At 37.0% G+C, this 72089-nt stretch overlaps 1 protein-coding gene and 2 non-coding genes across 3 annotated transcripts in view; 2 read left to right on the top strand and 1 right to left on the bottom strand.

Annotated features, from left to right (window-relative positions):
* Positions 1–31598: 31598 nt before the first annotated feature.
* LOC112761434 (small nucleolar RNA R71) lies at positions 31599–31706 on the top strand. The gene has a single exon (XR_003181827.1). It is a non-coding gene; the product is annotated as a small nucleolar RNA R71 (small nucleolar RNA).
* Positions 31707–49575: 17869 nt separating this feature from the next.
* Positions 49576–49668, bottom strand: LOC112762042 (small nucleolar RNA Z223). Its single transcript, XR_003182403.1, has one exon. It is a non-coding gene; the product is annotated as a small nucleolar RNA Z223 (small nucleolar RNA).
* A 20667-nt stretch (positions 49669–70335) lies between these two features.
* Positions 70336–72089, top strand: part of LOC140180141 (uncharacterized) — a 2193-nt gene continuing 439 nt past the window's right edge. The window contains exons 1-3 of the mRNA XM_072220551.1: positions 70336–70794; positions 70888–71141; positions 71664–72089. The exon at positions 71664–72089 is cut by the window's right edge and continues 439 nt beyond it. Coding sequence (XP_072076652.1) covers positions 70336–70794; positions 70888–71141; positions 71664–72089 — 1139 coding nt within the window. The remainder of the gene's footprint in view (positions 70795–70887; positions 71142–71663) is intronic.

Genomic DNA, 72089 nt, shown 5'->3' with positions numbered 1-72089 from the left:
AAGGTGGAAAGGCACATGATAAACCACTATTTTATGATATATTTTGGACTGAATTGAGTGGGTTTTGTCAACTATTCTCACGCTTATTCATGTAAATTGTATGTTTTTAACTTTCCTTCCTAATTTTGTGCTATAATTGAAATCATGCTTCCTAGGCCTTTAAATCAATAATTTTTAATCCTCTGTTATTATCATTCGATGCCGTGATATGTGCGTTAAGTGATTACAGGATTTATAGAGCAGGAATAGTATAGAGGATGAAGAAGAGGCATGCTAAAGTGGAAGGAACACAAGAATTTAAATATTTGAGAAGCTGGGAGCGACGCGCGAGCATGGTTGAAGCGTATGTGTGATCAAGCCAGTTTTCTAGCGACGCGTACGCGTGACTAATGCGTACATGAGACCAGGAGCGTCGACCACTGACGCGTACGCGTGACTGACGCGTACGTGTGGCCCTGTACAGAGCCACTGACGCGTACGCATGGCTGACGCGTATGCGAGGCTGACGCGTACGCGTGATGAGTGTCACGTGTTGCAATTATCAGAACTCGCTGGGGGTGATTTCTAGGCTGATTTAGACCCAATTTCAAGCTCGAAAATGCAGACTAGAGGTGGGGATGCAGCTGAGACTGAAGACACGTTACATTTTAGCTAAGTTTTTTAGTTTTGAATTCTAGTGAGAGAAGCTCCCACTTCTCTCTAGGGTTTTTGGTTTTTCATAGTTTTATTTGTAATTAAATCTTTTGAGAAGCTGTGGTTACCTTCAATTGGAGTCATTTCCTTTATATTTTTCTTCTTTATTACTCGTTTCTATTTGATTATTTGAATTCATGTTTGGATCTTGTTATCTTTGGATTTTGTTAATGCATTGAGAATTTTTATATCTATTGTTATTACTTATTTTGCTCTCGTTGCTTCTTCTGTGTGGTAATTTGAATTGAGTTGTTTCATCATTTGTTATCATGTCTTTTATTTTTGCCCACCATGTGTTTGAGAAAATGTCACCCATGATCATGGAGTAGATTTCCTTGCTTGGTTGGGGTTGAGTGGAACCACTTGAATTGTTATACTCAAGTATTGATCTGTAATTTGAAATTGCTAATTAGATTGAAAAACTCACCAACACTAGTTCTTCTCTATGAAGTGACTAGGACTTGTGAGCTAAGGTTAATTGTTTCACTTGACTTTCCTTCACTTCTTAGAGGATAACTAAGTGAGAGCAATGAGCTTTTACCATCACACTTGGGAAAGATAATAAGGATAGAATTTCCAATTCTCATTCTTAACCAAGGCTTTTTATATTGATTATTTTACAACACTTACTAATTATTTATTGTTATAATTTCTATTTATTTATTTTTCTTGTTCTCAACTTCAAAAATCTCTAGGAAAATTACAATAAATAATTTGCATCTGGTGTCAACTCCTAAGGAAACGACCAGGAATTTTACTCTTGGTTATTTATTTCATTTGTGACACATTTTAAATTTGATAGTGGGAATCTCGTCGGTTAAAACTGTACTTGCAATGTTGATTTGGAAAAATACTTTTGATAATTATTGACTGGCATTTATTCGCTTATCAATTTTTGGTGCCGTTGCCGGGGAGTTGCATATGTGTGCTAAGCTATTGGTTTGTGTAATTATTTTCATATTTGCATAATTGCATCTTTTACTTGTGTTCTTTTTTATTATTAGTAGTAGTTATTATTTATTTTGCTTAATATATTTTGTTGCCATGAGTTCTATGTTTCTTTTATTGAATGACGTGTTCATTACCGGATCCGAGCATAGTGCCACTTGATCCTGAATTTGAAAAAACCATTTCACATATTAGGCGAGCTCAGCGTTGGTTAGCCTCCGAGGGTGGTGAAGGGGTTTCTCCAAATTCACAAATCTTGCCCGAGGTTCAATCTAAAGCGTCATTTGAGGAAGAAGCTAACTCCTCTCCTACTAAATCTATTGACGTCTCTTCTATTGATTTAGGTGCTGATACTATGGCCGCTCCTAGAAAAATCACTCTCAAGGAAGCGGGAGCTCCGGATTTCACTCTTCAACCATTTCAAGCGCGTCATCCAAACTTGAATGCTGATTTTGAGCTCAAGATTGCGTTGATTAATTTACTTCCTAAATTCCATGGTTTACCCGCTCAAGAACCCATCTAGCATCTTAGAGACTTTCAAACGGCTTGTTCAACTTCTAGACGGTATGATGCGGATAAGGATGCTATTTGGTTATATGCTTTCCCATTTTCTCTTGAGGGAAGGGCAAATGAGTGGTTCTACATTCAACCCGAGAATGTTGTCACTAATTGGGATTTGCTTAGAAAGGAATTGTTGGATAAGTTCTTTCCACCAGAGGTCATGGATAGGTTAAGGAAGGAAATCTCTTGCATCATTCAAGGTGAATCGGAAACTCTCTATGAATATTGGGAATGCTTTAGGAAGCTTCTTGACTCTTGCCCCCACCACAGGATTGATGATTTGGTATTAATTAGTTATTTTAGCGAAGGGATGAAACTCCAAGATAAGATCCTTTTGGATGCCTCAAGTAGTGGCTCTTTGACAAAGTACAAAACGGTGGAAGAAACGTGGCAACTCATCATCGATTTGGCCGAGTCTACTCAACATGCAAGGCAAAGGAATAATCATCCCAAGGCTATTGCAGAAGTTTCTTCTATTAGCGAGTCTGCCACCCTTACCAAGACTTTAGGAGAGATGACTAATATCCTCAAGCAACTTTAACTCAATCAATAACAACCTCAACCTCCTCCACAACCACAATGTCAACAGTTAGTCCCTCAGAAAGTATGTGGGATTTGTGCTTGTTATTCTCACTATACTGATGAATGTCCACAACTCCAAGAGGACAACACCTTGGCGGCTACCAATGCTTATTACAACCGTCCGAATCAAGGGTACTATCAACAAGGAAGTAACTATAATCAGGGTGGTAATTACAATCAAGGTTGGCAAGATAATCCCAACCAAGGATGGAGAGACAACTACAACCAAGGAGGCAGAGACAATAGTGGAAACCAATGGTTGCACAACAATTACCAACAAAATTGGTATCAATAAAACCTTCTCTACCAACAATGAAACCAAGGCCACCGATACCAACCACCTCACCAAAGGCAAGCTCAAGCACCTCAACTCAACCAACAACAAGTCCCCTAAATTACCTACCTTCCTTCTTCCTCCAACCAAGATGAAACACTTCGTCCTATTCTTCAAGGACAAAAATAGCTTCAAAATTCACTTACCTTTAGCCTCACCGGTCTCACATCCTCTCTCCAAGCTCTTATATCCCGTATGGAACCACCCTCTACCTCTAATACTCAATCGTCAAGCTCTAGTGCACTTCTCTCTCAACCTTTACCTAACCCCAAGGGTGGAATCAATGCCATCACCTTAAGGTCCCGCACTACATTGCAAGAGAGGAGTCCTAAGGAGCCAAGCTCAAGACAATCCACTCAAGACGAAGATGTGGTTGAGGTAGAAGATATTGAAGATGAGGATGAGGTATAAGAGACAATTGAAGAAGAAGTTGCTCAACCGAAGGATGGAGCTTCTAAGGAGGAAAATGTTTTAAAAGAGTTTATTCCAATTCCTTTTCCACATCTAACTAGGAGGACTAAAAAGCAAGTGAAGCTAGGAGGACTAAAAAGTTGAGGTAACCATTCCCCTTTTTGATGTTATTCATCAGGTTCCTAGGTATGCTATGTTTCTAAAGGATTTGTTCATGAATAAGGAGAAGATTCATGATTTAGAAACTATTCCTTTGGGTAGCTCGATTTCTGCTTTGATAGGTGCTATACCAGAGAAATGTGGTGATCCCGATCCTTGTATGGTTACTTGCACCATAGGTGGTGTACAATTTGCTGATTGCATGTGTGACCTAGGTGCCTGTGTTAGCATTATGCCATTATCTATTTATGATGCTCTGAAGCTCCCACCGATGAAAAGCTCGGCAGCCCATTTTGTTTTGGCAGATAAAAGCATAATCTCAGTGGTTGGCATAGCAGAAGACGTCTTAGTAAGTATTAAGGGGTTGGTTGTTCCAATTGACTTTTACATTCTTGAGATGCCCCCTAATGACTCCGAAAGACCATCATCTATCTTGCTTGGGAGGCTGTTCTTGAAGACTTCTCGGTTTAAATTGGATGCCTTCTCGGGTACCTATTCCTTTGAGATTGGTGGAAGAGCAGTGAGCTTCAACCTTGATGAAGCTATGAAGCATCCACCGGAAGACCATTCTATCTTCCGGTGTGATATGATTGATGAGATTGTGGCCGAAGTCCACCATGATATAGTTTATGACAAGAACATGGTTCAAGGTGCAAGTGTGGGGAAATCCCCTGAATGTGATGAAGACACCTTACCACCTCCAGTGCTACCAGATAACAAGTTCCAAGCCATGAGCTGAATATGGAGTTGAAGTCCCTTCCACCTCACCTTAAGTATGCTTATCTTGAAGACAATCAAAATATCCCGATGATCATTGCAAAAGAGCTTACTTCCTAACAAGAGGAACGACTGCTTAGTGTATTGAGAAGAAACAAGAAAGCTATTGGGTGGAGTTTGGCGGACATAGTTGGTATAAGCCCTCAAGTTTGTGAGCATCACATTTTTCTAGAGGAGGGAGCCAAGCCTATCCGTCAACCTCAACAGTGATTGAACCCCACAATTCTAGAAGTTGTGAAGAAGAAAGTGACACGACTGCTTGAAGCTGACATTATCTATCCAATATCGGATAGTGAGTGGGTTAGTCCAGTACAAGTGGTTCCGAAGAAGTCCGACGTCACCATAGTGAAGAATGAGCTTGGGGAACTCATGGCCACAAGGGTGCATAATTCATGGAGATTGTGCATCGACTACAGGTGCTTGAACTTGGCCACTCGCAAGGATCACTATCCACTACCTTTCATCGATCAAATGCTTGATCGCCTGTCAGGTAAATCACATTATTTTTTTTAGATGGCTATACTGGTTATTTTCAGATCCATATTGCTCCAGAAGACCAAGAGAAAACTACTTTTACATGTTCCTTTGGAACGTATGCATATAAAAGAATACCTTTTGGTTTATGTAATGCACCGGCTACGTTCAAAAGGTGCATGATGAGTATCTTTTCGAATCTTCTTGAGCACTGTATCGAAGTATTTATGGATGATTTTAGTGTTTATGGTGATTCCTTTGACCTTTGTTTGGATAATCTTGCTAGAGTATTAGAAAGATGTGCTAGTTCAAACATTGTACTTAATTTTGAAAAGTGTCACTTTATGGTAACACAAGGTATTGTTCTAGGTCATGTTGTTTCTAATACTGGTATATCTGTTGATCCTGCAAAGGTTGATATTATTTTTGGTTTACCTTACCCCTCTTCTATGAGGTAATTCCATTCTTGGTCATACAGGTTTCTATTAGCATATTATCAAGGACTTCAGTAAGGTTGCACTACCCCTTTCCCGTCTGCTGCAAAAGGACGTAGAGTTTGACTTGAGTGAAGACTGCATAGAAGCATTTGACAAGCTGAAGATTGCCTTAACCCAAGCTCCTATTGTGAGAGGACCTGACTGGAGTAGGCCATTCGAGATAATGTGCGACGCATTTAACTATGCAGTAGGAGTGGCGTTGGCTGGCTCAACGCGAAGGTAAGGATCCCTATATTATAGCTTATGCTTCTAAAACTTTAGATGATGCCCAGTCTAACTATACTACCACTGAAAAAGAACTTTTAGCAATTATTTTTGCCTTGGATAAATTCCGGACCTATTTACTTGGAACCAAAGTGTTAGTATATTCAAACCATGTGGCCTTGAAATACTTGCTAGCTAAGAAAGTGTCAAAGCCAAGGTTAATCCATTGGATATTGTTATTGCAAGAATTTGATTTAGATATCAAAGATAGGAGTGGTTCCCAAAATTTAGTGGCGGACCCCTTGAGTCACCTAGAACACACTAAAAGTGACTCCACTCTTATCAATGATGCATTTCCACTTGATAGCTTGCAAGCAATATCCGAGGTGGTCTCTTGGTATGCACCCATTGCTAATTATTTGGTCAGTCACACCTTCAAATTTTTCTAAACATCAAAAGGACAAGCTCAAGAGCGAGTCCAAGTATTACATATGGGATGACTCATATTTATGGAGATGTCGCGCTGACCAAATAATTAGAAGGTGTGTTCCAGAATCCGAAATCCATTCTATCTTAGAGGCATGCCACTCTTCTGAAAGTGGTGGCCACTTTGGCCCTCAAAGAACTGCAAGAAAAATTTTAGACTGCGGATTTTGGTGGCCCACACTCTTTAAGGATGCCAATCTTTTCTGTAATTCTTACCACTAATGCCAAAGGTTTGGAAACATATCCAAGAGGGATGAGATGCCCCAGCAACTCATGTTGTTTTGTGAAATTTTTTATGTTTGGGTTATTGACTTTGTGGGTCCATTTCCAAACTCGAATGGTTTCTTACATATTCTTTTAGCTGTTGATTATGTTTCTAAATGGGTGGAAGCAATTCCTATCCGTACTGATGATACTAACGTGGTTGTCTCTTTTGTTAGGAATAATATTATTTGCCACTTTGGATCACCACGAGCAATCGTTAGTGATCAAGGCTCTCATTTTTGTAACAAAAGAATGACAGGTTTGATGAAGAAACTTGGCATCATTCACAATATGGCAACGGCTTATCATCCCCAAACAAATGGCTAGGCTGGGGTGTCTAATAGAGAGATCAAGCGCATACTCGAGAAGATTGTTAAACCTCATAGAAGGGATTGGAGCTCAGGGCTTGGAGATGCGCTATGGGCTTATCGGACAGCTTACAAGACATCGATTGGCATGAGTTCGTTCTGCCTAGTCTACAGAAAGGCTTGTCACCTTCCAGTAGAGGTGGAACACAAGGCTTATTGGGCTGTGAAGGAATGCAACTCAGGATTAGGAGGAGCCGGAATTGAAAGAAAATTACAACTAGAGGAATTGGAGTGCATTTGGCTTGAAGCGTATGAAAACTCAAGACTCTACAAAGAAAAGGTGAAGGCGGTACATGATCAGAACATCAAGAGAAGAGAGTTTAGAGTTGGGGATCAAGTCCTTCTCTACAACTTGAGGTTGAGAATAATGCCGGGCAAACTAAGGTCAAGGTGGGAAGGACTCTACGTGGTGGAGAAGGTTGAACCTTATAGAGTTGTCCACTTAAGTCACCCCTCAAGCACTACCTTCTTCAAGGTTAATGGCCACCGTTTAAAGCTTTATCATGGTGCAAAAGTGAAGAACAATAAGGAGCTGGAGATCTTCCTTTTGAAGGACCCAGCCAAGGAAGAGCACTGAGCTTATGGATCGTCCAACTTAAGGACGTTAAAGAAAAATGCTAGGTGGGAGGCAACCAACCATGGTATGACCATCCTTTTTATTAGTTCTATTTTTATTTTCTTATCTCTGTTTTGTTGGGTATCAGTGTTAAATATCAAATATGCTTGTTTACCTTTATTCTGAGTTATTTTTATATAAAAAAAAGAGCGCTCACGCGTACGCGTCCCCGACGCGCACGCGTCATAGTGATGCAGGAGCTCTCTGGTACAAAAAATAGACAATTGCGCTGGAATTGTGCGGGTGGGGTACCAAGCGCACAAACCACCCCACGCGTACGCCTCACTGATGCATCTGTGTCACCCAGCAATTTCACCTTTCCATGCGTATGTGTGAGCGACGCGCACACGTCGTATGTCAATGCTGCGATCCCTGGTACAAAAACCAAAGAGTTGCACCGGAGTTGTGCCAGTTTTGTACGTTTAGCACGAAAAGTAGTCACGTGTACGCGTGACCGATGCTTACGCGTCACTGTGTTTTCTAGTTACCCATGTGTATGCGTGGACGACGCGCACGCATCATATTTTTGTGCAGCCTTGCCTGGTACAAAAACCAGAGAGTTGTAATGGAATGCTGCCAGTATCGTGCATCTAGCATGAAAACTTATCACACGTACACGTGACCGGCACTCCTCTGTCACCTTCACTTCTGGGCCTTCCACGCGTACGCATGGACGACGTGCACCCGTCATAGCGCCGAATCAGTTAAATCAGTGTGTCCCTGATTCACGCCACTCTCCTCTCCCCTTCTAAATCCTAATTCCAATCCTTCTTCTTTCTTCTTCTTACTTTCTTACTTATTTCTTCTTCCCTCCCCTCTCCACTACCACTGGCAGACCACCATTGGCAACCACCATCTCTGGCAGCCTCACCTTCCCTTTTTTTTCTCTTCCCTTCTCACACCTTTTCTCTTCCTCTTACTTACATTTAATTTCTTCTTTTCATCCTCTTTTCAAGGTTTCTTTTCTTACATTCTTCTACTCTTTCATTCTTCTTCTGTTCATTGCATTCCATTATTTTAATTGTTCTTAATTACATGTTGGTTTTGATATTTGTAATTTCCTTTTAATTCTTTTCTTTCTTTGCATTTTTATTATAGGTGTTGGAATTTCATCTTGAATACTTTGTGAATTTGTGGATTATTTTAATATTTCCTAGCTTGTTTGAGTTATGTGGTATTGGTTTGACAATTGACATTCTATTTTGGGTCTACTACATACTTGGATTGCTCAACTTACTTCTTGTTTATAATATGCACACCATGTGTTTGTGAAATAGAACTAATGATTTTTTGATTTATTTTCTATCTTATTCTTGCAACTTATTGCTTCTTTTTCACAACACTTGCAATACATGTGCATTGAGCTTGGTTTCCATTAATTTTCATCATAAAAATTCTCATTATTTTGTGCTTTCTTTACATGTGATTACAATTTTTGATATTGATGCTTGAGGTATTCTTCTCATGCTTTATACTTGCATACTTTTATCCCTCTTCCATCTAGTGTTAGTAACATGCCTTCGTGATTTTAATGGATGTCTTACTTGCATATTGTAGCTACCATGTATTTAAGACATTTTCCTTTTCTTTGGCATTCATTCTCACTTGCACCTTCCTACTTCCGGTGTTTATCTCTCTGTGTTTAATATTCCTTCTTTTTCTTCCTTTTTCAGGATGGCCATCAAGAGAGAAAAGAGAAGGCTTGTAACAAGACACCAGCGAAGAAGGGAACCAAAAGAGCACCAGCTAAGGTGCAAACCTTCTCAAAGGTCAAGCCACCTACTAAGTGGGTGAAGAGGACCATCCGAGTTGATGAAGCCGAGAAAGAATTTCCTTCAAGGGACACCGCATGATTCACTAACTGCTATTGTAAACGGATGTTCTCCGTCTTGGTAGAGAGAAACTACCACAATGAGCATCTCCTAATTCTTCAAGAACATTTCATGTAATTTGTGGTTCCCCAAATTGAAAGAAGAAAGTGGGATTCTTAAACAGGAGGCCACGAGAAGCTAATCTCTCTAAGGTAGTTGAATTCTACACTAATTATCACTCGCCTACCTTTCAGTCAGTCTTTATGCGCCAAAAGCAAGTCTCTATCTCAGAAGATGCTATTCAGCGAGTACTTGATGTTTTACTAAGTCCGGGTGGGATGGATGCGTATCAAGAGGCACAGCTTGAGCGCAAGACATTTGATTTTGACTGGAACCTCGTCCTTAGATTCATCTTCCAACCCGGAAGCAAGTGGATCTATGGGCAATACCGGACTCGACCCAAGTGCATCTCCTCCCAAGTGCTCACTATGGAGGCTCAAGTATGGGCACAGATCATATCCCACTATATATTGCCAAGTACTCATGAGTCCACTTTTACTGCCTACATGGCCATTCTTGTCTGGTGCATCCTCACAGAGAAACCTCTCAACTTGCCACGACTCCACTGACAAGCTATGGGTCGAGTGCAAATAGTGGGCAACCTACCTTTTTCCGCATTGGTTATGGACTTGGTGTCTGCAGCGGGAGTTTCCTATCAGGCAGGGATATGAAGACCATGATTCCTAGGGATGATGAATATGTCTCAAATGGGAAATATATTTGGCCCCCAGCACCACCCATGAGCCGGAATGAAGACCCGTCTTTCGAAGCTCCTTCATCCTCCGCTCCACCATCATCAACACCACATGCACCACCACCATCCACCCACCAGTTGCTACTTGAGATCCTTGAGAAGGTAGACCGACAAGGCTGGCGGATTGAGCAAAATTGAGCGCCGCAACAAGCGCCACTACAACTACTTGAAGGAGCTCATTGGTTGTACTCACCCACCTCCGAAAGAGCCCAACACTCCGGAATCCACTTCATACCACAGCATGGAAAGCAATGATGAGTTGGATAGTGGAAGTGATGATTCTAACCCCACTTTGTTTATCACTGATGGCACAGAGGACCGTGCCAAGCTTTAATTGTGGAGGAGGTCGGTAACTGACTCTCGAGGGTAACAACTCTCTTCTCTCTCAACACCAATATTTTAATTTTCATTTGTTAGATAGGATAACTTACATGTGTAGTTAGTTACTTGCATTTAAGTACTACTTGGTTGAAGTGATAATTTCTTTTCCAAGAAACTGTTTTAGGGTATTTCACTAATTTGAATTAAAATTTTGTTGAACTTGCCTGATGAAATTTAATTTGGAACATCGTTTTAGAGCTCCAACACACAAAACCAGTGAGATTTTGAACCTATTTGGTTAGTTTCATCTTATCAACCAATGTTTTATTTTGGTGTGTGTTGTTCTCTCTAAAATTGTGATCTTTGTCTTGTTTGATTCTATATTTCCATGGTTTGATGTATGTATGCACTTACGTGATTGATGTCCTTGTTTCACTATAGCTCACATACCCATATGGCCTTACCCTTTCATTACCCTTTACAACCCAATGTTGAGCCTATTGTACCCCATGTGTTCTTTATTTTAGCACATCATTAACTCTAAGCAGAAAACAATACATGTCCCTAATTTGAATCCTTGGTTAGCTTAGACTAGTGAGAGTACACATGAATTAAGTGTGGGGAAATTGGGTTGGGGAATACTTAGTTAGGGAATTGGGTATTTTATATTCTTATATGAAAATGTGAAAGTAGTTTGGGCAGTTGTTCATGCATCTAACACTTTAATCATATGCATTAACTCCTTGTGTATATATGTATATTCCGTACCACATATGCACATTTCCATGAAAAAAAAAGAAAGAAAAAAAGAAGAGAAAAAGAGAAAGCAATAAAACGGGGACAAAATGCCCCAAGGTAAATAATTGAATCCATGCATATGATTTGTACTCAAAAGATATAAAGGTGCATGAATTTGTGTAAAAACAGTCAATGGGTAGTATGTTTTGCATTGTAGTGACATGGAATATCTTAGGTTAGGTGGGAAGTTTAGGTTAATCAAGAATTCGGATTTTAGTCCACTTAACCAAATACATTCCTACCTTGACCCTAACCCCGTTACAACACTTGAAAAGACCTCTTGATATGTGTATCCGTGCATTAAATTTGTGTTGATTGGTAGAAGAACAGCAAGCCTTAGAAAGCAAGATTAGTAGAGAACCGAGAGAATCGACCCTCAAACACTAGAGTGATTAGAGTGTATACACTTCCGGTAAGGGTTCGATGCTCGATTCTTTGTTCCCGGCTTTCATGAGCTTTCTTCTTGCAAGTCTACTTGATATGAAATTAAAGATAAACAAGAAGACAATGATTCAAACTGAATAAAAAAAGATACATTGAAATTGTAATAGAACAAAAAATGATAGATTGAAATTGAGTACAAAGAGAATCACTCTACTTTCTACCCAATTTCTTGACGCAACAAGAAAGGGACTCCTCAACCTAACTTGTCAACGCCATAGTTTGGAAATTGATTCGAAGGGACTCCTCAACCTTCTGCCCAATTCCCCGATGCAACAAGAGAGAGACTCCTCAACCTCAATTATCTACACCATGGTTTCATCACGAAACCAAAAAGGAGTTTTAAAACCTTTAAATAATTCTATGCTACGACTACAATAGCTAAGGAGGTATTTATAACCTTTTATTAGGTTAAAACAAAGAAAAACCCTAAAGCCCATAAACATAAGGCCCAATCTAGTAATAAAATAAACAAAATCAAAATACATTAAATTAAAATATTCTAAAAAATGTAAACTAATATCTTCTAAGTAACACATGAACTCTTCATATTACGAACATTTGAAACACGTATCACTACTTGTTCTTTATTTTGAGATTTGAATTAGTGAAACCCAGTTTATGTTTGTTCTTAGAGAATTTGTTTAATTTTAACCAAGTGGGTAGAAGCATTTAGCATGTAGTTGCATTCATATAGATAAGTTGGATTGCATAAGTCTCACCATTTTCCCTTCACTCTTTTGTTTCCCTTGAGCTTAGCATGAGGACATGCTAATGTTTAAGTGTGGGGAGATTTGATAAAACACTATTTTATGATAAATTTTGGACTGAATTGAGTGGGTTTTGTCAACTATTCTCACACTTATTCAAGTAAATTGCATGTTTTTAAGTTTCCTTCCTAATTTTGTGCTATAATTGAAAACATGCTTCCTAGGCCTTCAAATCACTAATTTTTAATCTCTGTTATTACCATTCGATGCCCTGATATGTATGTTAAGTGATTACAGGATTTATAGAGTAGGAATGGTATAGAGGATGAAGAGGAGGCATGCTAAAGTGGAAGGAACACAAGAATTTGAAGATTTGAGAACCTGGAAGCGACACGCGAGCGTGGTTGAAGCGTACACGTGATCAAGCCAGTTTTCCAGCGACGCATGTAACGACCCAACTTCTAGCATGTCTAGATCATACTAGAAATCGAATGTTACCAACTTGTTTTTCCTTTTCATATTATTAATTAATAAATATAAGCCTATACGTTGTTAAAACCCCGCGAATTTTACAAGTAATTTTTTTTAACAAGAATAATTTAAAGTCGCATACCTTCCATATATCAAGGGATAATTAAACGTTCACATACATAAGACAAATGATAACAGAATATGGAACAACACACTATAATATACATCATATTACAGAAGTGGCTCAGTTATATAAGCATAGAGCTATAGTACAACACCCCTAAGTCAGTGACTCATATAGTATATACATATATGTACATAAGACGCCCCAGGGCCTGGCCTGACCAAAAGCCCCTAAGTTGGCACCCAGGCTAGCCTAACTCTATGATATGCCTATTCCCTTTAATCATGCTAACAAAAGTGAGGGAGACACTCTAATGTACTGAAGTTAGACTAGGCGTCTCAAAAAGTCTCCTCAATCCTGGTCCAGAGTACCTCACGGAAAATCACCGGGCGAATGGTGATGCTCGCCTACTGGTGCCTCGCCTGGCTCATCGTCATCGCTGTCAGAGGAGATAACTATGAAGTTAGGATCTTCCTCTGGATCTTCTTCTTCCTCGTCCTCTTCTTCTGCCGAAGTGATAGCAGAGGAACCACTGCTGGCTACAGGAACCATAAAAGGATAGCTACCAAACAAAATATAGTCTGGAGAAGGAGGTGGCGCCTCCATGATCTGATCATACTCATGTCCATGCTGCTCATCAAAGACAGGAGGCTCGATCGGCTCAAGTAAAGGATCAAGCTCGGGTGGCAACACAGGAACACCCCACTCATCAAGGACAAAAAGTGCAGGAGGTGCCTCATGGATAAGCTGGGCAGGTATAGGCTCATCAGGTAGAGGAGGTTCAGGTGGAGGAGGATAGTCAGGTGGAGGTGGCATCTGCTCCTCAGGATGAGGTATCCCAGGTCCGCCGGGGTGTAACCAAGATAAAGGAAAGTCATAGGGTGCATCAGGATTAAAATATGCTATCCTAATAGGGTACTGGAAAGGTCTACCACGAACTACATAATTACGGATACGAGGTACCACACAGTAGATGTAATACTCACCACGCACCGGGTCCTCGTGGATATACGGTGGATCAATATCGTAGAATAGGACTCCCGTGTCCATCTGTAGAGGTGTAAGGGGTAAGAACTGGGGAGTTCTTAGTAAGGTCGGGGTTTACAGTTAAGATCATTTATAATGTCCGTGGTCATAGAAGTATAAATAAATGTAGAGTAATATGTACATAACAGCAACACAAACTAACACATGAACAGGAGAGAAAATAGGAAATAAATGCACATTCACACATTATTATGCAATCACACAGTTATGCTCAAACAAACAAGGAATAGAAAAAGAACACAAGAAGATAAGCAATAAATAATGTACAAACAAGTATGATGCATGTCTGTCCCTACTGCAGGTAATAAGCTCATTTGTCGGTTTCGACCCGCACCCGACGCAATCCGACCCTTCAGGTCAGATAAGGCCTTCCCAGAACTTAATCCCAGATTAAGTACCGCATACCCTCTACCAAGTACTCTCAACTTGCAGGGCTGGTATTTGCTCAAATCTCAATATACCGCAGGTATGTGATTCAGGCCTCTACCAAGCATTCAGCTTGCAGGGCTGGTACTACTCTACCGCAGCCTGTCTGGGAAGCAACATCACAATACGGGCGTCCCTGAACAACATTCACAAGCATTGCCCGAAGGCTTATAATTCACATATAACCATACTCTCCATCACTTAGCAATCATCATAAATCAAGCATTAGAACATCACAGAAAGCTCATTTTACAATTCTCTGTTTACTCTGTAAGGTCAGGTACACAGCTATATCACTTTTAACTCCTTTTCTTTTTAACTTAAACACAGGTTTCAAAATCTTGTTTCTTTACTTCTTATACCTATATATCTTCTCTTATACCTCTTCTTAGGTGTTTAGTAAAGGAAATTAGAGAATTCTGGACTCAAATCTGCCTTCCTGAGGCTTTCAGGGAAAACTGTCTTTTTATCAATATTTTATTATTATGAATAAAATAATATTATTATTAAAATAATATTATTAATAAAATAATATATTAATATTTTATTATTAAAATAATAATATTTTATTTAACTTTCAAAAATTACATTTTGACCCCCGGACTTCTTGGAAATTGCACTTTGACCCCTATAACTTTTAATATTTGCACTTTAGCCCCTCAACTTTTGATTAATTAATTTTCAACTCCAAACTTTTTAATAATTGCATTTTGACCCCAAAAATCATTGAATACACGTTTTCATGTTCTTCCAAAAACCAAAAACATTTTTTTTTCCAAAAGTTCATCAGATTTCTGCTTGATTTTCAGCTAGTTTTTCAATCTTTTCGGAAACCGATTTGAACCCGATTTTTATCAAACCAAAGAGAAACTTTTCAGCAATCAAATACACATCAAATAAGCATCAAAAATCATGATTTTCATGGCTGGAATGTCACGTTTTCCAGCAGCACCAACAGCCACTTCAAAACCATCATAAACATGATTTTCAAGCATTAAACAATAAGTTTCCATGATCAAACCCTCACACATACACCCAAAATCAAATCTCAAGCAACAAGATCTGGTTTAACACTTCAAAAACACAGCCAATCATTGATTAATTTACCAAACCTTACCTCCTTTGCTGCTGTCCGAGATTGCACTAAAAACAAGCTTCCAGGAGCACTTTTACGCCTATTTTAACATCAAAAACAACTTTAGAATCTTATGAACCATGAAGGCTGAAGCTTCATGATGATGAAAAGAAGGTTTTCCTCACCTTAAGGTAACTAGAAATCACATTTTCTTGGAGCTTTTGGTGATTGAATAAGAGATCCTAAGAAAGAACATGAAGAAAACATCATTAACTTAAGGAACCACCATGGCCGAATCTTCAAGGAGGAGGAGCAGCCTTCATACCTTAATTTACTCCATGAAAAGTGACATAGAAATGAAGAGGAGGAAGCGGTGAACACTTTGGTAAGAGTAGATTTTTGATAGGGGTTTCGGTTTGAGAAAGAACGGAGAAAGTAGCTCAGGTGTTCATGGAAGCTTCATGATTTTCTTTCATGGTTTTCTAAGCTTTTCCAAGAACAAAAATGATAGCCAAGCTGTCCTAGGGAGGCCGTGGCTTTTGGATGATGATTATCCAAAAGTTACTTGTCAAAATATCTCAGAAAAGGATAATTACTAAAGCTAGATGTATTAGAACTTAAGTAATTACACTACTAATGGATAAACATTAAGTTACTTAGTGTAAATGACACTAGTAACTGGATAATCATAAGAATAAAAGATATATGATGAAGCATTAGCAGTGCTAAGTTCATCTAAGAATGCCGGTATTATCCGTTACCGGTAGATTTCAAGCTCAGTTATTATATTACTAAACATAGATCAACATTAATCACAGTAGAGAAGACAATAATATAATATTCTGAATAAAATAATAATATATGAATATTATATTAATATAATTTTTCTCTCGAAATTCGTGACCGACTCGTCACATAGAGACTAACCACGGAAATCAGAATTTTGAAATTCGGGCCCGAAGTGGCTTAAAAATGCAACTCCTTGTGACGTGCCTACTTAGATTAGGAGAGGTGTCCTGTGCAATCAAGCTGCTGACTCAGCAGCTTGATGACGCAGCACGTGTGCAGTGGAGGTGCTTATATGCATAGAAATTCCTAAAAATTCTGTAAAAAATCCGTTTGATCCCGAAAAAGCGCCGTTTCTTCGGGGCTAGGCCGTTACAACGCATACGCGTGACTAATACATACATGTGACCAGGAGCGTCGACCACCGATGCGTACGCACGACTGACGCATATGTGTGACCCTGTGCAGAGCCATCAACGTATACGCGTGGCTGACGCGTACGCGTGATGAGCGTCACGTGCTGCAATTATCAGAACTCACTGGGGGCAATTTTTGGGCTGATTTGGACCCAGTTTCAGGCTCGAAAATGCAGACTAGAGGAGGGGATGCAGCTGAGACTCAAGACACGTTAAACTTTATCTTAGTTTTTTAGTTTTGAATTCTAGTGAGAGAAGCTCCCACTTCTCTCTAGGATTTTTGGTTTTTCTTATTTTTACTTGCAATTAGATATTGAAAGAAGCTGTGGTTACCTTCAATTGGATTCATTTCCCTTATAGTTTTCTTCTCTATTACTCTTTTCCATTTGATTATTTTAAATTCATGTTTGGATCTTGTTATCTTTGGATTTTGTTAATGCATTGAGAATTTTTATATCTATTGTTATTACTTGTTTTGCTCTCGTTGGTTATTCTATGTGGTAATTTGAATTGAGTTGTTTCATCATTTGTTATCATGTCTTTTATTTTTGCTCGACAAGTGTTTGAGAAAATGTCACCTATGATCATGGAGTAGATTTCCTTGTTTGGTTGGGGTTGAGTGATTGGAGCCACTTGAATTGTTATACTCAAGTGTTGATCTGTAATTTGAAATTGCTAATTAGATTTAAAAACTCACCAACTCTAGTTCTTCTCTATGAAGTGACTAGGACTTGTGAGCTAAGGTTTATTGTTTCACTTGACTTTCCTTCACTTGTTAGAGGATAACTAAGTGAGAGCAATGAGCTTTTACCATTACACTTGGGAAAGACAATAAGGATAGAATTTCCAATTCTCATTCCTAACCAAGGCTTTTAATATTGATTATTTTACAAATCTTACTAATTATGTACTGCTATAATTTCTATTTATTTATTTTTCTTATTCTCAACTTCAAAATTCTCTAGGAAAATTACAATAAATAATTTGCATCTTGTGTCAACTCCTAAAGAAACAACCAGGGATTTTACTCCCGGTTATTTATTTCATTTGTGACACATTTTAAATTTGATAGTGAAAATCTCGTCGGTTAAGACTGTACTTGCAACGTTGATTTGGAAAAATACTTTTGGTAATTCTTGACCGGCATTTATTCGCTTATCAATTTTTGGCGCCGTTGCCGGGGAGTTGCATATGTATGCTAAGTTATTGGTTAGTGTAATTATTTTTATATTTGCATAATTGCATCTTTTACTTGTGTTCTTTTTGGTTATTAGTAGTAGTTATTATTTATTTTGCTTAATATATTTTGTTGCCATGTGTTTTATGTTTCTTTTATTGAATGACACGTTCATTACCGGATCCGAGCTTAGTGCCATTTGATCCTGAAATTGAAAAAACCATTTCACATATTAGGTAAGCTCGGCGTCGGTTAGCCTCCGAGGGTGGTGAATTAGTTTCTCCCAATTCACGAATCTCGCCCGAGGTTTAATTTCAATCGTCATTTGAGTTAGAAGCTAACTCCTCTCCTACTAAATCTATTAACGTCTTTTCTATTGATTTAGGTGCCGATACTATGGCCGCTCCTAGAAGAATCACTCTCAAGGAGGCAGGAGCTCCGGATTTCACTCTTCAACCATTTCAAGCGCGTCATCAAAACTTGAATGCCGATTTTGAGCTCAGGACCACGTTGATTAATTTACTTCCTAAATTCCATTGTTTACTCGCTTAAGAACCCATCAAGCATCTTAGAGACTTTCAAACGTCTTGTTCAACTACTAGGCGGTATGATGCGGATGAGGATGCGATTTGGCTATATGCTTCCTAGGCCTTTAAATCACTAATTTTTAATCCTCTGTTATTATCATTCGATGCCGTGATATGTGTGTTAAGTGATTACAGGATTTATAGAGCAGGAATGGTATAGAGGATGAAGAGGAGGCATGCTAAAGTGGAAGGAACACAAAAATTTGAAGATTTGAGAAGCTGGGAGTGACGCGCACGCATGGCTAAAGCGTACCCGTCATCAAGCCAGTTTCCCAGTGATTCTTACACGTGATTGATGCGTACGCGTGACCAGGAGCATCGACCAATGACATGTACGCGCGACTAACGCTTACGCATGACCCTGTGCAGAGCCACCGACGCGTACGCGTGATGAGCGTCATGTGCTGCAATTATCAGAGCTCGCTAGGGGCGATTTCTGGGCTGACTTGGACCCAATTTCAAGCCCGAAAATGCAGACTATAGGCGGGGATGCAGCTGAGACTGAAGACACTTTATATTTTAGCTTAGTTTTTTAGTTTTGAATTCTACTGTGAGAAGCTCCCACTTATCTCTAGGGTTTTTGGTTTTTCTTAGTTTTACTTGCAATTGGATCTTGAGAGAAGTTGTAGTTACCTTCAATTGGAGTTATTTCCCTTATAGTTTTCTTCTCTATTACTCTTTTCCATTTGATTATTTTGAATTCATGTTTGGATCTTGTTATCTTTGGATTTTGTTAATGCATTGAGAATTTTTATATCTATCGTTATTACTTATTTTGCTCTCATTGGTTATTCTGTGTGGTAATTTGAATTGAGTTATTTCATCATTTGTTATCATGTTTTCTATTTTCATCCACCAAGTGTTTGAGGAAATGTCACCCATGATCATGGAGTAGATTTCCTTGCTTGGTTGGGGTTGAGTGATTGGAACCACTTGAATTGTTATACTCAAGTGTTGATCTGTAATTGAAAATTGCTAATTAGCATGAAACTCACCAACTCTAGTTCTTCTCTATGAAGTGACTAGGACTTGTGAGCTAAGGTTGATTGTTTCACTTGACTTTCCTGCACTTGTTAGAGGATAACTAAATGAGAGCAATGAGCTTTTACCATCACACTTGGAAAAGACAATAAGGATAGAATTTCCAATTCTCATTCCTAACCAAGGCTTTTTATATTGATTATTTTACAACTCTTGCTAATTATTTATTGCTATAATTTCTAGTTATTTATTTTTCTTGTTCTCAACTTAAAAAATCTCTAGGAAAATTACAATCAATAATTTACGACCCGGGATTTTACTCCTGATTATTTATTTCATTTGACACATTTTAAATTTGATAGTGGAAATCTCGGCAGTTAAGACTGCACTTGCAGCGTTGATTTGCAAAAATACTTTTGGTAATTCTTGACTGGCTTTTATCCGCTTTTCAGCACACTCCTTCGTATTATTTCTCCCACATTCTTCTTTGATTGTAAGGTGGAAAGGCACACTCCTTCGATTTGGAAAGGCACTATCCTTCGTATATCCTCCAAGAGAAGGTGGAAAGGTACACTCCTTCAATGTGAAAAGGCACTCTCCTTTGTTTATGATTCTCCTAGAGATGCACAACCTAGAGACCAATGTCTAGGTTAGCTACCAGATGTGGTGGGTTCTGGCAAAGTAACTGAGGTGTGAGCTCACGGCCAGTAGGATATACATTTATCATGCACATTTTGTTTGTTTGTTTGCTATTTCTTATTTGGGATTGCCTAACTGAATATATTTTGATAATTGTGATAATTGTTACTTGCACTACTTGTCTCCTACCTGTGCTTGCAATTGCCTGTTTGTCTGTATTTGTGAACTCACTAGAAATGAAGGAACGGAGGAAAGGTGGACAGGTTGGGTGTTAAGATAAAGTTTAAGTTGAGTTTAGAATTCCCTAGACACCTACCCCTTTGTTGGTTTCTGTTTAGTAATTTTAAGCTTTATAATCTGAGTGTCGACATTCTAGGATTGCCTATTGCATTCCCAGAACCATATATTATGTGCATGGCACCTTTACCATGCTGAAAACCTCCGGTTCTCACCCCATACTGTGTTGTTATTTTCAAATTCAGGCGGAGAGGCTCCTCGCTAGGCGTCTGGACTTCTGAAGCAGAGTAGTCTTTGGGTTTTATTTTTATGCACAGTTTTGTATATATATGTACTTAATTTTCTCTCCGCATATCTTGTTTATTTTGTTTCCTCTTAGAGGCTAAGGAGAGCTACGGTTTTATCTCTGTATTTTGGGCATTTTGGGACATGTATATATGTATGTATGCATGTAAATATCCTCCGGCTAGCCTTAGCTTCGCAGGATAAGTTAGGAGCTTGTTATTTTGTACCCTTGATCCTCTGCTCTTATCTCTTGTACAATATGTTAGTGAACTTTAGCTTTCTTAATCCTTATTTTTGAGCGTTGCATTTTTAATTTTGCAATTTTGCTTTACCTATTCTTCAAGGCTCCTAGAATACTATATCCTTTCAATTATTAAACGTATTATATTTTATTTTCGAAGTCGTAATATCACACCACCTCTGTTTTACGACTTAAGCGTAAGGATCTGTGTGGTAGGGTGTTACATCACCAGAATAAAAAATAAATAAGAGGATATTGTCCACGAATAAAAAATAAACAGTCCATTTTTCTTCTGCTCTTGAGTTATTATCTAGTATCACTTACATATCCAGGAAGATTGATATTTCAATTAGGATGCAAAAATCTCTGTTCTTCCTCCTACAAGTAACCTCAAGCACAATCTCACCAAAGACAAACATATTCAATTCATAACAAAAGATAAGAATAGAACCAACACCTTAAATCAAAAATCACAACCAAGAAAATAATGAATTTAGAAATCAGAATAAACTCATAAAAAAAAAGAATAAAATCTGAATAAACCCTAAAATCTAATAGAAAATTTTTATCTATATATATAATTATTAGAATATTATAAACACACACAAACACAAAATAAAAATAAAGAAAGTGACGGACCTAAGGCTATGCTTATATAGAGTAGCTATAAGTATACAATGTTACTACATTTCTAAAGTGATGTAGTAGCAAAAATAAGTGTAGCCTATTCTTTTTAATTCTTGTAAAGTGCAGCCTATTCTTGAATGCCTAAAGCATAACTTTTGATATAGAAAAGCATAGCCTTTGAGAATAGGCAACAACTGAATAGGCATTCCCCACTAAAACGTCTCTAAAGCGAAAAAAATATTGCCTTAGCCAAAGGCATATATTTTTTCATTTTTAGCTACAACTTTCAAGAGTAGCTGAATGGATGATTTTCTTGTAGTGCCATATCCATTAGATTGGTATACACCATGGGATGAAGTGTGATCATAGTAGTAGGAGAGTGTTGATGCCATGAAGATTGTCCATATGAATGCAGTTCCTCCCTCAAGTGATTTTCTGTCTCGTAGTATGAACCACCATTAAAGTCACTCATTCCTACAACATATTCACCACCATACAACTTAAAACCATTAAGATTAGGATTCGTATCAAAGCAAATAGAAATAAAAAATATCAAGAAAAAAAGTCAAACCCCTAAATACTAGTAAAGACAAGAAAACAAGCAAAAAGCAAGCTATTCACACTATTCACATATTCATAATAGCCAATAAAAATCATACATTGTGCATCCCCGGAAACAGCATCAAAAACTTGAACCGGCGCTAAATGTTAGTTTCGAAATTCACAAGTTAAAAGCTCAAGATTCATTGTAGCTCTAAACCAAAATTAAATGCTCTTCAAAGTTTAGTAAAAATGTCACAAATTAAAATAAATAACCGGGAGTTTAATCCCAGGTCGTTCTCCCTTGGAATCACAATCGAGTGTTCAATCATTTGCTATGCAAAAATCGAAGTTTTGAGCATAATAAACAAGAGGTGTAAATAGCAAGAAATTAAAGAAGCATTTAAGAAATTAAACTAAGATATTGGCAAGGGTCGAGAGTCAATGATCACTGTCATTGTCATTGACCACAAACATGATAATTATGAAGAGTTAATCCCACATTGTCAACCTCTACACATTGAAAAAAATTAAGTGGGCATAATTAATCCTAATACATAAGTCCTAACCAACTTACTAATTGAATTAGTAAAAGATTAATGCCAATAAAAACAGGATTAACTAACAAGAGAATTCTAGTAAACTAAGATAATAGAACAAGAAAATGTAAACAAAATTAAACTAAAACAAGATTAGAAACTAAAACTCGAGAAAAATTAACAAGAAACCCTAATAATTCTAGAGATAAATTGGATCTTTTCTCTCTAAAATTCACTAAAACATCCTAAAAACTAAAAAATAAGACTATTTTTTTATCCTCCTTCAAGCATTGCTTCAAATGCTTTAGAAATGAGCTGGATTGAGCCCACAATGGGTTAGAAATCGCAATTCATGTGTCATTTTAAGTTAGGCACGAGACTAGAATGATGCGTATGCACCATGCATGATTTGAGAATGATGCGTATACGTGGTCCATGCCTACGCACGATTGGAAAATTTTTACAATTTCATTCCTTCATTAATTCTCCACTTTCGCATGCTTTTCTTCTCTCTTTCCAAGTCATTCTTGCCTTATAAACATTAAATCACTGAAACATATCAAGGTATCAAATGGAATAAAAAAATTAAATTCGACAATTTAAAGGTATAAAACGCATGCTCCTAATAATTAAGCACAATTAGGAGAAATTCACAAAAGTATGCATTTTCAAGGAATAAGTGCAAGATAAGTTAATAAATTCCACTGTTTTCAATAAAAAAATCATCATAAAATATGTGTTTATCAATCATCATATGAAATTTTAACATAGAGATACCTAAATATATTAAACTATAGAGTTAATACATCATCACATATTTTAATCACTCTTTCTCTCTCTTCTTAACCGAACCACCCTCTCTCTCTCTAGGTTAATCACTAACCTGAGCCCTTAACCACCCTACTCTCTCCTCTCAAGGTAACTGAGCCTCACCTCTTAAATATTTAAGATGTGTGATTAATATAAGTTGGTAGCATTAAAAGCATTATTACATGGATAACATGCATGTAAACATGTGTAGTTTCCTTGAAGTTTTGCAACGTAATGGTGCACGAAATTGTGATCACACATTTTACAACTCTGCACAACTAACCAGCAAGTGCACTGGGTCGTCCAAGTAATACCTTACGTGAGTAAGGGTCGAACCGACGGAGATTGTCGACTTGAAGCAAGCTATGGTCATCCTGTAAATCTTAGTCAGGCGGATTCAAATGGTTATGAGGTTTTGATAATTAAAAAATAAATAAAACATAAAATAAAATAAACATACTTATGTAATTCATTGGTGGGAATTTCAGATAAGGGTTTGGAGATGCTTTGTTGCTTCTAAACCTCTGCTTTCCTATTGTCTTCTTCCAATCATGTGTGCTCCCTTCCATGGCATGCTGTATGATCCTCTCGGATGAAAAATACCAGGTACGGTTTCTTCACGGCTAATCAACTGTCGGATTTCTCGTTCGAATGAAAAATACCAGGTATAGCTACCGCACGGCTAATCATCTGTCGGTTCTCACTAGCGTCGGAATAGGATCTCTCTATCCTTTTGCACACTGTCACTGCGCCCAACATTCGCAAGTTTGAAGCTTGTCACAGTCATCCCTTCCCAGATCGTACTCGGAATACCACGAACAAGGTTTAGACTTTTCGGATCTCAAGAATGCTGCCAATTGGTTCTAACCTCTACCACGAAGGTTCTAACCTCACGGACTCGGTCCGTGGATTAGAGACCCAAGAGACTATACTCTAACTGTCGTCCAATGACTACGTTGAACATCATGTAGACCGCTTGTGGTTGTCAGGCACGCAGATCTTAGCTAAGCAAGTAACGAAGATAGTGGGTGATTGTCACGGGTCACCCCTTCATTCAGACTTAGCTGAATTAAGTACGAGAGTATATCTTGGAGAAGAAGTAAGCGTGAATTGAAAGAGAAACAATAGTACCTGCATTAATTCATGAAGAACAGCAGAGCTTCACACCTTAATCTATGAGGTGTAGAAACTCCACCGTTAAAAAATACATAAGAGAAAAAGTCTAGGCATGGCCGAATGGCCAGCCTCCCAAAAGTGAAAAATGGCATAAGATAATACAAATACAATAGTAAATTTGAACAAAAAAATTAGGAGCCATCAGCAACTAGTAAACCAGTAAAATGCCTCTGCCAACGAGCAATTAGAAAACACTAAAATAGAGTAACAATAAGTTTGAAAACAGAGAAACCACTAAAACAAAGAAAACCCTATAACACTAACCAACAAACAGAAATTACAATTGGAATACAATAATTTAGAAGACCAGAATTAATTCAATTTTCAGATTATTTATTTCCTATACTAACCAACAAACAGAGGAAGTTCACAGAGGAAGTTCACAGAAATTGAATAGAAATCGAAGTTCACAGAGGAAGTTCATAGAAAAAAAAATAGAAATCTAAGTTCACAGAGGATCAAGTTCATGTTTCTTCATGTTTCTTATACTAAAGAAGATGAGCAGAGGCAAAGAGCAAAGAAGATGAGCAGAGGACGAGTCACTCACCTGGGGTCGATGGAGGGCTACTGGTGTTGAGGACCACGTGACGATAAAGACGATGAGAGGGCTACTGGTGTTGAGAAGATGAAGACGATGAAGATGGAGGGCTACTGGGCAGGGAACCAGGCGACGATAGAGGGCTACTGGGGCTGAGGACCAGGCGACGGCGGTGGTGCTGACAACCTGAGATCGCGGCGACGATGGAGGGTGACTGGGCGGCTAGGGTTCACTGATTCACTCACTGTGAGACTGAGAGAGTGAGATGAATGGGGGTCGGGGGAAGAAGGGGGGGTTGGGTGCTCCATGAGCGGGTCGGGTCGGGTGAAATTTTTTATTTTTTTTTATACAATAAAAACGGCGTCGTTTAGCAGAACCGGCCGGTCACCGGTCCGGCCCAACCAGCCAGTTTTTGGCCGATTCATCGGTTTTCCAGCGGTTCTTCCTACTGCGGTTTTTAAGGGAGGACCGGACCATTTGCATCGCCAGTTCACGGTTAAACCGGTCGAACCGGCCAGTTCGATCCGGTTTTCAGAAGCTTGGATAGTGTTATTGATTCTCCTAGTTCAGTATGTTGATTCTTGAACACAACTACTTTATGAGTCTTAGCCGTGACTTTAAGCATTTTGTTTTCCAATATTACCACCGGATACATAAATGCCATAGACATATAACTGGGTGAACCTTTTTAGATTGTGACTCAGCTTTGCTAGAGTCCCCAGTTAGAGGTGCCCAGAGCTCTTAAGCACACTCTTTTTGCTTTGGACCACGACTTTAACCACTCAGTCTCAAGCTTTTCACCTGACACCTTCACGCCACAAGCACATGGTTAGGGACAGCTTGATTTAGCGGCTTAGGCCAGGAATTTATTCTTTTGGGCCCTCCTATCCATTAATGCTCAAAGCCTTGGATCCATTTTACCCTTGCCCTTTAGTTTAAAGGGTTATTGGCTTTTTCTGCTTGCTTTTTCTTTTTCCTTCTTTTTTTTCGCAAGCTTTGTGTTTTTCACTGGTTTTTCTTTCTTCAAGAATCAATTTTATGATTTTTCAGATTATCAATAACATTTCTCTTTTTTCATTATTCTTTCAAGTGCCAACAATTTTAACATTCATAAACTTCACTATAAAAAATATGCACTGTTCAAGCATTCATTCATACAACAAAAAGTATTGCCACCACATCAAGATAATTAAACTAATTTCAAGATAGAATTCGAAAGTCATGTACTTCTTTTTCTTTTTCAGAAAACATTTTTCATTTAAGAAAGGTGAAGGATTCATGGAACATTCATAGCTTTAAGACATAGACACTAGACACTAATGATTATGTAATGAAGACAAAAACATAGACAAAACATAAAGCATAAATACTGAAAAATAGAAAAATAAGAACAAGGAAATTAAAGAACGGGTCCACCTTAGTGACGGCGGCTAGTTCTTCCTCTTGAAGATCCTATGGAGTGCTTGAGCTCCTCTATGTCTCTTCCTTGCTTTTGTTGCTCCTCTCTCATGGCCTTTTGGTCCTCTCTGATTTCATTGAGGATAATGGAGTGCTCTTGGTGCTCCATCTTTAGTTGCTCCATGTTAGAACTCAAATCTCCTAAAGAGGTGTTGAGTTGCTCCCAATAGCCTTGTGGAGGGGAATGCATCCCTTGAGGCATCTCAGGGATTTCTTGATGAGGAATTTTCTCATGCTTTTGTTGAGGTCCATGAGTGGGCTCTCTTGTTTGCTCCATCTTCTTCTTAGTGATGGGCTTGTCCTCTTCAATGAGGATGTCTTCCTCTATGACAACACCGGCTGAATTGCATAGGTGACAGATGAGATGAGGAAAGGCTAACCTTGCCAAAGTGGAGGGCTTGTCAGCCACCTTGTATAGTTCTAGAGATATGATCTCATGAACTTCTACTTCCTCTCCAATCATGATACTATGGATCATGATAGCCCAGTCCACAGTAACTTCAGACCGGTTGCTAGTAAGAATGATAGAGCGTTGGATGAACTCTAACAATCCTCTAGCCATGGGCTTGAGGTCAAGCCTTCTCAGTTAAACCGGCTTGCCTTTGGAGTCCCTCTTCCATTGCGCTCCTTCCACACAGATGTCCATGAGGACTTGGTCCAACCTTTGATCAAAGTTGACTCTTCTAGTGAAAGGATGAGGATCTCCTCTCATTATTGGCAAGTTGAATGCTAACCTTACAGTTTCCGGATATTCACTCTTTTTGAGTATGAAGGGGACCTTGGAGATTATTGTTTTCTTGGCCACAACTTCATAGAAATGGTCTTGATGGACTTTTGAGATGAATCTCTCCATCTCCCATGACTCGGAGGTGGAAGCAATTGCCTTCCCTTTCCTCTTTCTAGAGATTTCTCCAGACTTAGGTGCCATTAATGGTTATTGGAAAACAAAAAGCAGAGCTTTCTCCCACACCAAACTTTAAAGGTTTGCTCGTCCTCGAGCAAAAGAAGAAAGAAATGAGGAGAAGATAAAGAAATGGAGGAGATAGAGGGGTGTTTTGGACTCGGCCAAGGGGGGTAGGAGTGTTTATGATGTGTGAAGTTGAAGGTGGTAAGGAGGGGTATTTATAGGGTAAGTGAGAGAGGGAAGTCAAGTATGAAGGGGTTGGGTTTGAGAGGGAAATATTTTGAATTTGAGTGGTGAGGTAGGTGGGGTTTTATGATGGGTTTTTGGGGAATAGGTGTTGATGTGATTGGTCAAGGATATTTGGGGAAGAGTGTGATGGAAGAAAGGTGTGAAGAAGAGAGAGAGAGAGAGAGTTGGGGTAGGTGGGGATCCTGTGGGTCCACAGATCCTGAGGTGTCAAGCAATTTTGGTCCCTGCACCTTTCTGGCGTTTAAACACCCTTTGTGTGCCATTTCTGGCGTTTAACGCCATTTCTGCTACCTTTTCTGGCGTTAAATGCCAGGCTGATGCCCATTTCTGGCGTTTAACACTAACCATACCCCCTTTTCTGGCGTTAAACGCCAGTCTGTCTGCCAATTCTAGCATTTAACGCCAGTCAGACAGCCAGATACTCTTTTCTGGCGTTAAACACCAGTCTGTCTGCCAATTTTGGCGTTTAACGCCCATAATGCTGCCACACTGGGCGTTAAATGCCCATTCTGCTATCCTTGCTGGCGTTTAAATGCCAGTAAGCCTGTCCTCTAGGGTGTGCTATTTTTTATGCTATTTTTTATTCTACTTTAATTCTGTAACTGTTTTTGTGACTGCACATGATCATCTACCCAAAAAAAAACATAACATGACAATAGAAAACAAATGTCTATAAAGATAAATATAATTAAATAACATTGGGTTGCCTCCCAATAAGTGCTTTTTTAATGTCAATAGCTTGACAGTGAGCTCTTAGAGAACTTCATAGAAACTCAGAGCTTAATGGTGGCCTCCCAACACCAAACTTATAAGTTGAGTGTGGGGGCTATGTTTGACTTTGTATTAAGAGAAGCTTTTCCTTCTTTCTCTCCATGGTCACAGAAGAAGATCCTTGAGCCTTAAACACAAGGTAGTCCTCATTCAGTTGAAGGAGTAACTCTCCTCTGTCCACATCAATCACAGCTCTTGCTGTGGCTAGGAAGGGTCGTCCCAGGATAATGGATTCATCCTCATCCTTCCCAGTGTCTAGGATTATGAAATCAGCAGGGATGTACAGGCCTTCAACCTTCACTAAGACATCCTCTACAAGTCCATAAGCCTGTTTCATTGATTTGTCTGCCATCTCTAGTAAGATTCGTGCAGCTTATACCTCAAAGATCCCCAGTTTCTCTATTACAGAGAGTGGCATGAGGTTTATTCCTGACCGCAGGTCACACAGAGCCTTTTCAAAGGTCATGGTGCCTATGGTACAAGGTATTAAGAACTTTCCAGGATCCGGTTTCTTCTGAGGTAATTTTAGTTGAACCAAGGCATTCAGTTCGTTGATGAGCAATGGAGGTTTATCCTCCCAAGTCTCATCACCAAATAGCTTGGCATTCAGCTTCATGATTACTCCTAGATACCGAGCAACTTGCTCTTCAACAATATCTCCATCCTCTTCAGAGGAAGAATACTCATCATAGCTCATGAATGGCAACAGTAAGTTCAGTGGAATCTCTATGGTCTCTGTATGAGCCTCGGATTCTTTTGGTTCCTTATTAGGGAACACCTTGGTGGTCAGTGGACGTCCATTGAGGTCTTCCTCACTAGAAATCACTGTCTCTTCCTCCTCTATAGGTTCGGCCACCTTGGGTATATTGATGGCCTTGCACTCTCTCTTTGGATTTTCTTCTGTATTGCTTGGGAGAGTACTAGGAGGAGTTTCAGTAACTCTTTTACTCAGCTGACCCACTTGTGCCTCCAAATTTCTGATGGAGGACCTTGTTTCAGTCATGAAATTGAGAGTGGTCTTAGATAGATCAGAGACTATGGTTGCTAAGTTAGAGAGGCTCTCCTTAGAACTCTCTGTCTGTTGTTGAGAAGATGATGGAAAAGGCTTGCAATTGCCAAACTTATTTCTCTCACCATTATTATTATTATTGAAGCTTTATTGAGGCTTCTGTTGATCCTTCCATGAGAAATTAGGATGATTCCTCCATGAAGAATTGTAAGTGTTTCCATAGGATTCTCCCATGTAATTCACTTCTTCCATTCCAGGATTCTTAGGGTCATAAGCTTCTCCTTCAAAGGAAGCTTCTTTAGTACTGCCGGGTGCAGCTTGCATTCCAGTCAGATTCTGAGAGATCATACTAACTTTCTGAGTCAATATTTTATCCTGAGCCAATATGGCATTCAGAGTATCAATCTCAAGAACTCCTTTTCTTCTGATTCATCCCATTATTCACAGGATTTCTTTCAGAAGTATACATGAACTGGTTATTTGCAACCATTTCAATGAGCTCCTGGGCTTCTGCAGGTGTTTTCTTCAGATAAAGAGATCCACCAGCAGAGTGGTCCAATGACATCTTGGACAATTAGTGCACGAAATTGTAAATCACACTTTTCACAACTCGTACCACTAACCAGCCAGTGCACTGGGTCGTCCAAGTAATACCTTACGTGAGTAAGGGTCGATCCCACAGAGATTGTCGGCTTGAAGCAAGCTATGGTTATTTCGTAACTCTTAGTCAGGAAATTAGTAATAAAAATGGTTGGATTTATGAGGAGTAAATAACATAAAGTAAATAATACTTACTATGTAGTAATGGAGAACAGGTTGAGGTTTTGGAGATACTCTGTCTTCTGAATCTCTGCTTTCCTACTGTCTTCTTCTTCATGCACGCAAGGCTCCTTCCATGGCAAGCTGTATGTTGGTGGATCACCGTTGTCAATGGCCACCATCAGTCCTCTCAGTGAAAATGGTCCAAATGCACCGTCACCGCACGGCTAATCATCTGTCAGTTCTCACTCATGTTGGAATAGGATCCATTGATATTTTTGCGTCTGTCACTATGCCCAACACTCGCGAGTTTGAAGCTCGTCACAGATATCCTATCCCAGATCCTACTCGGAATACCACAGACAAGGTTTAGACTTTTCGGATCTCAAGAATGCTGCCAATTGATTCTAGCTTATACCACGAAGACTCTGATCTCACAGATTTGAATGCTCTGTTGTCAGGAGATACAATCAAATGCGTGAACCAGGAATCAAAGAGATACACACTCAATCTAAAGTATAGCAAAAGTGGTTGTCAGGCACGCATTCATAGGCTGAGAATGGTAATGAGTGTCACGGATCATCACATTCATCATGTTGAAGTGCGAGTGGATATCTTAGAATAGAAACAAGCGTGATTGAATGGAAAACAGTAGAAATTGCATTAATCCATCGAGACACAGTAGAACTCCTCACCCCCAACCATGGGATTTAGAGACTCATGCAGTAGAAAATACAAGTTCTGATGTAAAATGTCATGAGGTACAAAATAAATCTCTAAAATTTGTTTTTATACTAAACTAATAACCTAGGTTTACAGAAAATGGGTAAACTAAGATAGATAGTGCAGAAATCCCCTTCTAGGGCCCACTTGGTGTGTGCTTGGGCTGAGCATTGAAGCTTCCATGTGTAGAGACTTTTCTTGGAGTTAAATGCCAGGTTGCTGCCTGTTTCTAGCGTTTAACTCCAGTTTTTATGCCAGTTCTAGCGTTTAACACCAGAATAGGGTAGAAAATTGGCGTTAAACGCCAGTTTGCGTGATCTCAACTCGGACAAAGTATGGACTATTATATATTGCTGGAAAGCCCAGGATGTCGACTTTCCAACGCAATTGAGAGCGTTCTAATTGGGCTTTTGTAGCTCCAGAAAATCTATTTCGAGTTCATGGAGGTCAGAATCCAACAGCATCTACAGTCTTTTTTCAGCCTCTGAATCAGATTTTTGCTCAGGTCCCTCAATTTCAGCCAGAAAATACCTAAAATCATAGAAAAAAACACACGAACTCATAGTAAAGTCCAGTAATGTGAATTTTGAATAAAAACTAATAAAAATATAGTAAAAAGGGAATAAAATATACTAAAAACTACCTAAAAATAATGCCAAAAAGCGTATAAATTATCCTCTCATCAACAATTCAGACAAACCATCATAGAATATACATAAAATGCTCCATTCTGAAAGCATGTCAGAAGGACACCTTCTGATCAATTGCTTGTATCTTTCCCAAGCTTCATAGAGGGATTCACCTTCCTTCTGTCTGAAGGTTTGGACTTCCACTCTAAGCTTGCTCATCTTTTGAGGTGGAAAAAATTAGGCTAAGAAAGCATTGACTAACTTTTCCCAAGAGTTCAAGCTTTCTTTAGGTTGTGAGTCTAACCATATCCTAGCTCCGTCTCTTACAACAAAGGGGAAAAGCATAAGTCTGTAGACCTCAGGATCAATCCCATTGGCCTTAATAGTGTCACAGATTTGCAAGAATTTAGCTAAAAACTGATGAGGATCTTCCAATGGAAGTCCATGAAACTTGCAATTTTACTGCATTAGAGAAACTAATTGAGGCTTAAACTCAAAGTTGTTTGCTCCAATTGCAGGAATTGAGATGCTTCTTCCATAGAAGTCAGGAGTTGGTGCAGTAAAGTCACCAAGCATCTTTCTTGCATCTCCACCATTGTTGTTGGGTTCGGCTGCCATGTCTGCTTCTTTTTCAAAATTTTCTGTAAGGTCCTCTCTGGAGTGTTGTGCTTTAGCTTCTCTTAGCTTCCTCTTCAGAGTCCTTTCAGGTTCAGGATCAGCTTCAACAAGAATGTCCTTATCCTTGTTCCTGCTCATATGAAAAAGAAAAGAACAGAAAAGAAGAGGAATCCTCTATGTCACAGTATAGAGATTCCTTTATGTGAGTAGAATAATAGAAGAATAGAAGAATGAGGTAGAGAGAGAATAAGAGGAATTCAAACACAGAGAGAGCGAATTCAAATATTAATTAAAAGAAAAGAAAAATATTTTGTTTTTATTTTCATTATAAGTTAGAATTCAAAATTTAAGAAAAGAAATAAAATAAAATTAGAATTTAAAATAATTATTTAATTAAAAAGAATTTTGAAAAAGTGGTTAGTTGTTTTCGAAAATGTAAACAAGAAATAGTAAACTTTTTTTTAAAATTAAAATAAACAAGTCAATTAGATGGTTGAAAAAGACTTGAGATTAAATTTTGAAAAGATAATAAGTTAGGAAAAGATTTTGAAATTAAATTTTGAAAAAGATATGATTGAAATTTATTTTGAAAAAGATTTGAAAATGAAATTAAAAAGATTTGATTTTTAAAATTAAAGTTGATGACTTGACTAACAAGAAACTAAAAGATATGATTCTAGAATTTGAAGATTGAACCTTTCTTAACAGGAAAGTAACAAGCTTAAAATTTTTTAATCAAAATATTAAATACTATCAAAGATTTCGAAAAATATGAAATAAAATTAAGAAAAAGATTTTGAGAATTTGTTTAAAGATTTTCGATAACATTAAAAGAAAAACGAAAAAGATTTTGAAAAAAAATTTTAAGAAAGAATTCGAAAATATTAAAAGAAAAATGAAAAAGATTTGATTTTGAAAAAGATTTGAAAGGATAGAATTTTTAAATTGAAATTTTGGCTTGACTAACAAGAAACAACTAAATTTTAAAAATTTTTGACTAAGTCAACCCAAAATTTCGAAATTTATGACTAAAATAAGGGAAAGATATTATTTTTTATTTTTGATTTTTTTTAATGAGGAGAGAGAAAAATAACAAAATTAAACAAAACATAAAAATTTAAGATCAAAACAATTAATGCATGCAGGAACACTTTGAATGTCAAGATGAACACCAAGAACACCTTGAAGATCATGATGAACATCAAGAACATATTTTTGAAAATTTTTAAGAAAAGAAACACATGCAAGACACCAAACTTAGAAATTTTTAAACTTTAGACACTAATAATTCGAAAATGCATATGAAAAACAACAAAAAAAAAAACACAAAACAAGAAAGATTAAAGATCAAACAAGGAAAATCATCAAGAACAACTTGAAGATCAAAGAACAGAATGCATGTTAAAATATCGAAAATTTTAAGAAAATTAAAAGAATGCAATTGAAACCAAACTTAAAATTTGACACTAGACTCAAACAAGAAACACAAAATTTTTTGGTTTTATGATTTTATAAAAAAAATTTGTATATTTTTCGAAAAATTTTTTTTGAAAGAGAAAATAAAGAAATTCCAAATTTTTAATAAGAATTCCAGGATTCATGCAATGTTAGTCTAAAGCTTCGGTCCAAAAGAATTAAACATGGCCAAATGGCCAGCCAAGCTTTAGCATAACAATTACAGACATGTCCTTTCTACAATAGAAAGTGGAAACCTCAGTCCAAAAGATTATACATAGCTTAACAGCCAGCCAGGCTTCAACATATCTCAAGAAGCTCTAGAATTCATTCTTAAAAATTTTTTTGAATTTTTTTAAAACTAAAAATATATTTCTTTTTTTTTGAAAATAAAAATAAAAAGCTTAAACATAAAATAAAATTACCCAATCTAAGCAACAAGATGAACCGTCAGTTGTTCAAACTCGAACAATCCCCAGCAACGGCGCCAAAAACTTGGTGCACGAAATTGTGATCACACTTTTCACAACTCCACACAACTAACCAGCAAGTGCACTGGGTCGTCCAAGTAATAACTTACGTGAGTAAGGGTCAATCCCACAGAGATTGTTGGCTTGAAGCAAGCTATGGTCATCCTGTAAATCTTAGTCAGGCGGATTCAAATGGTTATGAGGTTTTGATAATTAAAAGATAAATAAAACATAAAATAAAATAAAGATGCTTTGTTGCTTCTGAACCTCTGCTTTCCTATTGTCTTCTTCCAATCATGCGTGCTCCCTTCCATGGCAAGCTGTATGATCCTCTCGAATGAAAAATACCAGGTACGGTTTTTGCACGGTTAATCAACTGTCGGATTTCTCGTCTCGGATGAAAAATACCAGGTACAGCTACTGCACGGCTAATCATCTATCGGTTCTCACTAGCGTCGGAATAGGATCTCTCTATTCAATTGCACACTGTCACTGCACCCAACATTCGCGAGTTTGAAGCTCGTCACAGTCATCCCTTCCCAAATCCTACTCGGAATACCACAGACAAGGTTTAGACTTTCCGGATCTCAGGAATGCTGCCAATTGGTTCTAGCCTCTACCACGAAGGTTCTAACCTCATGGACTCGGTCCGTGGATTAGAGACCCAAGAGACTATACTCTGGCTGTCGTCCAATGACTACGTTGAACATCATGTAGACCGCTTGTGGTTGTCAGGCACGCAGATCTTGGCTAAGCGAGTAACGAAGATAGTGGGTGATTGTCACGGGTCACCCCTTCATTCTGACTTAACTGAATTAAGTACGAGAGTATATTTTGGAGAAGAAGTAAGCGTGAATTGAAAGAGAAACAATAGTACTTGCATTAATTCATGAAGAACAGCAGAGCTCCGCACCTTAATCTATGAGGTGTAGAAACTCCACCGTTGAAAAATACATAAGAGAAAAAGTCTAGGCATGGTTGAATGGCCAGCCTCCCAAAAGTGAAAAATGGCATAAGATAATACGAATACAATAGTAAAAAGTGCTATTTATACTAAACTAGTTACTAAGGATTACAGAAAATAAGTAACTAAGTGCAGATAGTGCAGAAATCCACTTCCGAAGCCCACTTGGTGTGTGCTTGGGCTGAGCATTGAGCTTTACATTGAGCTTTACACGTGCATAGGTCTTTTCTAGAGTTAAACGCCAGCTTGGATGCCAATTTGGGCGTTTAACACCAGTTCTGGTGCCAGTTCTGGCGTTTTACGCCAGAAAAGGGTCTCTGGTTGGCGTTTAAATGCCAATTTGGGCCATCAAATCTCGGGCAAAGTATGGACTTTTATGTAAAAGCAGTTGAGAGCATCTGCAGTTGAGAGCGTGCCAATTGGGCTTCTGTAGCTCCAGAAAATCCACTTCGAGTGCAGGAGGATCAGAATCCAACAGCATCTGCAGTCCTTTCTCAGCCTCTGAATCAGACTTTTGCTCAGGTCCCTCAATTTCAGCCAGAAAATACCTGAAATTATAGAAAAACACACAAACTCATAGTAAAGTCCAGAAATATAATTTTTTCATAAAACTAATAAAAATATAATAAGAAGTAACTAAAACATACTAAAAACTATGTAAAAACAATGCCAAAAAGAGTATAAATTATCCGCTCATCACGTAACAACCTCAACACCCATTCAATTCTCATATAAGACTCTTTGTGCTAACATTAGTAAGTTACAAAACTCAAAGAGAAGCTAGAGTGATAGAGAGCACTGAGAGAATGAGGAATAAAAAGAGAGAGCTACCCAAAGCTTGAATAGAGATCATCTTCATCAACCCATCTTCACCAAGAACATCATCATCCTTGCATCACCTTTCATGGGAGACCAAAAAGCTTGATCCTCCTCCACCATCATCTCTTCTTTGTTGTCCAAAAATCAGCAATGATTGAATGTAAAATGAGTTATTGAAATAATTTATAAGTGTTTGGTATGAATTTAAATGATTAATATTAAATGATGACGGAAGTCGAATTGGTAAAGAGCTCTTGGGGTTAAAATGTAATTTTATAAACATTGAAAAACAAGTGAAGATCTTGTAATTATGCTAAAAGACAGGGATTAAATGTAATATTGGCTAATAAAAGGTAAAATAGTCATTACGAAAAAGTTTAAGATTAAAATGGTAATTTATAGTCTTATTGTCTGTATAAATCGTCCTAGCCTATTATATTTTAACTTTTCATTCATCAATCATTCTAGCCTATTGTGTTTTACCTCCAGCGAGTAAATCATCCCAGGCTACTATGTTTTAGGCCAAAATCATATAAACCTATTTAACTTGGGACGATTTATAGTCAACTTCGGCCACCTACTACCCTGGCATGATTTATGGTTATTTTTCAAAAGTAAAAAAGCATAAATCTCCTAGAATATAATATTTTACAATTTAACCTAAACCACAAAACCCTGGGATGATTTATATAATATAATAATAGAAAGAGGATATTTAAATAGCAGAATTTGATTTAGGAGATTCTTATAATTTTAAATTCCCATCATTTTATATGAGGACTGCTACACATACAAGCCTTTTTGGTGACCAAGTATAACCAAGTTGGCCCAAGCCCCACAAAAACCAACCTCACATTAAGGTGCCTGTAAACACATTCTCACTCAACCGTTCAATAGTGCGAGCAGTATTATGAAAAATGCTTCTTCTTCCTCGATCAAAATCCAACCCTGAAAATTCAAACAATGCTCAAAATCTCTGAAAAAACTGTCAAAATCGTCATGAAAACTCAAGAAAATCTACAAGCAAAGTTCAAAATCTCCATCAAGAAACACAAAAACAAAAGACAAAATATTATTAAAGGTACTGTTCACTAATCGTCTAGTTTTCTCACTTTTCTCGTTTTCATTTTGATCGTGAAATGCTAGATAGTCATATTTTTGTGTATTTAGTGGATTCATTATGTGTTCTTACTTTAAAGTACATATTATTGTTCTCATCATACTGTTCAATCAGTGATAACTGTCTTACATACTATTTCGCATATAGTTTAACCTATATTTTCATGGGTTTGAGAGATTTGAATGTGTTTTTGTGCATGTTTACGTGTTATCAACTGGTGTAATTGGTGTTGTTTTCCTATTCTTGATATAACTAGAAACTTTCGGTGTATTTCAAGTTAATTTGGGTGTAATTGGTGATGTTGTCCTATTCTTGCTGTAACTATAAATAGAATGTTATTCTTGTACTTCTGGTGTCATTTTATGCATGTTTGATTGAGTTGAATATCATTTTGAACTCACATTATTTCATGTAATAAAAAAATAATAGCGGTGTATTCGGTTTGTCTTCCAGTGTGTTTCTTGTAATTTGAGGTGCACTTGGTGTTTTTGTCATTTTTTGTTGTAATAAACCCATAGAGTTTTGTTATAGTTCTTCTGGTGTCATTTGATGTATGTTTGATTGAGTTGAATCTCTTTTTGAAAATCACATTGTGTGATGTAACGAAGAAATAATAGCGTTGTATATGGCTCGTAATTTGGTGTATTTCTTGTGAATTGAGGTGTACTTGGTGCTGTTCTTATCTATTAACCTTATTTTTTATTCGTTATAGAAAAAATGGCATGCATGAACCCTAAACCAAAATAAAATGTAAGTACATATATCTTAGACTAACTCAATTTTTTTTGTATAAATATAATCTATTTAGATTATTCTCGTTTGTTTACAGAAAACTCATGATTTGAGATGTTCCACAAGACTCCTTCATGATAAATTCCAAAACATGAGTCATGACAAGAAAGCCATTGTCCAGGAATTGGAATTTGGTGGTTTGATTCACATCCCTCCCATGAATGTGCCGCATAACCTCTTAAAAGAGTTGGCATATTCGTTTGATCTGATGAAAACCACGTTGGACACTCGGTACGGTAGATTCAACATCACTCAAGAAAATATAGGAGATACTCTTGGCTTGAATGCATCTGGTAACTGATTACATAAACTGTTATACTTGCATTCTTTGTAATCTATTATGTTAATTATTTCGGTGTATTTTTACATTATATCTGTGTTATTGAAATATTTTTGCTGCTTTTGTAGGGTCGCTCCTTCCAGGAAGAGTTAAATTTCAAGAGCTTAGTGAGGAGGACAAGGAAGATTTTAGAAGCTTCCAAGGCACTACTTTGAAGCAATTGACAGACTCGATGATGGAGATTAGTGCTGAAATTCAAGAGGACATTCATCCTCTACATTCATATGTCCTTCTTGTTGTCGATAACCATAAACAAGATTTCTCCAATTCACATACTGCTGATTTTTAATGTGGACACCATACGTGAGTGGAATTGGAGTGGTCATGTCCTCAACTTCCTCATCAAGGGAATCAGTGAGCACATATTGAAAAAGAAAAAAAGCTGTTCATAGTTGCCTCTATGCTCTCATGATTGTATATTTTCATGAATCCACACAAAAAAACAGGCCCGTGGATACAATTCCTAGACCACCGTGGTTGCAGCATTGGACTAGGGAGTTACTGCTTCAGAGGATAGAAACTAGGATTAAAGATCATATGGTGACTTAACAGAATTTTTTCTTTAATTTCAGTGTATTTGTTTTATATATATGATGTAAACTAATATTTTACCTGTTTTTGGGCATCATGAAAAGTGCAGAACTGAAAGACAAATTGATGAGAATAAAAAATGAAGAAAAGAGGGAGATAAAGAAGAAACCACAAAAGAAGAAGAATATTTTTTCAAAAAGTGATAGTGTTATTCACTCTGAGTCTAATTCTAAAAAAGACTCAGAGGAGGCACCAGAAACAAGAAAACAACCAACAAGAAAGGCAGGAAAGTAAGTATTATTTTTCAGTATATTTTGCCATTTTTACTGTGTTTATTGCTTGATTATTGTTTGCTGTCTAGGATGGAATCCATAAAAAGGAAGCACATTGTTCAGGATTCATCTTTTTAAAACTAAACTGAATCTGATGATGAGTAAAATTCAGAAATTATCACTAGAATGCTATATTTTCTGTTTATATCAAAATTTTATTTATTAATAGAATGTTTCCAATTTATTGTCAGAAGTGAAGAACTGGAGCAAATAACAAAAGGAAGATTGAAGAAAAATATTCACAATCCTACAAAAAAGTATGCATTACTTTCGAGTATATTTTATCAATTTTGTTGTGTTTATTTGCTTCATGATTCTTTGCTTTCAGGGATGCAATCTGAAAAAAAGAAAGCACATTATTGAGGATTCATTTTCTGAAAAAAAAAAAAAACTAAATCTGATGATGAGTAAGATGCAAAAACTATCATTGAAATACTATGTTTTTCTTTATTGTGAAAATTTTATGTTTTTTAACCGAATTTTTTGCATGTGTTGTCAAAAGCGAAGAAATGGAGGAAATAAGAAAAGAAGATTGAAGAAAAAATTCACAAGCCTGTAAAAGAGTAAGTTTTATTATCGGTGTAATTTGTCAATTTTATTGTGTTTATTTGACTGAAGATTGTTTCCTTTTCCAGGATTGAATAAAAAAAAAAGAAACATGTTGAGGATTCATCTTCCCAAAAAGAAACTGACTCTAATAATGTGTAAGATTCAGAAACAATCATTGTAACGCTATGCTTTTTTTTTCATCAAAATTTTATTTGTTATTATAATTTTTTGCATGTACTGTCAAAACTAAACAAATATAACAAATAAGAGAAGAAAAAATGAAAAAAAAAAACAGATGATAAGCCTGCACAAAAGTATATTTTGCTTTTCAGTGTAATTTGCTAAGTTTATTGTGTTTTTTTGCCTGATAATTGTTTGCCTTTCCAGGATGTAGCAAAATTCCACAGATACACCAGAAGGTGGGCCCCACTCCATAGAAACTCACTATGTTTCATTGTAAACATAAGATTCAATATGTGAAATCCTTTGTTTGCTAAAATTTCCTAAACCCTAATGTAATTAATTACTCTAGTTTTACTTAATAATGTTTATTTTGTCCTTAGAATGCTGCATGTGAATTTGGCAATTAAAAATAATCCTGTGTTTCAAACACAGACAAGTTATCAGAGCAGTGTAAATAAGCCAAGTGATAACATGTAATTTCTATTTCTCTTGCCATTTTCTTAATTCTTGTGTTACCATATTCTGCTTCTAATTCTATATATATTTTTTTTAGAAAAAAAAATCCCTTTAAGACTTTATATTCAACTGTAGAAAGGTAGCAAAAAGAAAAGAAAAAAAAATCAACTATGTAAGTTCTCATAAAATAGAATTTATGTTTCTATTGAATGCTTGAGGTGTATTGGTGAGATGATTTCAGTGTATTTCAGGTTCAAGGAACAAGAAGAATCATTAAATTAACCAGCTCTTGTTCTAGAAGCAATAATAGGTAGTAATCCTCAAGAAAAATGATTATTCTTCGGAAAGAGACTCATTCTCAATCAGAACCACTCGACATGTGAGTTTTCCAACTTTCAATTTTCTATTTTTTAAATTAATCATTTTCACCTGAATGTTTACTCAATATTAACATTTTTATTTTGTCTTCATTAGACTTCCACCTTAAATATTTTCACCTCCATCAGAAAGAACAGCTTCAAGCCCTCTGCAAAATCAACCAACTACTGGAAAGTGTTCCAACAAGGAATATACTGAAGAAACTATTAATGCATAAGGAATAATACTTTCAGTATATATGGTTTGTCTTTAGGTGTATTTATGCATGGTTTAATGAGTTACATGTATTTTTAAAATAGCGTTGTATTTGGTTCTTATTTAGTGTATTTCCTACGAATTGAAGTGTAATTGCTTCGTTTTTTTTAATTTGATTCCTTTTCTGTAAACTTGCAGTACTCCACAACCTCATGAACTTGCTGAAAACACACCAACAGAGGAACATACTGAAGAACAACCTCAACAAGAATCTAATGAGCCAGTAGCTCCTTCTAAAGTGTAAGTTCTACACAATATAATTCTTTTTCAATATTTTCTGTGTATTCTTATACTATTTTCTATGTCACCTTGTAGTCATCCACCCTCTTAAGCCGATGTTGGATTAATGATGGTTGCCAACACAGCATCATTTCTAAAACATGACATTCCTACACCATCATTCAGCCTTGGCTTTTCTAAATTTATTGAGGAAGATATATTTACTCTAGAGGTTGAACCAGCAGTTGCAAAGGTAAAATCTCAAGAGAGCCCGATATTGGTTGAAGAATTAGAAGAGTTGGTGGAGCAGGTCATAAATACTAGGGTTGCAGCAGCATTAAATTTTGCTGAGGATAAAAGTCCCCATGCTAAAAGGTGCAGCCTACGGTGAGCTAATAAGTGTTCAGGAGGGAATTTTTGCCATTTTAGAGGCAAGGGGCATAATGGTAATCTTTTCATATTCAAAGATCTGAATACTAGAAGAATTATACTATGCCAGTCTTGGATATCAAGGAGACCAAGAGTTCATCTCAAAAATAGTGGTGCTGAAATGACAACAACTCATAAGGCTTATTAGGCTAAGTAAGGACAGCAAGAAGCCTAATAATGCTTTTCAAATTCAGTGGGAGGCATAATTTATTATTAATTTTTAAATTTTTAGGCATTTATTTTAGTTTCTTTTGCTGTTAGAGTTTGTTGGAAGATTTGATTTACTTCTGCTTTGCTTAGTAGTATTTTTAGGGATTTTAAATTTAAATCAAATCTGACCTAATCCGATAAGATCAAATCTGATTTAAATTAAGTTATCTTATTTTATCTTTTAGTTATTTTGTTAGGGGCCTATTTAAACACCTTTGGTGTGATAATTTACACAACTTTTGATGAATAAAATTTTCTTAGTGCTTTATGCACGTTTTTTTAGTGTGACTAATGAAGTGAGTGATTTGCTTCGCTTGTTGCATGAAGAATATTGAAGGATCCAACCTAAGGTGATTCTGCATTGTGGTTTCTTCAACTTCAGCCCTCTTATCTAGGTTGTCAAGAATAGGTTCTTTGAAGGTTTAGTAGGGAATCCCTTCTGGTGACCTAGGGTTGCTAAGAATAGGTTTCTTAGAGGTCTAGTAGGAAAACCCCTTATCTATCCTTTTATGTTTTTGCTGTGTCTTAGGGGTGTGTCTCTTTATGCCAATAATCCTTTACTTTCGTGTCATTCCTTTTCTTATATCCCCCTTCCAACACTTTTGTTGGGATTTTAATGCTTCAAAATTATTAAACCCCCAAACCTCCCCCCCCCCCCCAAAATAACTTCTTATTATTGAAAATTTCAAAACTCCTGTGAGGTGAAGAGAAATAACGGGCACCCTGAAGGAAAAATGATTTCTCTGGGTCACTGATAAACCCCATTTTTAGGGTTTATCTTGTACTTAATTTAGAAGATTTTATCAACTTTCCTCACATTTATTCAATGAAATAGCATAGTTTTGTAATTCTCCCTTAATCTGTGCCTAAGTGTGAAAACATGCTTTTTAGGCCTTTAATTAGTTCATTTTAATTCACCTTTGATTCTACTAGATGCCTTGATATGTGTGTTAGTGATTTCAGGTTTAAGAGGCAAAGAATGGATCAAAGGAGTGAAGAGAAAAGCATTCAAGTGGAGAATTCATGAAGAAATGAGCTTTTGATGATTTCAAAGCGACACGCACGCGTGAGCGACACGCGAGCGTGAGTAGGTCATATGTCAATCGACGTGTATGAATGACATGATGCATACGCATGATAAGGAGAATTGCAATATGACGCGTACGCGTGACCGACGCATTCGCGTGACCGACGCGTACGCATGGAAAGCGACACGTGACCTCATTAAAGGCAATTCCCTGGGGGCAACTTCTGAGCTTCCCAGGCCCAGATCCAACTCATTTCTGAGGCTATTACATGCAGAATTCAAGGGGGGTCAAGGGGGGAGCAATTAGTTTAGTTTTTCACCATGCTTTAGTTAGAGAGATAAGCTCTCTCTTCTTTTTAGAATTAGGTTAGGTTTAGTTTAATTCTTCTTTAGATTTAGGGTTAATTTGCAACATCCCTTCCAGCAAAATACCTTGCTTAAGTCAGGGTATTTCTACTAGAAAGAACATTACGTAACCTTTTCTAGTATTAACTACTTAATTATCGAGCCTTTTTATCGAGTTCGCGTTTTAGTTTTAAGGAAATGCCAGAAAATTTTTGTTTTTATTCCGTAAAGTCATGTTTCAAAGATTTCCAACAAATAATAATCACATAAATATTATTAATAATAACTCTTAATACAAAAGAAACCAAATAAAACTCAAATACAATATACTAAACCTACTCCTCTATGTAAAATAAAATCTCAAGGGACAACAGCGAGGGGACTCTATGAAAGCAATTAAAACCCTAAAGAAGGCCTACTAATCGTTTGCAGCTTCATATTGCATCTTCAAATATGTGTCACTAAAAGGGTGGAAAATTTGGGGGTGAGAACCAAACCACATGTTCTCAGTAGAGGTCGAGAATGCCGTGAAAGTAAAGAATAAAGCGCAAATAGTTAATTTCATTCAGAGACATCTAAAAGAAAATTAACCTTCTTTAAAAGCATTAGTTAATTATTCAAAATCCTAGACCTATATTTTCTTTATAAAGCTCTTAAAAGTTTTCCTATACTGTATGAATGACCAACTTGTTCTAAGCATAGGTTCATTAAGTCTATGCTGAACCAGTTTGATTTTTCATACTTTACTAGACCATAACATTAAAAAAGTTACCTACACGGTATAAATGATCATCCTGCTCCAAGCATAGGTTCTTTAAGTCTATGCTGAACCAGTCAGATACTTTATACAGAACTAGACCTCAAACATACCAGTCACGGCCTCAGGCCCAAACAACTCAATCAACATCCAATCACCACAATCCAAACAATCAGTTACAAACACAGGTAATAAGGTTCAAACACAATCAAGAGCAATTACATCAAGTATAGCAATTAGCAATTAAACAGAATTATTCACATAGGCAAACCAATTACAATATACACACCCAAACAATGTCACATAGATGCATATGATGAATGTCTAGTCCTAGTGCAGGCCATGAGCTCATGTGTCGGTTAGCACCTGCATTCCCGACATTTATCCAGTCACGAGTTCACGATTTCCCGAATACGATTTTTCGTTCAAATAAATACGCATATAATTATTAGCAGCTCTATTGAGACAGCCTCTGCTTTCTATTCGTAGGAAATATACTCTTGGGAACGGAAAATTGCTGTAGGTATCCTAGTTTCCCTACAGAAGCTCTTGGGTTGCTTTAAGCAACAGATAAATAAATATTATCTCTTAGGTTGCATTAAGCAACAAATAAGCAAACAATATCTCTTGGATTGCCTCAAGCAGCAAACAAACATCTCTTAGGTTGCTTCAAGCAACAAACAAATAAACAAATATCTCTTGGGTTGCCTCAAGCAACAGATAATCATACAATAACTACTTTACCCTTTCCTTTTTTCTTTCATAATTGCAAATACGCAAGCGGGACTAGACCACGCCCTTGCCAACAACCTCATAAACCAAATAATCTTTTCTTAAATGAATCAGTGAAGTTATCATCAAGCCTTAAATTTATTTTAATTAAATCCTTATACTTTTATAAAAATTTGGACATAATTTCCTCTAAAAATAGGACTTAGCCACCCTTTCGGGTCCTTCTTTCTCAACATTTCACAACCTCTTATCAGCAATTGCCACAACAATATATTCTCAAAAACATTTGATAATAGTATAGAAAATCTATTTTCTTAAATTCCATATCCAAGTAATCACCAAAACAACATCGGCAATCTAATTTCAATTTTTTTTTTTTAAAATATCAAACGAATTCTGAATTATGCAAACCTCATATCCATGCGACCATCTCGAATTAAGCTTTCTATTAAACCAAAAATCACAATTTTTCTCTGACTCTAGCTTCGGGAATATAAGCAAAACCGTGACTGCTCTGTAGTGCCTTAAAACCAGAAGACAGCAGCAACGTACAACATTTGAAATTTCATATAAAATCCAAATTAAATCCAACCACCTTCAAAATTAATGTGGTTAAACATAACTTATCCAAATTTCTTTCTAAATTGGTTCCAGGGTCATACCATTTTTAATGAAGAAGTAACGTAGCTTCGAAGTTAGGTAATTCTCTGCAGAATTCTGTTTTACAAATCATTGAACACAACCTCTTCCAAGTCCCATAACTCACTTATTAAAACATGGAAAACCCTGAAATTTAATTTACATATGCTAAACATACTTTCACCTCCAATTAGTTGCATTTCAATATCTATCCAGGATCAAAAGTTATAAACTCTCAAAGTTACTAATTTAGGAAAACAGAATCTGGCTTTTTCTGCATAATGCATCATCTTTCAAAAATTCATATCTTTAAAACTACAAGTCCAATTGTTCTGAAATTTTATGACATTAAAATAATAGGAATAAAGTTTTATTTAAAATTTGTTCCATTTCAAAATTCAAACTGAAAAATTTCCAATAGAAGAAACAAGTTGCTGATGTGTTAATCGTTCTGCAAAAAAAAACAGATTTGACATCCATAATTCAAAAATTTACCATAAATCATAAACTTGATGAAAAAGTCTCAAATTCACCAGTCCAACTCCCTATATTCCCAAGCTTAATCCAGACTTAGTCCCACACAAATTCGATCATCATAGAATTAGTTATAGATTTTTAAAGTTTCTAATTTCATTTAAAATAGTGCAGAAAATCAGATCCACGATTTAACTTTGAAAAAATCATAACTAATGTTCCAGTTAATACGAAACCTTCAAAATTGAATCTCAACAATCACACTTAATATAATTTACTTAACATTTAAATTCTCATCATTTCAGTCACTATAGAGCCACTGATTCACTTTCAAAGTTGCCGTTTAATTTCAAGAGAACCTGATTTTCAGCAAACCATTTTGTATTCAAAATCCAACCCTTCAATACCCCTCAAAACCAATTCCAAATCAACCACCAACCAAGTTCATTAACATTACAATATACCAAATAACAGCTCAACGGCAACAAATCCAACATAACCCATTAAAATTCAGAAATTCTCAACAATTAGTCATCAAACAATTCCCAATCCACATAATCAATCAATATCACTAATCAACAATTTCAAATCACAATCTCAACCATTCCAATCACAATTTCAGCCACAATTCAATATTCACATAATCAATCAATTACTCACAGCTATTAAATCTATTTGCAGTTATTCAATAAACCTTGTAGGCATTCTTAAATTGAAATCGTTTTAAACCCCCTACCTCGATGTCGTAATCACAGGATCTAACATAGCAATTTCCTTTATTTCCTAGTTCGTGGCAGCAACCGCAACAGTGATGCCAATGACTCTCTGTAGCAGCGATGTCATCAATAATCGCGATAATAATGGCTAGACGGAAACAAAAACATTTTTGGGCATTTTTTCTATAACGATGAAGCAGCAAGCAGAGATAGCAATAATCAAAATAGGCTGTTAATGATACAGATTCAGATACAAGGATGAAGGAGGCTATGGTAACCGAGCAATACCAGGACAGCATCAGCGATCTTGAACCCAACAAACAGTAGCGACAGTGGCGTTTTCTCCGATTCCAGAAACCAGAAGCAGTGGCGGGACAGCGTCTTCTTCCCTTGATTCTCGTAACTCTCCTCTTCTCTGTACACACAGTAGCAGCAGCTTCCTCTGATGGCAGCGGCGTGCAGCTCGACAGCAACCTCCGTCTCCAGCAACAGCGGCAGTGTTACGAGCCCTTATTTTCCTCGTCACATCTCCGTTCTCTATGAACTCCTATCTCTCCCTTCGTGCTCGTCGGTAGTGGCAGAAATGGTGGTGATAAAATCCCCTTCAAGCGGCGAACAGGGGCATCGTTAGTGGCTTCATCAACTGCGACGACGATGGCGGGCTTCAGTGACAGCAACAGCGCATGGCCTCTCGCAGCAGGTCGCGCTCCTCCTTCACATGCATCCTTCTCTTCCCGACGACGTCGACGGCGTGGCGAGCAGCTGGACGGTGCAGAGTATGGCTCCATCTTCTCCAATTCCAAGCTCTCTGTTCTTCCTTTCCATTTCTGCGTTTCTTTCTTTTGTTTTTTGTGTTAGTGTTTTAGGAAGAAAGGGGGTGGGCTGCGTGCTTCAGGGCTGGGGAAAGGGAAATTAAGTTTCTGATTAGGGATTTAGAACTAGGGTTCCAATTTGGGGAATTAGGGTAAAATTAGGATTTTTATAAAGGAATAAAGATAAATATAAATAGATATTTTGATAAAATTAAAGGATAAAATAATTTTAAAATTAAACATACTTTATTAAAAATATCTAAGAACATTATTTATCAACATATTGGTAAGTTGAATTAATTATTTCTAATTTAAATTATAAAATAAGCATATTAATCACATTTTTATAAAATATAGTTTAAACTCAATACTAATCAGTCAAATTAAATGATATAACTTTTTATTATTTTTCTATCACCAAAACTTTAATTTCAATTTACAAAATATCTAATTATAATAAAATTACTTAAACTTTAAGAATTTATAAAAATCTATTTAATCATTCCTAATAAATTAATCTCTAAAGCTCAAACTAATAAAGTAAACCATAATTCATTCATAATAGAAATTTCTTAAATTTAATTATATAACACTTCCAGTACTAAATTCTAATTTGAAATTAGATAAAATAACCAATTATAAAAATTTACACAAAAATATTAATTAACTTAACTCTGAATATTAATAAAACTAATTTAATTACTCTCAATTGATTAATTTATAAAATAAGATATCAAATCAATAAAATAAATCGTAACCTTTCAGAATAAAAGTTACTTAAATTAAATTATACAATTCTTTCTTATTTTTCAATTACTAAAATTATACAAAATATTCTATTATAATAAGATTACTTAAAAATATTAATTGATTCAAAATAAAACTATCTCCGAATCTATTTAATTATTTCTAACAAAATAATTTCTAAAATTACAAAATTTAAACTTAACAAGATAAAATCACAATTTATTTATATTTAGATTTTAAAAAAATGCGGGATGTTACATAATTTATGCTTTGATTTACTTTTCTTTTACAATTTCTTGTTCCTTTACCTTTGCTTTCCTAGTTTAGTATTTCATTCGTTGTAATTGTTTACTTTGTTGTTATTGCACTTTTGTTTCTTCTATTTTCCTTTAATGCAATTTATGTTTGATTTCTTTTATTGTTTAATTGCTTTGTTGTTGTTAATTTCTTACAATTGGTAGTTGTAGATTTACATTTCTTGCAGTTTTGTGATGCTTTCCTTTTATGCCTTCCAAGTGTTTGACAAAATGCTTGGAAGGATGTTAGAGTAGATTTTTGTGTTCTTGGCTTGGGATGGTAACTTAGGTGAACTTGAGCTACCAATGTCCAAGTGATTGATAATTGGTATCCATTGACTCTAGCTTTCACTTAGTCCATTAGTGAGGAGGCTAGGACTTATGGATTTGGATTGACATACACTACAAGAAAAAGTAATATTTGTAACCAAAAAAAATTATTACAAAAAATCAGAATTTCGAAACAAAAGGATTTTGTAACAAAAAAGGGGGCCGTTGCAGTATGTCCCATTACAAAAAGTTTTTGTAAAAAAAAAAAAGAACTGTTACAATTCAAAGTAATATTTTGTAACAAATTTTTCTGATACAAAAAAACAAAAGTCATTACAAAAGTGATAACAATATTTGACCTTTAAAATTTTTTCGTAACAATTTAAATTTTTGTGTCATAATATTTTGTTACAAAATACTACTTACTTTTGTAACATTTTTTATTCTTAGTTACAAAAATAAAAAGTTCATTTTAAAATATTTAATTAAATAATTGATATATCAATTAATTTTTTAAACACGCTAACTTAACATTTATATAATATATAATCATATAGATAATTAGAATATCTTACATGTCATTAAGATTCTTTTACAATAAAATAAGTTCTAGAAATTCAACTAAACAACTTTTTCCTAACATAAAATTGTATCATATCGGATTTATAATTCTTGACTCTTCTAGCATATTTCAGTCAAGTTGGCATCAATTTTGTACCCCTGCAAATATGAACAATGAAAACTAAAATTAAAAAACAACACATAACAATATCTTCATCAGAGTAAAAATTAAGTTAGAACTTACAAGTTAAAATTAACTAATTCCTTAAGAATCTATTCTTAAAGTTTAAAACTAGCCAATCAAGAATGTAAATTATCAAGAATTACCAATTCAATATATAAACCCAGGCTAATTAATCATAATTTAATTCATTAAATTTACATAAGTATCAATCGTCAAACAATCACTATCAATTGTCAATTCATTAAATAATAATTCAAATGAATGCAGCTTCACCAAGTAGGTTCTCCCTTTAAACAGGGTCTTGGCTCCAAAATACCTCAAACAGTTGGGTTGAATCATCACAGGCTATGTTTGGCACTCAATTAACATGCATTAACAACAACTTAAAAAATAATAAATGCAGAAATGCTCAGAAATATAACAGCTTCATCAATCACAATATTTTTAGAAGCAGAACTGGCATTTGAAGCTGAATTATTAAGCTCATAGATAACCAGAAATACATCAAGCAGAAAACCCAAAATAAAATGTTTATTAAATCAGAACTCAACGTTTGGATAAAACATTGATTTCCATACAAGTCATTACTTACAATATTTTATCAACTTCCTTTAGAATATCGACTACAAGCAAATGAATGTCCTCCCTACTAGGTTCCTTCTTGGATTTCTGACTAACTTTTCCTTTTCCTAACAATGGCATTGGAATAGAATAATTTGAGATGGAAAATTTACAAATAGACACATACTTGTAAAATACAGAACCATACTGTGTAACTTGATACGAATTCATATCAAGGGTGTGTTTATCAGGATATCAAAGCATGGAGATATTAATTTTGAATGATGGAGCTTATTGGAATTCCAAGCATTGGTGGATGTTCAAGGATGGATACAAGCACAAGCCACCATGATAAGGAGCTCACTAATTGTCCAACTTAAGGACTTAAAATAAAAGTGCTAGGTGGGAGACACCCCACCATGGTAACTTCTTTTTCATTTTTCTTTTTTTGTAAATATTAGTAGAATTAGTTTAATTTAATGATTATGTTGGTTTGTTGAGTTTAATTGGTAGTCTAGTATGTTGAATAAGGTTTTATGGTATTTTGGTAGCTGTTTGGAGGTTTAGAATGCTTGGTTTGGTGCAAGAACTTAGAAAAATTTTTGAAAAACAGAGCACCATGCCACGCGTATGGGTGACCCCAAGCTTTTCGACCATCCACGCGTGCGCGTCACCCACGCGTACGCGTGGATCCAAAATTTCCACCTCCCATACAAATTCTCGAGAGTTGTGCGAGTTTTGGGCTAGAGTTGTGTCTCTAGCACAAAATCCACCCACGCGTATGCGTCGCGCCCATTTCACCCATCCACGCTCAGGCGTCACTCCATGCGTAAGCGTAAGTTGCCCTGTTTCACCACTTTTCTTTTTTTTCTCCTCTTTCCATTTCTTTCCCTCTTCTCTCTTATTTTCTTTTCTTTCCATCCTTCAACCATCATTTAGCACTACCAAGCACCATCTAACATCATTTCTTTTAGTTAGTTGTTTGGTTAGTCTGATTTTCATTTAATTTTCTATTTTTCATAATAAGTGTTGGATTATTAATCTTGTTTGCTATCTATTGCTACTGACTGCTGATGAGATGTTAGTTTGACATCAATGTTGTTAATTTCTAGTGTTGGATTTTATTATTAAGGTTATATTTTGCTACTTGGTTTTGAGTTTCTTTGTTGAATAACTATGAATACCAAGTGAATGAGAATTGCCCTCAAGCTTCTTAAACCTTTTTGGAATTGCATGATTTGGCCACCATGTGATTTGAATCCTTTTCTTTGATTAGGCAATTTCTTGATGGATGTTGTGCATTTATCTTAATGCATTGGGTTCCTTGATCATATGAATCCATTTGTTATGCTTATGCCTTAAAAGACATGATTGAGCATCAATTGTTTACTTATGCGCTCTACACATATTTGAAACTAGTCATTTTGGCATAAGGTTCTTTTGTGAAATCGGATTGAAAGCTTACCTAGGGACATCCTTTTGAAATTCTCAAGCTATATGGACCATGCTTGCTATGTGATTGACTTTTCACCTCTTGTTCTCTTTTCCCTACATTGCATAGCAACCATGTTGCCCATCTTATGTCCACTAGGTGATGTGAGCCCAAATTCAAGGGTGTCATTGATCAACCACTATTTGATGGTTTATCTTGTGCTCAATTGAGTGGTTTTTATCTACTCTTTACCCACTTATTCATACTATTTCCATGGTTTTACATTTGCCTTCCTAATTATGTACTTTGATTGAAAACATGTTTCTTTGGACTTATAATTGCTAATTTTAATCCTCTCTTATTACCATTAGATGCCTTGATATGTGTGTTGAGTGATTTCAGATATTATAGGGCAGGAATGACTTAGAGGATGGGAAGAAAGCATGCAAAAGTGAAAGGAATGCAAGAAGTTGGAGAAATTGCTAAGCTGTCCAGCCTGACCTCTCTACACTCAAACGCCTATAACTTTAGCTACAGAGATCCAAACGACGCGGTTCTAGTTGCGTTGGAAAGCTAACGTCCGGGGCTTCGATTTAATATATAATATGCCATAGTTGCTCTAACGCTAGGCGACGCGACCCCGTGCTCCATGCGGCCGCGTCGCAAGTGACGAAAATCAGCGAATCTGAATTCGCAACCAGCGAATTCTGGGCTGTTTCTGACCCAGTTTGCGGCCCAGAAAACACAGATTAGAGGCTATAAAGTGGAGGAATGCATCCATTCATGATGAGGCTCTCATATTTACAATTTTAGGAGTAGATGTAGTTTTTAGAGAGAGAGGTTCTCTCCTCTCTCTTAGGATTAGGATTTAGGATTTCTCTTAGTTTTAGGAGTGACTCTCAATCCCAGGTTCTTTATTTTTATTTATTTTCCCAATTTAATTTATGAACTCTTTATGTTTAGATTGATCTTCTATTATTAATGCAATTCGAGGTAATTTCAGATTTAATTCTGCTTTGCTTTATTTATAAGTACTCTCAATTTAACTTACATATTTTCTTCCTTTTGGCTTTGGTTAAATAATTGGTAAGTCTTGAGTTATCAAACTCATTGTTGATTGAGAATTGGAATTCTTCAAGAATTAATTCATCCACTTAACTTACCTTCATAGTTAGAGGTTAATAAGGTGGGGGAAGAATCCAATTCTCATTACAGTTGATAAGGATAACTAGGATAGGACCTCCAATTCTCCATACCTTGCCAAGAGATTTTATTATTCTTAATTTATTTTACTTGTCATTTAAATATACCTGTGCACATTGCCCAAACTCCAAATTTCTCAAACCCCCAATTTTACAATCTCCATAACCAATAATAAGAACATACCTCCCTGTAATTCCTTGAGAAGATGACCCGAGGTTAAATACTCGGTTATCAATTTTAAAAGGGGTTTGTTACTTGTGACAACCAAAACTTTTGTACGAAGGGATTTTTGTCGGTTTAGAGACTATATCTACAACGCGACCGTTTTTATAACATTCTTTACTGGCAAAAATCCTGACGTCAAAATGGCGCCGTTGCCGGGGAATTGCAAACGTGTGCCTTATTATTGGTTATTGTAAATATTTTTTTTTTATTTTTGCTTGTTTATTTATTTTTGTTTTTGTTTTTATTTTTTATTTTCCATAAATTAAGAGGTTATTTATTTTTATTTAGTTATAAAAATTTTTTTTTTCAAAAATTTGTTCTTAGTGTTCATCTTGTTCTTCAAGTTGTTCTTAGTTGTTTTCTTCATTTTGATCTAAAAATTTGAAATTTGGTGTCATTTTATTATTTTTCTCTTTCTTCATTAAATTCAAAAATATTTTTAATTAATTTTTTTCGAAAAAAAAAATTTCAGATTTTTATTTTTAAAATTTTTATCTTATCTTATCTTATTTCAAAATTCAAATTTCAAAACTTAATTTTCAAATTCAAAATTTAAATAACCTTTTAATTTAAATTTATTTTTGTTTTTAATTTTTTATTTGCTACTATGAACTCTCACCCCTTTGGCTATGAGTTTGGTTACAATAATGTTGCAGGAAGAAGAAATTACAATGAGAACAGGCATCAAGGTTGGAACAATCAAAGATGGGAGGAGCCACAAGGATTTGATCAACCCTCATGGCAACAACCACCTCCAATGGACTATCAACAACCACCACCATATGCCTATGAACCCTTTCCTCAACACAACTTTGGACCACCATACTCACAAGCCTCTTTCTGCCATTCACCTCCATATGACCCTAACCCTCATCCACCATACCAACCACCTTATCAACCAAATGAACCCTCCTATCTACCCCAAACCTCCATGGAGAACGCACTTGCCGATCTAAACTCTACTATACAAGCTCTCTTCACCCAAATCAGACCACCAAATACCTTCAACAATCAACCCTCAAGCTCTAGTGCACTTCCTTGTCAGCCACAGAATAATCTCTCCATTCCATCACCACCATCCATGGAAGAGCACCCACATCCATCAATCCAAGAGCAAGATGATCCCAATTATGCTATTGATATGGAACAGGAAAGAAGGAATCATCTTCGCGAATCCATACTTCATAAAGAGCTAGAGGAGGCCCTAGGGGTAAGGGTAGGAGAGACCCTTGAAGATGAAAGAATAGTTGAAAGGAGTTGTCATAGAAAGAAAAACATCGAGGATGAGTACGATTTTATACTTAAACAACTGGACAAAGCAGCAATTATTAAAAAGGAAAAAGTGGTTGCGGACTTAAGAGATGCTGTACCTCCATTGGAAAGTCCAGTCACAGAGCCTCCTTCCACGGTGTTTGATGTTGATGTTGAGAAGAGCGTACAACCTCCAAGGCAGATCATGGTTGAAGATTTTGTAGAGGTTGATCAAGAGATAGAAGATGTCAAAGAAGAGTACAAGGCAGTGGAGCTTGAAATTACCTTGCCAAAGTTGTTGGAAACCCCTCCCCCTAAGTTGCCATCATCCTTCACAACATTCAAGTGGGTAAAATTCATATCCCATAGCTTTCTAATCCCACTTGAATATGGGCTACTGGAGACGGATGGTCAACTTAGAGCTCTTTGTGGCATTAAGAGTAAGAGGAAGATGGCCAATGATAAGAATTGTCGAGCAAGGTTCATTATGGTTGGAAGCTTTAAGTTTAAATGCAAAGGTTAGTATAAAACTCAACTGAATGGGTCTAGGAAGCTGTTTGGATGTCTCAGTGAGAATTCTAACTGTTCACCACCCAAGTGGAAAAATGATGATCAACAAGAAGATGGGTGCAAAGGCAAGCTCTGGGACCCCGGAATTCATCCCAGAAATCAACACTCTTGGGGCCTTGTCACTTGCTTTAACTTGCTTGAAGGCTTTCTGCGCCTAGTTTGGGATCCCGGAGGCCATTGGAATCACAAACATTGGTGGAGATTCCTGGATGAGTTCAAGCACAAGCCTCCATAACAAAGGACTCCCCAAATGTCCAACTTAAGGACTTTAACTAAAAGTGCTAGGTGGGAGACAACCCACCATGGTATGATTGTTCCTTTTTCATTTTTTATTTAGTTGTATTTGTTTTTGAGTTTTATTTTATTTTATTATATTGAACCTGGAGTTTTGCATCACATTCATACTAATACTGCATTCTGCATTTTCTTTTCAGATAAAAAAAAAAGCGAGCACGCGACGCGACCACATCAGCGACGCGTCCGCGTCACAAGGAGAGAAGAGAAAATAAAAACGAACAGAGAGTCACGCTAGAGCAAGGCTGGAGGCGTGCCAGTGGCAGAATTCGTCCCACGCGACCGCATCGCTAACGCGTCCGCGTCGCACGGGGAATACTGGCCTCCCACGCGATCGCGTGCCCCATGCGGCCGCATGACCTGGATTTCGACGTCAAAGGGTGCATGGCCGAAAGTTGAGCTGGAGTTAGGCTGGAATCGTGCTGAAAGCCCAAGCCTCACCACGCGAACGCGTGCCCCACGCGTCCGCGTCATATCCCCAAGATGGCCACTCACGCGATCGCGTCCCCCACGCGATCGCGTCACCCAGGATTTTGGCAATACTAAGTTTTGAACAGAGAGTTGTGCGACCGCGAGGCTGCACTCGCGCCACTAGCACAAATCAAGTCACGCGATCGCGTGCCCCACGCGTCCGCGTCGCCTAACCTTATTGCGTCGCCTAATCTTAGTTTTAGGAGTGACTCTCAATCCCAGGTTCTTTATTTTTATTTATTTTCCCAATTTAATTTATGAACTCTTTATGTTTAGATTGATCTTCTATTATTAATGCAATTCGAGGTAATTTCAGATTTAATTCTGCTTTGCTTTATTTATAAGTACTCTCAATTTAACTTACATATTTTCTTCCTTTTGGCTTTCGTTAAATAATTGGTAACTCTTGAGTTATCAAACTCATTGTTGATTGAGAATTGGAATTCTTCAAGAATTAATTCATCCACTTAACTTACCTTCATAGTTAGAGGTTAATAAGGTGGGGGAAGAATCCAATTCTCATCACAATTGATAAGGATAACTAGGATAGGACCTCCAGTTCTCCATACCTTGCCAAGAGATTTTATTATTGTTAATTTATTTTACTTGTCATTTAAATATACCTGTGCACATTGCCCAAACTCCAAATTTCTCAAACCCCCAATTTTACAATATCCATAACCAATAATAAGAACATACCTCCCTACAATTCCTTGAGAAGACGACCCGAGGTTAAATACTCGGTTATCAATTTTAAAAGGGGTTTGTTACTTGTGACAACCAAAACATTTGTACGAAGGGATTTTTGTCGGTTTAGAGACTAAATCTACAATGCGACCGTTTTTATGACATTCTTTACTGGCAAAAATCCTGGCGTCAGTCATTGATGGGTGTGTAAGTTTCATATACCATTTGGTTCATTAAGTTACCTTGCACATCAATCAATGTCTATTCATTATCCAATTCACAATTACTTAATATTTGCTTGAATGCTCTCAAGCTTCTTATTGCTTGTTTGGTTGTCTTAACTTACAAGTTTCCTTAAAGTATTTCAAGCACACTAGAATGAGTGAAGTGCATGCTTCTTTTGCGTATTTATGACATAACTTTTAAAATCAATGTGTATGTTCTAAAACAGCATGCAACTTAGAACTCACACACCATTCTTCCCAATGCCACACTAATTCACTCACTCCATTTTAGTGATCATTACCTCATTCCAACAATATATGCTTCCTTTCTTTTGCATTTACTTCTCTCATTATCCTGTTTTGTATTGTTCAGGATGATTGACGTAAGCTAAAATAGAAGCAGGACAAAGAACATTCAGCAACCGTTTGATCCACCAGTTGAAAGTGGCAACTCGAAAAGTCGCCGTACCCCCTTTGCTCATATTTGAGTGCACCGAGGACAGTGCAAACTTTTAAGTGTGGGGAGGTCGTCTGACCAGTCGGTGTTTTTGGGTGACAAATTTCTAATCCTAACACTTTTGCATTTCATTTTTTTAGGTCTTTTAGGAATTTTGGTTTCATTTTCTTATTTTGTATATATACATAATAAGCTTAGTCAAAATAATAAAAATTTTCAAGAAATTTATCCATAGGGCACCCCAATTGATTTGAGTAAAATTTTTCATAGAACTTGCTTAAATTATACATTGTGGAATATGTTTTTGAGCTAAGAACACAAGCATGTGAGTTTTGAGCCTAATTGTGTGGTTACATCATATAACCACTTATTTCTATTCCTGTGTGCATTATTCTCTTTCTATGATTGTAATCTTTGATTTGTTTGATTCTTTATGTCCATTATTTTGTGTATACATGCATTTATATGATTGAGGCTATTGTTCAAATATTTCACTTACCAAAATGGCCTTACCTTTTATCTTTCATTGTTAGCCAACTTTGAGCCTATGATAAACCCACTTGTTCTTTAATTTATCACATTACAAGCCTTAAAGTGAAAAATAATAAATGTCCCTTATTTGGATCTTTGATTAGCTTAGACTAGTGAGTGTGTGTATCATTTAAGTGTGGGGAAACTTGGGACATTGGTTGAGATAAAAGTGGCTTTTGAGTTTTTCATTGAAAACATTGGGAATTGGGTACATACTCATGTGTTAATTAAATGTTAACCATATGCATTGGTACTCTTGTACATATTTTAGTTTGCAAAAAGAAAAGAAAAAATAAAAAGAGAAAAAAAAGAAAAATAAAAAGAAAAAGAAATAAAAAGAAATAAAAAGGGGACAAAATGCGCCAAAGTGAAGTTCAATAATAATCAATACATATGAGTTGTGATCAAGAAAGGAATGCATGAGTGTGTGAAAAAGTAAAGAATGGGTAGTTAGGTTTGTTTAGAATTGTATAGGTTGTTATATAGGTTAGGTGGGAAGTTTAAGTTAATCAAAGATTCAAATTCTAGTCCGCTTAACCATATGCATCCTACCTTGTGGAAAGACCTCATGATATTTGTATGCATGCATGAAGTAATTTTTGACTGTTAGATGAAAAAAAAATCTTGGAAAGCATGATTAGGGGAGAATTGAGTGAATCAACCCTATACAATTGAGTGACTAGAGCGGATACACATCCGGTGAGGGTTTGATTGCTCAATTACATGTTTTCACCCATGATTGTCTCTTTTCTTGCAAGTTTGTAAAATCTTTTAATAACTCAATTCAATTGTGGGTTTCATTTGACTGCTATTGCTTGAGCCCTTATGCTTATATTGGTTTTCTAGGGAATTGAGTTATTTTGACCAAGTAGTTGCATTCATTTAGATAGATTGCATTTGGATAGGTTGCATTTAGGTAGTTTGCATTGAATAAATGTTGATACCCTTTGTCTCTTTCTTGAGTTTAGCATGAGGAAATGCTTGGTTTAAGTGTGGGGAGGTTGATAAACCCCATTTTTAGGGTTTATCTTGTGCTTAATTTAGAGGATTTTATCAACTTTTCTCACATTTATTCAATGAAATAATATGGTTTTGTAATTCTCCCATAATCTGTGCTTAAGTGTGAAAACATGCTTTTTAGGCCTTTAGTTGATTCATTTTAATTCACCTTTGATTCCGCTAGATGCCTTGATATGTGTGTTAGTGATTTTAAGTTTAAGAGGCAAAGAATGGATCAAAGGAGTGAAGAAAAAAGTATGCAAGTGGAGAATTCATGAAGAAATGAGCTTTTGAATATTTCAAAGTGACGCGCACGCGTGAGCAGCGCGTGCGCGTGAGTAGGTCATTTGTCAATCGACGCGTACGCGTGACAAGGAGAATTGTAATATGACGCGTACGCGTGACCGACGCGTATACGTGGAAAGCGGCACGTGCCCTTATTAAAGGCAATTCACTGGGGGCAATTTCTGAGCTTCTCAGGCCCAGATCCAACTCATTTCTGAGGCTATTACATGTAGAATTCAAGGGGGGGTCAAGGGGGGAGCAATTAGTTTAGTTTTTCACCATGCTTTAGTTAGAGAGAAAAGCTCTCTCTTCTCTCTAGAATTAGGTTAGGTTTAGTTTAATTCTTCTTTAGATCTAGGTTTAATTCATGCTTTGATTTACTTTTCCTTTACAATTTCTTGTTCCTTTACCTTTGCTTTCCAAGTTTAGTATTTCATTCCTTGTAATTGTTTACTTTGTTGTTGATGCACTCTTGTTTCTTCTATTTTCCTTTAATGCAATTTATGTTTGATTTCTTTTATTGTTTAATTACTTTGTCGTTGTTAATTTCATACAATTGGTAGTTGTAGATTTATATTTCTTGCAATTTTATGATGCTTTCCTTTTATGCCTTCCAAGTGTTTGACAAAATGCTTGGAAGGATGTTAGAGTAGATTTTTGTGTTCTTGGCTATACAAATATAATTCCTTGAAAATATGAATTAGATTAACCACATGTAAGCTCTATATATATAGGTGGGTGATAATTAAAATTACATGATTCATGTAGGTAGATTGTATTTAGAATAGATTGCATTGCATGAGATTCCACCATTATAACTTTACCCTTTCTCTTGGATTTAGCATGAGGACAAGCTATTGTTTAAGTGTGGAGAGGTTGATAAACCCATATTTTATGATGTATTTTGTGCTCAAATTGAGTTCTTTTTATCAATTCTTCACCCACTTATTCATGTAAATTGCATGGTTTTACTTTCCCTTCCTTATTTTATGATATAAGTGAAAAACATGTTTCCTATGCTTTAAAAATATTAATTTTAATTATCTTTTATTACCATTCGATGCCGTGATTTGTGTGTTAAGTATTTTCAGATCTCATAAGGCAGGAATGGCTCAAAGTACAAAAAAGAAACATACAAAAATGGAAGGAAAGAACAAAAATGGAGTTTTGATGAAAATGCAGCGACGCGAACGCGTGGACGACGCGAACGCGTGCCTAGGGCGAAAATGCAGCGACGCGAACGCGTGGATGATGCGGACGCGCGCCTTGAGCAGAATTCAATTGACGCGTACGCGTGCCCGACGCATACGCATGACAAGGAAAACTCCCAGATGACGCGAACGCGTGACCCACGCGGATGCATGACAGACGCCACGTACAAGAATCTACGAAAAATGCCCCCAGCAATTTCTGGACCCTTTTTCGGCCCAAATCCAAACCAGAAACACAGAATATAAGCCAGAGAATGGAGGAATCAAAGGATATACAGAATACAACATTCATAATTCATAATATTAGGTTTTAGATGTAGCTTTAGAGAGAGAGGTTCTCTCCTCTCTCCTAGGATTTAGGATTAGGATTTGTCTCAAGTTTAGGATTATTTCTCTTCAATCACAGGTTCAATATTCCTTTAATTTACTTTCTAGTTTTATTTACTTCATTACTTTAATTGATATTTATCTTCCAGATTTGGCTTATGGATCATTCATGTTATGATTTTCTTAATTAATATATTTTGAGGTATTTCAGAATTAAGATTACTTTGATTTATTTTTGTTATAAATGATTTCAATTCAAATTAGATTTATTTCCACTTTTGGCTTTGGTTAAGTAATTTATAACACTTGAGTTATCAACTCAGCTGTTGATTGAAATTGGAATTCTTAGCTGGTTAATTTGCACTCCAATAACTCTAGTCTCTCCATAGGAGTTGATTAGGACCTGAGGATCAAATTAATTTGTCCACTTGACTTTTCTTTATTTAGTAAGGGTTAATTAAAAGTGGGAGCAAAAATCTAATTCTCATCACACCTGATAAAGATAACTAGGATAGGACTTCAATTCCTTATACCTTGCCAAGAGTTTTATTATTTATTTAAATCAATTCCTTACAATTTACTTTCTTGCCATTTACCATTCTTGCTTTTTATCTTATACATTAAAAAACCCAAAAATATACTTTTTCTATAACCAATAATAAATCATATTGCCTTGCAACTCCTTGAGAAGACGACCCGAGGTTTAAATACTTTGGTTACAAATTTTATTGGGTTTTGTTACTTGTGACAACCAAACTCTTGTACGAAAGGATTCTCTGTTGGTTTAGAAGCTATACTTACAATGCGATTAATTTTATAAAAATTCTAAACTGATAGAAAATCAGTTCTTCACCAATTTTTGTCACAATTGATGGAGACTATAATGATAGAAATTCCAATTCTCACCCTTAGCCAAGAATTTTATATTGATTGATTGTCATTCACCTTTATTAGTTTAATTTCTTGGTTTTCTTATTCCAATTGTTAATTGCTAATTTTTTTAATTCATGTTCATTTACTTTTCCTGTATTCAACTACAAAAATACCAAGAGAACTCCTAACCAATGATGTGCATCTTAGGACAACTCTTAGGGAGAACGACCCGGGGTTCTACTTTCGGTTATTGAACTTGAATTGTGGTGACACATTTTCTAAATTTGATGCGGGATTGCTTGTTGGTTTAGACTATACTCATGACGGAATTTATTGATAAATTATAGACCGACATAAAATCTCTCATCAAATTTTGGCGCCATTGCCGGGGAGTTTGCATATGTGTGCCTTGTTGTTGGTTGGTGTAAATATGTTGATATGTGAATACTTGCATTTTCCTTGATTGTTTGCTAGTTCAATTGTTAGTTAGGATTAGTCTTTGTTTAGTGCATTTTTTTTTGTCATGAGATATATGCTTCTTTCATTGAATGACTGATAAACCCATATTTTATGATATATATTGTGCTCAATTTAAGTTATTTATTCAACCCTTCACCCACTTATTCATGTAAATTGCATGGTTTTACTTTCCCTTTCTTATTATGTGATGTATGTGAAAAACATGTTTCCTACGCTTTAAAAATAATTATTTTAATTACCCTTTATTAACATTCGATGCCGTGATTTGTGTGTTGAGTAGTTTCAGATCTTCTAAGGCAGGAATGACTTAAAGGATGGAAAGGAAACATACAAAAAATGGAAGGAAAGCACAAAATGGAGTTTTTGAGGAAACTGGCAGCGATGCGAACGCATGAATGATGCGGCCGCATGCCTAACACGAAAAAGAAACGACGCGAACGCGTGACTGACGCGGACACGCGCCTTAAGCAGAACACGGATGACGCGTACGCATGACCAAAGCGAACGCGTGAAAAGGAAAACTCCAGATGACGCAACCGCGTGACCCACGTGGACGCGTGACAGATGCCACGCACCAGAAAATACAGAAAATGCTCCCAGCGATTTCTGAAACCCTTTTTGGCCCAGATCCAAGTCCAGAAGGCACAGATTAGAGGTTATGAAGTGGGGGAATGCATCCATTCACGATAATGTCTTCAATTATTCACTTTTCATAGTTTAGATGTAGTTTTTAGAGAGAAAGGTTCTCTCCTTTCTCTTAGGATTTAGGATTAGGATTTCTTATTATTCCAATTTAGAATTTTGACTCTTCATCAGGTTCAATATTCCTTTTACTTTATATTTCTCTTTTACTTTCAAATACTTCCGCGCTTTTATTTAATTACTTATGTTGCCAATTTGGCTTATGAACCATTCATATTTATATTTGATTTTCTATTTAATATAATTTGAGGTATTTCAGAATTATGATTGCTTTTCTTGATTTATATTAATAAATTAGATTTTCCCCTTTTGGCTTTGGTAAAGTAATTGGTAACTTGTGAGTTATCAAACTTAACGTGATTGATAATTGTTGTCTTTGCTAATTGAATTGAACTTCAATAACTCCAGTCCTTTCTTAGGAATTGACTAGGACCTGAGGATCAAACTAATTGGTCCACTTGACCTTCCTTTGCTTTAGTAAAGGCTATAAGTGGGATTAAAACTCAATTCTCATCACCACTGATAAGGATAACTAGGATAGGACTTCCAAGTTCTCATATCTTGCCAAGAGTTTATTTTATAGTTATTTATTTATTTTACTTGCCATTTAAATTACTTGTTCCTTACTTTCAAAACCCCCAATTTACAAAACTCATAACCAATAATAAGAACACCTCCCTGCAGTTCCTTGAGAAGACGACCCAAGGTTTAAATACTTCGGTTATCAATTTTAAAGGGGTTTGTTACTTGTGACAATCAAAACGTTTGTACGAAAGGATTTTCTGTGGGTTTAGAAGCTGTACTTACAATGCGATTATATTTGTGAATTTCTTTAATGATTTAAAATCCGATTGTCAAAATGGCGCTGTTGCCGGGGCACTGCAAACGTGTGCCTTATTATTGGTTATTGTAAATATTTTTGTTTTATTTGTTTATTTGTTTTTGTTTTTCCCTTTTTATTTTTATTAGCTACTATGAATTCTCACCCCTCTCGCTTTGAGTTTGGTTCTAATATTGTTGAAAGGAACGGAAGTTTTAGCAGGAACATGTATCAAGGTCAGAGAAATTAAGGATGGATAGAGCCAAGAGGATCTGATCAACCCTTTAGGCAACAACACCCTCCAAGATATCATGGACGAGGACCACTATACAATGCATACCAAGCTAATAGACATGGTAGACCACCTTGCAATTACCAACAAGGCCCACCCTGTGCTTATAGACCATCCTCTCAACGTAGATTTGAACCACCACACTCACAAGTTCCTTTTCACCATTCACCACCATATGACCCTTATCCACCACAATCCCAATCCAATTACTCCTAAGAACCACCACATTCTTATTTTGAACCCTCTCCCCTAACCAATAAAACCTCACACCCACCCCAACCTCCAGTGAATGACAAACTTTGTGTTCTTCTTCAAGGGCAAGCAAAGATAGAAAAGGGCATACTGGAACTCACTACTGCCGTGACTGAGGTAGTAAATTTAATAGCTTCCCGACATCTGAGAACTCAAGGTACTCCCATGGCTACATGTGGAGAATCAAAAGAAAAGCATAGCATGAAGGAGACGCTAGAGACCTCGGTGGACAATGAGAAGCATGGCTTTGTACTGGAACGAGTAGAGGAATCCATGATAGTTGTAGAGGAGGAAGTGGTTAAAGATTTAGGAGATGCTGAACCTCCATGGGAATAAGAACTGTAAAGAATTCCGCTGAGAAGTCCGAAATTGATGCCAAGGAGGATAGTGCACAACCTCCACAGCATATGCCTTGTGAAAAATTGGACAGAACAGACCAAGAAGTTGATTCCATGGGCAGTAATGATCACGAATCAAGCTCTCCTATTCACGAACTCACATTCGCAACTGAATTCCTTGAACCTGAAGAACCTTATCCAAGTGAATACGAAGATGACATCGAGGTAGATTTCTCTCAACCTCCAATGTACGACTTGAGTGACGAGGAAGACATATAGATCAAAACAATTGAATGGGTCACGGAAGACGTTTGGTCATCTTGGTGAGAATACAATTTCTAAACCGCCCGGATGGAAGCATATAGATCAAAACAAAGACGGATTTAAAAGCAAAGTTTGGGATCCTGGAATCTATTAAGACATGCCTCACGCGACCGCATCATTCATCCTTTTACCCATTCCATGCGATTGCGTCACTCATGTGATCGCGTCAACCCCTTTCCACCATAGCCACCCGACCGCGTGCCCCACGCGTTCACGTGGATTCAAATTCAGTAACGCGAAACCTTACCCCTATCGCGCCCCACTCTCCTTCCCCAACCCCCTCTGTTCTCTCTCCCTCCTTTCTCTGCACCCACCGCCAACCACCCCTGACCACTGCACCAGGGCCGACCACCCAGCCACGACCACCACACCCCCCTCCTTCTTCTTCTCCTTTCCCTTCTCCTCCCTTTTCTTTCCCCAACTCCACCACTGCCCCTCACCTCTGCAGCCAGCCACCACCACCGCGCCATCACCGCTGCACCTCCCACCACCATCACCCTTACCCCCTTTCTTCCTTCCTCCTGAATCCCCTCTCCACCATTACTCCCACCCGAATCCCCCTGCCACCAAACAGCAACCAACCGCCGCGCCTACCACCCTGCTCCATCACAGCGCCGCCGTGCCCCTCCCAGCACCACCATCTCACCACCGCCATCTCTCTGAGCCTTACCTTAGTTCATCCGCATACCAGGTTCCGCCGAACGCCATTTTCCTTTCATTCGTAGTTAGTTGCATATTTATCTAATTATGTTCAAATTAGGCTAGTTAGAGATGCATGTTTGTAGTGGATTCTAGGTGGTTAGGTAGCTAGGATGTGGTTAGTAGATTTAGGCCTGATTAATGGTGCTGTTCTTGCTACTTGTTTTATAATTTTCACAATTCTGCTATTGCTGTGATGTTAATACTATTCATATGATGTTCGTTACTATTTCATGCTACTTTTTACACTGCTATTTCATGTTCATATTCCGTATATGTAATTGCAACTTTATTTTTCCTTATATGAACTATTCTACTTGCTGTTTATTACCCGGGAACATCCAATTTTAGCTGGAATGCTGCCCAATTTTCTGTAAATTGCTTTGATTTTCATTCCTGTTTTGGTTTTGGCAATTTGAATTTGGCATTACTTAGCTTTTCCCAAACCACTTCATGAATGCACGGGCCAGCATTCTTCTTCCTTTCGATTTCCTGGTTAATAAATTGCACTTTTGATGATTCGATTTTTTTTTTTGCTATTTTTATTTCTTTATGAATCATCATCATTAACCTGATATTTTTGAATATGAGTTGCCTTGCCTTTAAAATTATGAATTTCTTATTACTTAGGAAACAACTCTCAATGCCACTTACTTTAACTTTCTTTTTCCTAACTCACTGCTTTCCTCTTTTTCACTTTTTAACCACTTTTAACTTTCTAACTTCTCCCTTTGCCTTTTTACTAACTCCTTCAACTTTTTACTTCATGGCATGATTATTGTTTTTACTAATTAACAGGTATTCTACTTATAACATATTTTAGATTGTAATTTCTCATCTCAGCTTTTTAACTCCGAAACAATCCATAATGCACAATTATTCAACTCATTTCATAATTCTACTGCTCCTTTGCCACTATGTGCTTATCTTGTTATTTGCCTACTTGTTTTCCCACTTTTAATTCTTCAATTATATCCTGAATTTCTATTTTTCAGGATGTCTGACCCTCAAAGAAAAGGAAAAGGCAAGGCTACCATCGGCAAAAGAAAAAGAGGCGAATCATCTATGTCTATCCTGGAGATTATGCATGATGACTCCTGGTGGGAAAAGAACTTTACCCAGCAGGAGAAGGCTGACCAGCTCCTCCCTGCCAATGATCCCATTAAATTTGCAAACAGATACTGTGAGCTAAAGTATCCATTGTTTGCCACCTCCAGAAACCTGTACTTGGAGCAAACTCTGAAAATTCCAGAAGAACTACAGCAGTACACTTCCGATCAGATCAAACACAGAGGCTGGTTCTTCTTGGAGAGAAATTTGACTGAGGTCAATGCTTCCTGGGTAAGGGAATTTTACTGCAACTATTTCAAGACTTCCCTGGATGTAGTGCACCTCAGAGGGAAACAGATACTGGTCACTGAAGAGGCCATTAAGGATATTCTGCACCTTCAGCCTAAGTCAGATCAGCCTGACGGTTACCAAAAGGCTGAAGAGGACATGCATTTTATGCGATTTGACTGGGATGATGTCAAGTGGAGAATAGCCCTTGATCCTACTGTTCCATGGGTCATGGGAAAGAATACCGTGATGCCTAAGGAAATCAAGCGGATTTACTTGAATGACGAGGCTCAGCTCTGGCACCAGATACTGAGCAACTTTTTTATGCCGAGCACTCATGAGACGGAGCTGCTTGCCATTATGATCACCCTTCTCTGGTGTGTGTTGGAGGGTAAGGACCTGTATCTGCCACGATTCATCCGGCACTATATGGCCAGGGTCCATTTCTGAGGCACCCTTCCTTTCCCATATCTGATTACCCAGCTCAGCCGTCGAGCTGACGTGCCTTGGGAGCTTGTTGATGAAAAGCCACCTGCTGCAAACTGCAAGAAGATTATTCCTCACAACAGGAACTTTCAGGCTTTAGGCTACAGACCTCCATTGCTTCCCGCTCCTGATGAGACAGCCACACCTTCAGCTGCCCCTTCTTCATCCACTGCTGCACCCACTCCCACCACTGCACCTCCACCTGCTCCTGAGACCATTTATCATTTGGTGCATCGCCTCTTCACCCGCCTGGACCGTATGGAGCGTCGCAACGAGCGACGCTATGAGCACGTCAAGTTGATGATCCGTTTCGGCGGTGACATCCCCTCCGAGCCTGACACCCCTTCTGATACATCTGAGGTGGAGGAGGACGATCATGAGGAGGAGACACCTACCCAGGCTGCACAGGCAGGACCAGAGCAGGCTGCGCCACAGCAGGAGGTGCCACACCAGATCCAGGCCACAAATGCAGAGACTCCTATCTAGTCAGAGCCTCCACTGCAGCAGACTGATCCTCCTACCTTCATCCAGTCCGCAGACCCTCAGGCCACCACAGAGACTCCAGCAGCCCATCCTTCCGGTGATGACACTCCTTCACACCCAGCTTGAGTGAGCATCGAGGACAATGCTTTATTTTAAGTGTGGGGAGGTCGCCATCCCTGGCGTTTTTTTTTTTGGTGAACCACTACAGACCCTTTCTATCTTATTTTGTTTATTTTTCTGTATTTTTTATCTTTATTTTTTTCAGTACTTGCACACTGTTCTTTTGCTGTATTTTTACTCTATTTTCGCATTTTTCACTTTAGTTTATATGTTAGCCATTTAGTTTAGTTACAATTCTAAACTTGTTAGTTATAGAATATGTGGATTAATTAGTATAGTTTACCCTTTTAGCATATGACAGTTTGGTTTAAATTGAAAATAAAAAGGAAGTAAAATAGAGACTTTAACATAATCAAAAACAATCCACACACCTTGTATATAGAACATAACATGTTAGTTAGTTAAAAACATTTCATCAAGGAGGAACACTAAAACTTTAAAGCCCCCCCAAAAAAAAATTTTACATTGAGAATAATAGGAACTCTTAATTTCTACTTGCATGACATCTATAACTGATATATGATTTTTGAGCTAGAGAACACACAGCCTGTGAGTTTTGAGCTTAATTGTATGGTTACATTCAAACCATAATTTTTATTCCTGTGTGTTTTGCCCTTCTTTTTTATTCTGGTGTTCTTTACTTTGTTTTAATCTATATGTCCAATTATAGAGTATAGATACATACTAAGAGATGATTGAGGCCATTGCTTGAAATATTTGCTCACTTATCCCAAATTAGCCTACCTTTTACATCACCCTTGTTAGCCCCCTTGAGCTTTTTAATCCCCTCTTGTTCTATAAACCACATTACTAGCCTTAAGCAGAAAAACAAAATAAAAATCCCAAGTTGAATCCTTGGCTAGCTTAAGATAGAAATTGTGTATTGTTTAAGTGTGGGAAACTTTATGGGAACATGGATGATAGAGACAAAGGTGGAAAGTTAAAAGGAATAAAGATGTTTTAATAAAAATTTGGGAAGCATGCTCATGTGAAATCAAAACAATTGAATTACCATGTGCAATAAAAAAAAATTATTCTCGGTATTTAATTGAGGGGATACAAAAATTCTCCAATTGTAAAATAAAAAGAATCAATGCACATGGGATAAAATTTAAGTTAATGCATGAGCTTGCAATACAAAGTGAGAAAAGTTGGGCAAATAGGTTAAGAAACTTTGAATTACAAAATATGTATGTTAGGTGAGATCTTAGGCTAATCAAGGATTCACTTATTAGCTCACTTAGCCTTATACATATACCCTTACCTTTACCTTGGCCCCATTACAACCTTGAAAAAGACCTCATCATTTTTGTATGTCTGTATTCTATAATTGTTGATTGGTTAGATGAAGAACAAAGTTATAGAAAGTAAGGATAAAAAGAAGAATAGAGTGATTAACCCAATAAACACTGAGTGACTAGAGAGTAAACACAAAATCCAGTGAGGGTTCAATAGCTCATCACCATATATCTCTGCTTGAATTGTTAATTGTCTTGCAAGTTTGAAAAATATTTTTACCCATCTCAATTATAAAAGTGCTTTAACATTATCTAGGGTTTGGCTATGCTTATATGATTTCTTGAGAATGTGAATTAATTTAACTACATGTAAGTTTTATATACAAGTGAATAACAATTAGAATTGCATGATTCATTTAAGTAGTTGCATTTAGAATAGATTGCATTGCATGAGATTCCACCACTTTAACCTTACCTTACTCTTTATCGTGGACTTAGCATGAGGACATGCTATTGTTTAAGTGTGGGGAGATTGATAAACCCATATTTTATGATATATATTGTGCTCAATTTAAGTTATTTATTCAACCATTCACCCACTTATTCATGTAAATTGCATGGTTTTACTTTTCCTTTCTTATTATGTGATATATGTGAAAAACATGTTTCCTATGCTTTAAAAATAATTATTTTAATTACCCTTTATTACCATTCGATGCCGTGATTTGTGTGTGTAGTAGTTTCAGATCTTCTAAGGTAGGAATGACTTAAAGGATGGAAAGGAAACATACAAAAAATGGAAGGAAAGCACAAAATTGAGTTTTTGAAGAAACTGGCAACGACGCGAACGCATGAACGACGCGGCCGCATGCCTAGCATGAAAAAGCAGCGATGCGAACGCGTGACCGACGCGGACGCGTGCCTTATGCAGAACACGGATGATGCGTACGCATGACCGAAGCGAACGTGTGACAAGGAAAACTCCAGATGACGCGACCGCATGACCCACGCGGACGCGTGACAGATGCCACGCACCAGAAAATACAAAAAATGCTCCTAGCAATTTCTGAAACATTTTTTGGCCCAGATCCAAGTCCAGAAGGCACAGATTAGAGGTTATGAAGTGGGGGAATGCATCCATTCAGGAGAATGTCTTCAATTATTCACTTTTCATAATTTAGATGTAGTTTTTAGAGAGACAGGTTCTCTCCTCTCTCTTAGGTTTTAGGATTAGGATTTCTTATTATTCCAATTTAGAATTTCAACTCTTCATCAAGTTCAATATTCCTTTTACTTTATCTTTCTTTTTTACTTTCAGATACTTCAACGCTTTTATTGAATTACTTATGTTGCCAATCTGGCTTATGAACCATTCATATTAAGATTTGATTTTCTAGTTAATATAATTTGAGGTATTTCAGAATTATGATTGCTTTCCTTTATTTATATTAATAAATTAGATTTTCCCCTTTTGGCTTTGGTAAAGTAATTGGTAACTCGTGAGTTATCAAACTCAACGTGATTGAAAATTGTTGTCTTTACTAATTGAGTTGAACTTCAATAACTCCAGTCCTTTCTTAGGAATTGACTAGGACCTGAGTATCAAACTAATTGGTCCACTTGACCTTCCTTTGCTTTAGTAAAGGCTAACTAAGTGGGATTAAAACTCAATTCTCATCACCACTGATAAGGATAACTAGGATAGGACTTCCAAGTTCTCATACCTTGCCAAGAGTTTATTTTATAGTTATTTATTTATTTTACTTGCCATTTAAATTACTTGTTCCTTACTTTCAAAACTCCCAATTTACAAAACTCATAACCAATAATAAGAACACCTCCCTGCAGTTCCTTGAGAAGACGACCCGAGGTTTAAATACTTCGGTTATCAATTTTAAAGTGTTTGTTACTTGTGACAACCAAAACATTTGTACGAAAGAATTTTCTGTTGTTTTAGAAGCTGTACTTACAACGCGATTATATTTGTCAATGACGCATTCATTACCGGATCCGAGCTTAGCTACATTTGATCCTGAAATTGAAAGGACTTTATTTCACATTAGGCAAGCTCTGCGTCGGTTAGCCTTTGGAGATGGTGAATGGGTTTCTACCAATTCACCAACCTTATCCGAGGTTGAATCTGAAGCACCATTTAAGGATGGAACTATCTACTCTTCCATTGATACTACTAATACCCCTTCCATTGATTTAGGTACAGATACTATGACCGCTCCAAGAAGAGTCACTCTTAAAGAGGCCAATGCTCCAAATTATGTCCTTCAACCGCTTCAAGTGCGTCATCCGGATTTGAATACTAATTTTGAGCTCAAAACTGCCTTGATTAATCTTCTAGCCAAGTTCCATAGACTTCCCGCTCAAGATCCTATTAGACACCTTAGAGACTTTCAAGGTGTTTGTTCAACAACTAGGCGGGAAAGTTCCGATGAGGTTACTATTTGGTTATTTGCTTTTCCATTCTCTCTTGAGGGGAGAGCTAAAGAGTGGTTCTACACTTTGCCCTATGAGATTATTGGCGATTAGGATTTGATTGAAAGGGAGTTTTTAGACAAATTCTTTGCTCCGGAGGTAACGGATAGGTTAAGGAAGGAAATTTCATGCATTGTCCAAGGTGAATTGGAAACTCTCTATGAGTATTGGGAACATTTTCGGAAGCTTCTTGACTCAAGCCCTCACCACATGATTGACACTCTAGTGTTGATTAGCTACTTTTGCCAAGGAATGAAACCTCAAGACAAGATTCTCTTGGATGCTTCAAGTAATGGTTCCTTGACAAAGTATAGAACGGCGGAGGAAGCATGGCAACTTATAACCAATCTATCCGAGTCCACCCAACATGCTAGGCAAAGAAACAATCATCCAAGATCCATAAATGAAGTTTTTTCTAGTGGTGAGACTGCCGCCCTTACCAAAACTTAGGAGAGATGACCAATATTCTCAAGCAACTCTAACTCAATCAATAATAACCTCCAACTCCTCAACAACAACAATGTCAACAGTTGGTCCCCCAAAGAGTCTGTGGAATATGTGCTTGCTATTCTCACTACACTGATGAGTGTCCACAACTCCAAGAAGACAACACCTTGGTGGCCACCAATGCCTATTACAACCGTCTGAATCAAGGGAACTATCAACAAGGCGGTAATTATAATCAAGGTGGTAACTACAACCAAGGTTTGCAAGACAACCCTAACCAAGGATGGAGAGACAATTCCAACCATGGATAAAGAGACAACTACAACCAAGGAGGCCGAGACAATGGTGGAAATCAAAGGTGGAATAACAATAACTATCAACAGAACCGGGTATCAACAAAATCCTCCATACCGAGCACCACACCAAAGACAAGCTCAAGCACCTCAACCCAACCAACTACAAGCCCCTCAAATTACCTACCCTCCTTCTTCCTCCAACCAAAATGAAACACTCTATTTTATCCTTCAAGGACAAAAAGAGCTTCAGAATTCACTTAACTCTAGCCTCACCGGTCTTACCTCCACTCTACAAGCTCTTATTTCTCGAGTGGACCCACCATTTACCTCCAACAATCAACCATCAAGTTCTAGTGCACTACCCTCTCAACCTTTATCCAACCCCAAGGGTGGCATCAATGCCATTACCTTGAGGTCCGGCACTAAATTGCAAGAGAGGAGTCTTGAAGAGCCAAGCCCAAGAGAAGTCACTCAAGATGATGATATTGTTGAGGTAGAAGAAGTCGAAGAGGA

The sequence above is a fragment of the Arachis hypogaea genome, chromosome 16 (assembly GCF_003086295.3).
Source record: "Arachis hypogaea cultivar Tifrunner chromosome 16, arahy.Tifrunner.gnm2.J5K5, whole genome shotgun sequence".
Taxonomy (NCBI): Eukaryota; Viridiplantae; Streptophyta; class Magnoliopsida; order Fabales; family Fabaceae; genus Arachis; species Arachis hypogaea.
Note: the sequence above shows the minus strand (reverse complement) of the source record. Positions and strands in the feature narration are given on the sequence as shown.